At 51.5% G+C, this 69292-nt stretch overlaps 4 protein-coding genes across 6 annotated transcripts; 2 read left to right on the forward strand and 2 right to left on the reverse strand.

Annotated features, from left to right (window-relative positions):
* Window positions 1-4282: 4282 nt before the first annotated feature.
* CDHR1 (cadherin related family member 1) lies at window positions 4283-25609 on the forward strand. The gene is made up of 17 exons (XM_035020290.1): window positions 4283-4337; window positions 4942-5037; window positions 6013-6158; window positions 7162-7212; window positions 7979-8068; window positions 9251-9337; window positions 10518-10634; window positions 11676-11819; window positions 13570-13648; window positions 15051-15151; window positions 17706-17909; window positions 18413-18565; window positions 20090-20254; window positions 20749-20816; window positions 21310-21538; window positions 22399-22656; window positions 23299-25609. Exons 1-17 carry the CDS (start codon window positions 4283-4285, stop codon window positions 23833-23835), a joined length of 2580 nt encoding a protein of 859 aa, XP_034876181.1. The 3' UTR covers window positions 23836-25609.
* A 2920-nt stretch (window positions 25610-28529) lies between these two features.
* LRIT2 (leucine rich repeat, Ig-like and transmembrane domains 2) lies at window positions 28530-32867 on the reverse strand. Its single transcript, XM_034987039.1, has 3 exons — window positions 32758-32867; window positions 31472-32253; window positions 28530-29290 (listed from the first exon to the last, which is right to left on the reverse strand). Exons 1-3 carry the CDS (start codon window positions 32865-32867, stop codon window positions 28530-28532), a joined length of 1653 nt encoding a protein of 550 aa, XP_034842930.1.
* A 6065-nt stretch (window positions 32868-38932) lies between these two features.
* On the reverse strand, window positions 38933-46870 carry LRIT1 (leucine rich repeat, Ig-like and transmembrane domains 1). Its single transcript, XM_035020291.1, has 4 exons — window positions 46749-46870; window positions 44101-44567; window positions 41135-41440; window positions 38933-40073 (listed from the first exon to the last, which is right to left on the reverse strand). Exons 1-4 carry the CDS (start codon window positions 46868-46870, stop codon window positions 39100-39102), a joined length of 1869 nt encoding a protein of 622 aa, XP_034876182.1. The 3' UTR covers window positions 38933-39099.
* Window positions 46871-49522: 2652 nt separating this feature from the next.
* On the forward strand, window positions 49523-60823 carry RGR (retinal G protein coupled receptor). Of its 3 annotated transcripts, none has more exons than XM_035020292.1 (7): window positions 49523-49601; window positions 52096-52252; window positions 53389-53522; window positions 56167-56320; window positions 57736-57853; window positions 60115-60228; window positions 60659-60823. In XM_035020292.1, exons 1-7 carry the CDS (start codon window positions 49523-49525, stop codon window positions 60788-60790), a joined length of 888 nt encoding a protein of 295 aa, XP_034876183.1. In that variant the 3' UTR covers window positions 60791-60823. The 3 variants fall into 3 exon arrangements, with proteins under 3 accessions (XP_034876183.1, XP_034876184.1, XP_034876186.1); XM_035020293.1 differs by having other exon boundaries at window positions 53401-53522; XM_035020295.1 differs by lacking the exon at window positions 60115-60228 and having other exon boundaries at window positions 53401-53522.
* Window positions 60824-69292: the final 8469 nt, after the last annotated feature.

The raw sequence follows: 69292 nt of genomic DNA on the forward strand, positions 1-69292 counted from the left end.
ACCTATGCATGACATGGTCTCTGCCCTAAATTGTTCACTCGGCAGGAGATACCAAAGCAGACAGTCTTTAAAAGACTACCTTTTAAAGACCCAGTCGATGGGACCAATTTAAAGACCCAATCAGGGACCAATTTCACTTGGGGACAGAAGATGACAGAGGAAAAAACCCTTCTGGAGGAGAAGACATTCTTTGCTGTGTCCCCTACCTAGACTCAGCCAGGAGGCAGGCTGGATGGCAAAGGAGAGTACTATGGCGTGAAGACAGGCAACATCGGGATGGAGCTTCTGCCCACCTGTGTGAGTGAGTGTCACTGACCAAGAGCCAGCATCACAACCCAGGAGTCTGAACAAGTGGGTACTAGTACCAACTAGATGGGTACTGGAAAACAGGTGTCAGCCCCAGACTCCTGCCTAGTACCTCGGTTAGGGGGACAGGCAGCGCCTTAGACAGATAGGGGAGGAATCGCATCTACATGTCAGAGGAAACGGAGACAGCCACCTTACACCTGGCCTGGACAGAGCAAGGGGACAGGGAAGGCCACATTTCAGAGTAGATGGTGTCCCGGGCTCCCAGGCCCCTCAGCTACTAACCCCAGAGCCCACTGCTGTGGCAAGGGATTCCCAACTTCCAGCCAGGTGGGTACACCCTGCAGCCCACAACCACAAAGGACAGTCGTCCAGACCTTACCTGGGCTGGGATAAATGGGCCTCACAGTCACGTCCAGAGAGTGTACATCCAGCCCTACTGGGATCCCCTGACCCTATGCCTTCATGCTCCGTACCAAATCCCACCCTAGACAAGGGCTGCCCTCTCACAAACAGTTGTTCTGGAACTCAGCAACTGGACAGAACAGTTCAGGATGCCCAGTCCTGGGGCAGAGGTCAGTCTGCAAGATGGTCTTATCTCAGACAGCTAGGGCAGAATCAGAGTCCTGGAGACCTGTCCTTTCCTCCTCCCGGGTCAGGGTCCTTAGGAAGATGAGTCTGAATAGCAGGCACCTGCTGTTCCCCACATCCTCAGCACTAGGGGCCTGGAGAGCTCCTTGCCCTACTTCTCTTGGTGCAGGTGTGCATGTGCTGGGCATACATGTTTACACAAGGAGATGGGAATGGATTCACACATAGATGGTCTACATGCATGAGTGTGCAAATGGGACCAGAACTTGTGTGTGTGTGTGTGCAGCTGTCTAAGTGTGTGAATGAGAAAGCAAGGCACCGTGGGTTAGCACATTCAGGTAGATCAGACAGGGGCAAAGAGGTTCTAAGAGGCTGGGTTGGTGTGGGGTTGGTGAGCTGGAGGAAGAACACACTCACATGCCAGGCTGGTGGCTGACACTTGAATTCCCATGTACTGACAGCTGGACCAGCTGTTGTCAATCTACCTGAGGAAACGCTGTCAGACCTGACCAAGAGGTGAAACTGATTTAGTGTTTCACTGCAGGTGCCATGGCTATAGGAGGCCTTAGAAGAGGGAGCTCGTCACCCTGCAGAGGTGATAGACATGTGGAGGACAAGGTGACGTGTGTCTGAGGCTGCCCAGGGTCTGCAGGTGAGGGCCAAGCCCTGTGTCTCACAGCAGGTGAGCCCTTCCCAGCTTATGATACACTGAGCCCTCCACAGAGCCTCTCATTCCTCCGTGCTAAAGGTCAAGACCATGGTGAGAATCTCCATGAAGAACTGCTGTTCTCCCAGGTTCTCAAATGCTTTGTGGACAGGGATAGATCTACGGTGACCCGCTTGTCCCAGTTTACCCCAGACCTTCCTAGTTTTAGCATTGACTGTCCCACATCCCTGGAAACCCCCTCAGTCCCAGGCAAACCAGGACAGCTAGTCATTCTAGCAGATCTGAACCTGTACAATTGAAGGGGGGTGGCCCCTTTAAGGAAAAAAAATATATATATAAACTGCAAATACAAAATTAAGGCTACGGAAGAGACGTGTGAGCCAGGGGCCCAGGCCCTGAAGCTTCAGTAGCTTCATGGTCATCTCCCTCTGCCACCAAAAGTTTCAACTTTTTATGGAGCCGGCCCAAACTGGGTGTGACTCTAGGTTCTGTCCCTCACTGGCTGTGTGAAGCTGGACAAGTGACTTACCCTCTCTGTGCTTTACTTCTTCCTTTCTAAAGCAGAGACAATCGCATCAGAAGAGATCATACTGGTTACACGAGATAATAGGGGTGACAACACACACACACACACACACACACGGCATGTGGGGGTACTCCTTCAGTATCCCTCTCCAGTGCAAGTCTGTTGACTGAGTGAACTGAGGCCAGAGAAGTCAAGTGATAAGGAAGTAGGCAGACAGGACACAGGGAAAGCTCAGCCCACTGGCAGCCTGCTTGCCCCAGGACACGGTTGCCTCCAGCACACTGGGTGATCGACAGAAAGCTCCAGTCTCCTCATCTCTATGGAGACCTGTGGAAGCTTGCTTTGGCCTTGTCCCAGCGTTTTGTGACAGAAAGATACAGAAATGTCTGTGCAATTTAATGTGCATTTTCCAGGGTCGCCTGGGTGGCTCGGTTAGTTAAACATCTGACTCTTGGTTTTGGCTCAGGCTGTGATTTCAGGGTCCTGATCTCAGGGTCCTGAGATGGAGCCCCAGGTAGTAGTTGGCTCCATGCTCAGCGGGGAGTCTGCTCCTCTCAGTCCGCCTCTCCCCAGCTTGCTCACACATGCGTGCTCTCTCTCAAATAAATAAATAAATCTTTTTTAAAAAAAAATAAAGTGCATTTTCCAGCCAAAGGGCCAAACCCATGGGGATTCAAGAAGAAGGATTCTGGTTAAATGGACCTGAAAATTGCCCAGCACTCTGGGACTACTGATTCATCTCCTTGTCCTGAATCTCTAACTCTTGCTAACAGTAGATCAAGGAGGGCTGGCCCAGGGGGATGGTGATGTTCTGCTCTGATGAAGGCCCCTGGGGAGGAATATCGAGACCCCAGCCAGGGAGGCCTCTCCAGGAGGCACACAAAAGGTCTCCTCTGTCTGTGGACACACCCTTCCAAGACCATCCTGGGACGTGATCAAGCTTGGGCCTGAAGTGACCTCTTTGTGCCCCCTGTGAGTAGAAGCGACCAGGCTGCTTCTCCATCCAACCAAACTCCAATATCAGAGCAAGAGAGTGAGGGTCCAGTCCAGGGAAATCTACCAACAACCAAGAAGGTTTCTGAGCTTACCTGTTTCTCCTACTTTTTAGCATCCAGGGCCCCCATAGCAGCGCCTTGCTTTGACTAAATATCCTTTGGGGATAGGGAGCTCACCCCTCTGGGGGGGCAGTCCATATGTGTGCTGGCCAGCTCTGTTGGCAAGTCTGTCCCAGGGAGGGGCTTGATTCTGCCTTCAGGCCATTCATCCTTCCTTACAAGGCTTGAGTGGGTCTGCTACTTCTCCATTGGCACCCACTGGACACTGGGAGTGACATAGGGAGTGAGGCCAACCTGCTACCTGCCACCCCCCTCCACCCCCGCTGCCTACCACATATGTGGACCCCCACTAGTGATCACACTAGCTAACTATCCCACCCACTGGGACAGCTGGCTTGGCCTGAGGGTCAGGACAGGAAAGAGTTGGGATCCCAGTGAGGTGGGCCTGAAAACCCCTCCCCATCTGCTCCTCACCCTACAACAACCCTCCTCTTTGTCTCACTCCCACCCCAAGCCTTCAGAGGCACTATCCCTGGAACCCCCCCCCCCAGTCGATCCACCCCCTTTTGCACATTCCTCCTCTAGGGAGGGACCCCTCTAGTCTCAGGCTGGGCTGTTCCCTGCCAAACTCCCTCAAAGCCACAGTGGAAGATCATAAAAAGGGAAACCCCCAGCGGAGCCCAGGCCCACCAGAACTTGGAGACCCCGAGAAGCCCCAATTTTCCAGTGCCCTGCTCAGGGCCATCTCGGGAAGACACCTGGCCCCCTCCCCAGTGCTCCTCCGGGCTGCGGAGCTGGGGACCCCTCGGCGCCTGCGCTCCAGACCTGGGCAGAGGGGGGCGTGGTAGGGAGAGGAGTTCGCCGCCACCCCTCCCGGCGCCGCCCGCGGCTGGGAGCCGGTCCCCTCACCTCCGCGCGCACTAATTGGTCTCGTCTGGCGGCGGCGGGAGCGCTCCAGAGGCGCGGATCCGTGCGGTGTCATCCGCTTAGCGCCCTCGCGCCACCCAGCGCCCCCGCCCCGCGCCCCTCCCGCCGCCGCCGCCGTCGGTCGTCTCTGCCCTCGCGCGGCCCGGGGCATGGTCCGCGCTCCTGCGCCCGGCCCGGCTGCGGCGAGCGACACTCTCCGCCCGCGGAGACATGAGGCGCGGCCCAGGGACCGCCGTGGCCCTGGGGCTGCTGCGCCTCTGCCTGGGTGAGTGGCCGCGGGCCCCCGAGCGCCGGGTCGGGGCGAGGCGCGGGTGCCGGCACTGCCCGGGTGGGCGCCCGAGGGAGAGCTCTGGGCCGCTCACTTCCACGGTGGGACTCGGGCGGGGGGGGGTGGGACCGGACGGGGCGGGATGGGGTGATCCTTCCAGCTGCCGGGTTTGGCAGGTACCCTGGAGACCCCCGATTTGGCGCCAGGACCCCCGCGGCCCTCGGCTTCTTCAGAAGCAGGGTGGGAGGTTTGGTGGCTGCTGGGGCAGAGGAGGGTGTCCCAGCTCCCAGTGTGACCTTGGCCAGGGCACGGCCCCTCTCTGGGCACGGGGTTCCCAGTCTGTCCATCGGTGGGTTGAGATTGGCCACTGCCTGGGTTCTAAGTGCCCCAGATGGTGCGAGCCCCTGACAAGTCCCAGCCAAGCCTGAGCCGGAGGAGGTGGTGGTGGAGAGACCGTCTCTGCAGCTCCCAGCCCAGTCTGCCGGTGTGCTGGGGTTGGGGAGGGGACGGCCAGCCTGGGCAGACTAGGACCAGACGTGTGACCGTGCAGGTGTGAAGCTGTCCCACCCTGTGTCTGTGCCTCTGCCTGTTCTCTTCCTAGCCCAGGCCAATGTCGCCCCGCACTTCTTTGACAACGGGGTGGGCAGCACCAACGGAAACATGGCCCTGTTCAGCCTCCCAGAAGACACCCCTGTAGGTGAGTAGCCCTGGCCCCAGCCCCGGAGGGTGGCCCACGTTCCCCTGGACACAAGGACTGAACCCGTGACTCCTCTGAGCCTATGGAGACACCCAGTGCCAGGCTGTGAGCCCTCCCAGGGCGCCCTGTTTGCGCTCTGGATTCCCCAGGGCAGTTGCAAGAAAGGAGGTCACGGCTATCATGGAGACCTAAGCCGGGCCAGTCCTGGAGACCCGGCTGCGGGCCCAGAGACAGGGCCACACCCAGACAGCAGGCAGCACTTGGCAGCGTGATAATAACCCCTAGGCTTGGCCACAGCACCACCCCTTACTCACTGTTGTGACCTTGAGCAAATATACTTACCTCCTGGAGCTTCGGAGCCGGGAGGCTTTAAACAGGCCTAAGAACATCCAGCTTGCTGGGATATGCATGAGAAAGGGTGAAGGGGAAAGAGGAGATTCTCCCTGCTTCCCTCTCTCTCCCTGTCTTGTTTGGGAACCCTGAGCAGAAGGATAGCAGTGTAAAAGATGCACCTACTCAGAAGTCCCTGAAGAACTAATCCAGACATGGGGGCACAATGCTGCACCATGGGTCACCCCTCCTGTCTTAATGCTGCCTCCCTTTTCTCCCATCGCCCATACCCAAGGAACCCCAGTCTTGGCTCCTGGGACAGGAATCAATACCAGACAGAGGCCCTGGAGTTAGGCACAGCAGACCTGAAGCTCCTCTGTAATCTGTATTATGGATTACAATCATACAGTGGCTGATACTAACATCTCACTGACAGTTATGAAGAGTGATGATAGAGGGTGGGAAGCAGCCCACAGGGCTGAGGCCTGCAGCCAATGCTCACTTCAGGGCGGGACTTTTAGCACTGGATTGAATACCCACCTTATAAACAGCTGAACAGGACCAACAGCTTGGTCCTGAACAGATGCCACTTTTAGGAAAGGTTGGGTCCCAGAGTCTAGTGTCCCCTTCTGTGTCTCCTTCCAGGTTCTCATGTATATACCCTAAATGGGACAGACCCCGAGGGAGACCCTGTCTCCTACCACATCAGCTTTGACCCCAGCGCTAGAAGTGTCTTTTCTGTTGACCCCAATTTCGGAAACATCACCTTGGTTGAAGAGCTGGACAGAGAGGTATGGAGAGGTGTGAGTAGTGCTGTCTTCCAGGTGTGCAGACAAACCTCTGAGGGCTGGAAGTTTCCCTGGAGGTCATCCCTGGAGAGGTCCTGTAAGCCACAGAACACTGACAGCAGATCAGGGCTAGAAAGAGTCTTTTTTTTTTTTTTTTTTTAATGTAAGCTCTACATCCAACATGGGGCTCGAACTCATGACCCCAGGATAACGAGTCGCATGTTCTACTAACTGAACCAGCCTGGGAAAGAGTGGTTTAGAGAGTGGGCCTGAGTTTGGTAAACCTCCTCTCCTCCATCCCTCTGCACCTTTCTGAACCTATGGGTGCCAGGGCCTGAGCTTCATTTCTCTTTTGAGACCCCACACCAGGCTGGTGGGCCTCGCGGACCATTTAACTGGACCACCACCATGGGCTTACCTCCAGCTCTGGTCCGATGACCGACTCCACCCGCTGCAGGCCAGGGTAAAGAAAGGAAAAGTGGGTCTCAGAGGCTGCTGTAGGGACCCCGAGGTGAAAGTGTCATCGTGTACCCTCCCCAGCACTCCTGGGGGCCTGCTGACCTCAATACCCTTCCTCACTGAGGTCCCACCATGGGCTAGGGAGTGCTTGAGATACTGCAGATCTGGACTGTGGAATACAGAGAGGTGTGGGAGAGATGAGGGGAAGGAAGAAAAAAAGGAAACCCCAGCTCCCTGGGACGTCCAGCACACTAGGTTAGCATCTGTCCTCATTCTAGCAGTGGAACATTCTCTCTCTGTGCCTTAATACTACTGGGGGTTTATGAGAACCTCTGATGAGCTGAGACCCTCTGATGGGCTGAGACAAGGTCTCAAGCATGGCCAGAGGCAGCTTTTGGTCACCCTGCCTTGCACCAGGGCTCCCTTGAAATGCCCAGGTCTGCTCTGGTGGGCTCCGTCGGGGCAGGGAGAGCCTCCCCCCCACCAGCCTCAGGGTCCCCAGGTACATCAGACTCCCAGGCACTCACTCAATCCTTATGTTTTACAGAGGGAGGATGAGATCGAGGCCATCATCAGCATTTCAGACGGCGTGAATCTGGTAAGTGCGCCCCTGAGCCAGCCCCCTGGCAGTACTCGCTCCCTGGGCTTGCCCACAGTTCCTTCTCCCTCCTAGGGGCTCTCTGGCAAATCCAAGCCGAGGCCCAGCAAGATCTGCTCCAATGTGCCCCCAGGACAGGGCTGCACCAGGGGAGGCCAGTGGGGATGCTTTCCCATCTGCCTCCTCCGACCAGCTCCTCCCAGTCACCCAGACCTAGCTGCCCCTTCACCTCCTTCCCCACAGACACCACTTCCACCCGGCCCTCATCATTGCTTGCCAGGGTGATCTCAGAGGTTCCCCAGCTTCCAGGCTACCTGACCCCAATCCATCTCTGAAGTTCAGCCAGAGTCATCACCGTGAAACATTAGACCTGGCCAGAGCCGGCTGTGAAAGCACTCACAGCAGGCCCCACTGCCCTCAGGATGCGGTCTAAGCCCTAGTCTGGCACTCAGGGCCTCCCCATTCGGCACTATCTGCCTCGCCCACCTTCTCTCCCATATTCACTCTCCCAACCATCTAGCCCCAAATCTGCTTATGTCCTCTGAACTCGCCATACATATCACTCCTCTTTGCCTTTGCATGTGCTGTTCCTTCTTCCTGGCATACCTTTCCACCTCTTTCCCTCTCTCCTGACAAACTCCTGCAGAGCTTAAATCTCACTCCTCTGTGAAGCCTCCCTGCTGTCCCAACCACTGGCTAGGCTAGATGCCTCTTCTCGGGGCCTCTGGAGACAGCCTCAACTCCTGTCCCCTCTGCCCCTTCTCAGGTGGCAGAAAAAGTCACGATCCTGGTGACGGATGCTAATGATGAGGCCCCCAGTTTCATCCAGGAGCCCTACGTTGTCCAAGTTCCTGAGGTAAGCAAGAGGCCCCTAGGTGGAGCCCATGCATTCCCACCCTGATGCACTCCCCACCCTCTGGGCTGCCCTGTGACCTGCCCCAGGAGACCGGCCCCAGCGTGAAGAGCACCTCCTCACTGCCCTCCGGAGAGCCCTCCTCTCCATGGCCTCCCCTCACCTCTGTTGCCATCCCCTCACACATCCACTTTTATCCACAGGAGTGTCCATTTACCATTTTCCGTTAAAACCATAATGTATGTTTATTGTGGAAATGTGAAATATATAGAAGAGTAGAAAAAAATGTGTTTCAAAAACACCCTCAATCCCTCCAGCTTGAGACAACATTGTCAAATTTTGGTGCTGTTCTTTCGCGCTATGTTGGGATTACTGCATTTATTTTGTCTTATTTACGTAACTGTGATGATACTAAACATACACTTTCTGTATGCTGTTTTTCACTTAATTTACAACATAAGCATTTCCTCAGTAATTGTAAAGTTTAGGTAACTGTCATCTTAATAGCTTCCATTTAGTGCATATTCCATCATTGACTGAACTAGTCCTTTACGTTTGGATATTTAAGATGCTTTACATTTTTGCCGTCATAAGAAACGTAAAATTCTGAACATTAACATAAAACCTCCATATAGCTAATTAGAATGATTTCCTTAAGATCTGGTCTAAGACGTGAAATGACGAGGCTGAGAGCATGAGCTGCCTGAGTAGCCCTTGCTGGCTCTCTCCCCTAGGATGTGGGAGGGGCTTTGTCTCCCCATCCCTCACCAACATTGGGGATTCTCGAATTTTTTAATGTTTGCTAATTCAGTAGGAGAAAGATACTCCATTTTGGCTCTGAATGGTATGTACGTGATCCCTGGTTATGTGGAATGTGTCTATTAACCATTTCTCCATTTCATATTTAAACCCTTTGTCTATTTGGAGTCTTAGTTTTGGAGGATGTCTGTTTGCTCCCTTCTTTCCCCTTTCCTTCCTCCCTGCACCCACTGTGACCTTGGCACGTCTCCTCCACGGCTGCCTCTCCCCCAGTGGGGTGCTCCCTTGTTAATCATCACCTTTTCACCTCTTTTTAGCCCTTCACTCCCTGGCTCCACCTTTCTATGGCTCCCTTACCCCCAGTCCCCTGAGCATTGTGTCCTGTCCCAGGACTGACCCCCCCCCACTATCGCTGTGACCTCTCAGGACATACCTGCTGGGAGCAGCATCATTAAGGTGCATGCATTGGACAAGGACACAGGCTCTGGAGGGGCTGTCACCTACTTCTTGCAGGTAAGGTCCTTACCAGAGGCCTGGGCTAGAGGGGACACCTGGAGGGCCACCACCTCCATCACCAAGGCCCTGAGTCAGTCTCCACTATTCCCAAAGATTGTCAAAGACATCACTTCAGGTCCACCGGGCTGGGCTGGGCTGGTGGGGACATGAGAGGAGCGTGGGTGGAAGCCGTCTTCCCCTGACCGGCCCACCCTGGCTCCCTCTCGGTTCCCTGCCACCTTCTCCCTGGGTCTCCAGGACCCTCAGCTCTCCCCACCGAAATCCCTTCCCCAGGAGAGGGCCGGGCGCATTGCACCCACACAGGGTAGAAAAACTTGCCTGGGCCTAGAATTGTGGCGAGGAAAAGGACAGAGGGGGATCTGTCAGGAGGAACAGAGCAGTGACAGCCCCGCCCCACCCCTCTCCATCCCCCCAACCCCATCAAAGGCAGAGACCCCCTTCCCGCACCTCGTCCTCCTCCCTGGGCTCCTCAGGAACCAGCCACGCCTCTCACAGCTGCACCCCCGTGGCTGCTCCTCGGCCCTCAGAGGTTAGTCCCGGGCTCTCACAACTGTCAAGGCAGTACCACCCGGTGGCTGACAACAGGGGTCCTGGAGGAATCCCTGGGCTCCACCTGTACTGGAAAGATCCCGCCACCTCCTCGGGGGCCTTCAACCCCTCATCTAGCTCTCCCAGCTCTCCTTCCTCACGTGCCGAACGGGAACGGCCCAAGCCCATCCTCACGGGTTCTTGTGGGGATTAAATACACGTAAAACTCCACAACAACTCGTGACACGCAGTAACCCCTTTTCCAGCTTGAGGATCACCTCCTGTCCTCACCCACCTTCCACCATCCCCCAAGCTGCCTGCGAATGGCCCGTAGTCCCCTACTTGCTGGGGTGGGAAGATCCTGAAGGCTGTCTCCACTACTGTGGCTTCTGAGCCCCCACTGCCTGTAGGTTAGAGCTCTCTGCTGCCAAGTCTACCTGCTAGAAAGTCCAGGCCAGAGCTGAGCTGGAAGCTGGGCAGCAAGAAGGCCGGGGCCCTGCCGGGAGCACGCTGAGGGACAGGAGGGGACCACAAGGCCAGAGTTCCTGTGACAAAGGACAGTGAAGACCCCCTGTCAGTAAGCAAAGCGGCCATTCCTGGGCCGGCCTGGGTCCCCCTCCGAGGACCAGCCTGCCCCTCACTCTTACAGAATGTGCACACCACCAAATTCGCCCTGGACCGCCACAGTGGCGTGCTGCGCCTCCGGGCTGGGGCCACGCTGGACTACGAGAAGGCCCGGGTGCATTTTGTCACCGTGGTTGCCAAGGTAACAGAGAGGGAGGAAGGCGGAGCATCTGGTCTTTCTTCAGCCTTTGTCAAGGGAAGCTGCCCTGGGGTTGGAACAGAGTTCGGTTCTATAAGGGAGTGGGGGCGCTTTGGAGGGCTGAAGATATGATGGGGGTGGGGGTGGGGGTGCGGCTGATCAGAACCTCTGTTGATGTGGACCCTGCCCGGACATGGACATAGTCTCCAGGGAGGCTGGAGTGCGTGGGCTGGAGAGGGCATATTCCCTCCTGGAAGAGGGTGTACGCCCCATGAGGACTGACAGGCCAGGTTCCCCTCCGGAGGACCAGGTGGCCATGACCTGGAGACCCATGCTCCCTCACATCCCCCACAGCCTGGCCTCCAGGCACCTCCCTGTCTCTGCCTGGGCTTGCTCACCTCACCTGTTCCTCTCTGTGATCCTCGGCTTCCTTATCTGCCCACCCATGAGGCTTAGCTGAGTTCCTCAGACTTCTAAAGTGCGTGGTGTGGGATCTGCAAGTCAGCAGGTGCTCAGCCAAGGTGGCCGCTCTGTCGCCTGAGGGCGGGAAACCCCAGCTGTCCCTCGGGGACCAACATTTTCTTTTCCAGGAAAAGAAAGGCCCTCGCTGGTCATATATTGGCCACAGGCCAGCCCCCTGGAGCCCGTAGCCCCTCCCCAATACGCCGCGAGGGCTGGGCTCTCTGGGCACACACCTGCATCACGCAGGCTCAGGCGCGGGCCCAAGTCGTGCTCTTAGTAGGTTCCCAGGAGGTGTTTGAGGCTTGGCTCCTGGCAGGTGGGAGAATATTCTGACTCCTCCTCCTCTGGAGAGAGAATTCATTCTTCTTTTCCAAAGGAACACTTCTGAGTGAGCTGACTAAAACCTCCACGCATCCTCTCATTTAAATAACCCCTATGAGGCGGAAATGATCTCCAGGTGACACAGGGCCAAACAGAAATCAGATAGGGCAGCTGGTCTCGAGGCCAGGAAGTGGCAGAAGCCAGATTGCACGGGGGGCCCCCCAGAGCCCGACCCCCCTTCACTCTCTGATTCTTCCCCAGGATGGCGGAGGGAAGCTGCGAGGGGCTGACGTCGTGTTCTCCGCCACCACCACAGTCACGGTCAATGTGGAGGACGTGCAGGACATGGCCCCTGTCTTCGTGGGCACACCCTACTACGGCTATGTGTATGAGGACACCCTTCCGGTGGGTGGCTGGCCCCTAGCCCAGTGTCCCCTCCAGACACCATGGCCCCGGGATCCCCTGTGGCTTGGCCCTGGGTCACCCTCGTCACATGGCTGGCTCTGGACTGGCTCAGGCTCAGCGCATGAGCTTGTCTTTTTGCCAGTGGGAGTGTAAGGGGGAAGAAGCAGGTGCTGGTGTGTGGAACACCTGCTGGGCGCCAAGACTGTGACAGGCATTTCTTCACTCATTCACACTTACTCTCATCCAGCTGCCAGTGTTCAGCCCTCAAAAGGGCTGGGAAGAGAGGCTGGAAGGTGGTCCATTGCCTTGGTTTGGGTGGGGCTCTTTCTACACCTTGTGTGGACGAGGAGGGTGTGATTCCTTTATGCCTCCGCAGCTCCAAGCCCGTAGCCTGGGGTTGCTCAGACCAGTAGCTGTCCCGCAGGCCCAGTTCCAAGGATGGCCTCAGCTTCCTCCCCCTCAGTGCAGTCTTTGCCCCTGGTGTTGTGGTGACTATGCTTGTCTTCAGGCCTCTCAGGGAAGGTCCTATCCCCAGGCCTGGCATCTAAGGCCTGGCCTCCCCTCCACCCCCGAGTCCTCACCAGCCTCCCAGCACCCAGCCCCCACTGTGTCCTTAGCCTCTGCCTGAGACCGGCCCATGGGCCAGACGCTCCATGCCCTTGTCAGGCCAGCCCAGGCACTGTTTTCCTTGACATCTTTGGTTGAGATGGGAGCTCCTCTTCTCTGCTCCCATGCTAGGCACACCCCTCCTCAGGGTACACCCATGTATTTACATGCCCCCTCACCTCGGGCAGACCGTGAGCTCCCTGGAGGCCGAGACCAGGCTGGAACCAGACTTCACGCAGCCACGGCTCAAGGACTCTGTGGAACTGAACTGCATTATCAATTTTCCTTTCCCTGGGTCTGATGATTCTAGACTTGATGAGATAACGAAAGCACTTACTGAGGACCGCTTACATGCTGGGCGCAAGCTACAATACTGCTTCTCCAGAAGCTGGTAGCCGCGAGGTAGAGATGAGCAGAGTGAGGGAGAAATGGCGGGCTCTTCCGGTGGGGGCTGAAGACAGGGCCGGGGGAGGCCAGCTGTCCTGCCAGGAGCTAAGGGTGGAAAGCGTTGCTGAAGGAGAGCAGGCAGCACTTGGACAGACAGGAAGCAGCCACGAGTGTGGGTAGGCCGAGGAGAAGCGCCGGAGTAGGGGGCTTAGGAGGGCGTGGCAGGCTGAGGTGGAGCAGGCTTGTTAGTTGTGCAATCCCTGCCCAAACCCTTCGAACAGCACCCCAGCTGGGGGCCCCAGGAGAGCGTCCTCATTCCTGGACTTTGCATTGGACCCCTCTGTGCCCAGCCCCTCTCTCACCTGTGTCTGACTCCCTCCCTGTACCTCTGAAGACAAAAGGTGGATGAGGCAGCAAGGGTGAGCCTTGAGGGCTGGACAGTAGAGGCCAGAGCTGAGTGTGGTGTGTGGGAAAGGAGGGGTGTGAGGCGGAGGCCCACTTGTGGGGGCCTGAATGTCCCTGGGCGGCCATGTGTGAACCGATATGGTGGGGAGAAGCAGGGCTCAGGCTGTCTCTCCAGCTCTGGGAGCCAGTGGGTGCTCTGGTCTCCCTGTAGAGCAGGTGTGGGGCCACACAGAGGCCTGGCCCTTTTCTTGGGTGGCAGTGGCACCTCCCCTCTGATGGGGGCAAGTATCTGGGGAAGGGAGAGCCCCAGCATCACACACTGGTCTCAGGCAGCTGCTTCTGTCCCCCCAAGGGCTCAGAGGTACTGATGGTGGTTGCCATGGATGGAGATCAAGGCAAACCCAACCAGATTCTCTACAGCCTCTTGAATGGTGAGTCTGGGGCGACTTTGGGGACAGACCCATTGCTGGGCTAAAGCTCCTTCTTGCTGGGTGACCAGAGTGACCTGCCCAGACCTCTCTGGGTCCCAGTTTCCTCATTTGTAAAGCCAGAAGTACAAGACGTATTGTGGGGGGGGCGGGTGGTGTTGGGCCCCTCCAGGAGGTGACAAGTCTTGGGCATGTGCTCTGGCTCCTGCTTGTCACTATGTCTAGCAACAGGGAGTAACTTTTTAAAGTTACTGGGTTTTTTTTCCCTCATTCTTTTTTTTAGGGGTGGGTAAGGGCAGAGGGAGAGGGAGAGAGAGAATCCTAAGCAGGCTCCACACCCAGCACAGAGCCAGACATGGGGCTCGATCCTGTGACCCTGAGATCATGACCTGAGCAAAAACCAGGAGTTGGACGCTTAACTGACTGAGCCACGTAGACACCCCTCTCATTGTTTTATATTTCTGGCCTAGAGCATATGGTTGAATTAAAAGAATTAAATGCAACGATGATACGGCATTTCATACTATTAGCCCTATATACAGATGAGAGAACTGAAACTCAGAGAAGCTAAAGGGCCATCCCACATTCCCACTGGATTTGAACCTAAGTCTTCTGGCTCCCAGACTCTGTTCTTTGCACAACTGAGCAGCAACTGAGCAGGTCACGGTGGCCCCGGGTGGGTTCTGTGGCCCCCAGTAGCCAGTCCCCACAGCGTGGGTGTCTGATCACAGTCATGCGCATGTCTGTGTGCTCTCACTCAGACCCCATCGCCTCTCCAGCCCTATCCCTAGGATATGCCTTGTGCATTCTCTCTCTCCAGCAGCTCACGCATGCATGAATGTGGCACCATCACAAGCAGGCTCCTTTCCCCAGGTGCACAGACCCCCCTTGACTGCTCCTCGTTCCCACCCCTCCACCTCTGCAGCCTTCCCACAATTACCCAGCACCCACCATCCACATCTCTTCTCTCCTCTCCCTCTTCTGCTCCTCCTCCTGCAGCCTCTGCCTCTTCCCTCCCTCCCTTTCTCTCCTGTCTCTCCCCCTCCTTATCTCCCTACCTGTGTGGCTGTTTGTCCCTCTCTCTTGGCCATCACACACACACGTGTGCACACACACATGCACACACAGGGCACATAAGAGAAGCCAGTTCTGTGAAACCTGAAAGCCAGACTCAGAAGTGAGTTTAAGTCCCGGCTGTCCACGCGCTGTGTAATCTTAGACAAATAACTTAGCCCCTCTGAAACTCAGTTTCCTCACTGGCAGGATCCAGATGATAGAATTACATTCTATAGACACTTCAGTGAGGGAATGCCTGAGGAGCACGAGGCTGCCTGCCTGGCCTGGCTCCCCTGCGCCTCCCATGGCCGTGTGTGCAACTGCAGGGTGCATCTTTCCCCCTTGCCAGGGAGTAACGGAGACTTCGAAATTAATGAGACGTCTGGAGTCATCTCTGTCATGCAGAGCCCTGCCCAGCTCAGGAGAGAGGTGTATGAGCTGCACGTACAGGTACCTCTAGCTTGGCCTTCCCTCCTACCCTCCGGCCCTGGGAGATTCCAAAGTTGATGAGACCCAGCCCACTCCCACCACCCACCTTCTACCCAGGGAGGGAGCTAGATGTTGCTCCAGAGAGCACCTACGTCACATAGCCTGTGTGAATCCTGCAGCAGACGCACACAAAGCCCCTGGCAAGGGGAGACGTGAATTCACAAGAAGTTAGGACTGAAACAGCAAGGTCTTGAACATGGGTAGGACCCAACAGGTGGTGATCGGTGGTGAAGGGCATCACTAGTGGGGATGAGGACGGACTGGAGGCAGTGTGGGCTAGGAAAGCCCCATGAGCCAAGGCTGGAGGGGAGAGCACATGATGTACTAGGGAAGCAGCAAGGAGTCATGGGGCTAGAGCAAAGGGTCCACAGGCAGCATGTAGACAGAGAAATGGTTGGATCCAGGCTGGGGCCAGAGGAGTGAAGGCCCTGAATATGAGATATAGTTTTTTTCCTGGAACAGGGCCAGTTTTGTGGACATGTGGTCTATGTAATTACACAGGCATCACCATTAGAAGGGTCCCATGCTGGGCGTAATGCTCTGCTCTTGCTGTCTTGAAATTCTTGATAATTTTTTAACAAGATTTTAAAACAATTTTTAACAAAAATTTTTGTTAAAAAATATTTTCATTTTTCACTGGGTCTGCAAATTATGTGGCTGGTCCTGTCCAAGAGCAGTAAAGAGCCATTGAAGGGTTCTGAGCATGATTAGAGTCTTGTTAAAAAGCTCATTCTGTCTGCTTTAGACCGGGGAGGGGGGAGGGGTTCTCAGATTTAAAGAGTTTGGCAAACAAAGATTTCCAGGACCCGGTCCTGGCGACAGGAAGTTAGTGTGTCTGGGAGAAACCCAGGACTCTGCACCTTCTGAGCTCCCAAGTGATTCTGTGCACCAGTCCCAGCCTAGGGTTTGAGAACACTGGTCCCAACTTGAGTTTGGAGAGAACTGGACAAGAAGCAGGGAGGCAGAGCCATTAGTCAAGGTGGTAAATCGAGAAGGCCCTTGGGGATGAGGGGAGGTGGAACAGTAGAAACAGACAAATTGCAAAATATGAAGGAGGCCGACTCCACACACTGTGGCTGTGCGGGGTGAGGGAAGGGACAGGGATGGGGCGTCTGGGGCGGTACCATGACATCAGGAGCACAGGAGAGGAGGCAGGCTAGGTAGGACAGACCCGGACAGTTTGGGTATACAGGTTTGGAGCCTGGGGAGACAGTGTCAGCATACAGGCGGCTGTGGAAGGGTGGGTTTGGGTAATGGGATCACCCCGAGGATGGCTGTGGGGACACAGGAACACTGGCTGAAGACACAGCTGTGGGCACATGGAGGCTGAGTGGGGGGGGTGGAGCAGGTGAAGGAGACCCAGGAGAGATCAGAGAGGTAGAGAGGAGCTTGCACAGAGCAAAGTCACATTAGCAGAGGACACTCAGGAAGGCAAAGGAGGTGACAGTGCTGCATGCAGCATGGAAATTAGTGTGAAGTATCTCAGTTGGGGATGCGCTGAGAACTGAGTAGGAATTAGGAAAAATGGAGGTGTAGGCTTCTGAGAAGGGCTTCAGGAGAGCAGCTAGGCTGTGACGGAGTGGTGTCTGGGGAGTGGGAGTTTTAGAATAGGTAAGGCCAGAGTGTGCTTATGGAACAAGGGGAAGGAGGTCCTTGATGGTATCTGTCACAGGGAGTGGTTCACACGGAACCTGTGGATTCTCGGCCCTAGCTTTGCAGCCCCCCTTCCCTGCAGCCTTCCCACGGCTAAATGGACACCAGACAGAATGTGGCAGAGCTGGGATTTGAGCCCATATCTGTCTGCCTGCAAAGAGGGGCCAGTGTGGGGAGATGGAGAGAGCACTGATTAAGGAATCAGACACACCCGAGTTCTTCCTGCTCCAGCTCTGCCACTCACTAGCTGTGTGACCCCAGGTGACTACTTCACCCCTCTGTGCCTCATCTGTGAAATGGGTCAGTACTAGCACTGTATTGTTGCCTGTGGCTGTTGTAACATTCCCATAAACTTAGTGACTTAAGACAGCACACATCTATATCTCACAGTGGCCGTGGGCTAGGATTCCAGCCTCAGCTTAGCTGGGTCCTCAGATTCAAGGTCTCTCATGTAGCTGCCATCAAACTGTCGGCTGGGACTGGGTTCTCATCTGAAGACTCGACTGGGGAAGGATCGGCTTCCAGGCTCACATGATCATGGGCAGGATTTAGTTCCTAGTGGGCTGTTGGCTAGAGGTCACCATTAGCTCCTTGAGACATGAGCCTCTCCAACACAGCTACTCGTCTCATCAGAGCCAGCAAGGGCAAGAGTCTGCTAGAAAACAGAGGTTACAGTCTACGTGGTCTAATCACTAAGTATATCTCATCACCTTTGCCATGTGCTATCAGAAGTAAGTTGCTAGGGCAGGCCGCACTTAAAGAGAGGAAATTATACAAGAGGATGAATACCTGGAGGCAGGGATCTGTGGGGCCATCTTGGAGTCTCCAGCCACACAGCAATAGCCACCTGTCCCCACCCCAGGTGACTGAGGTCAGCTCTGCAGGGATCCCAGCTGCCCAGGCCGTGGTCCCAGTCACCATCAGGATCGTGGACTTCAACAACCATCCGCCTACATTCTATGGAGAGAGTGGACCCCAGAACAGATTTGAGCTGTCCATGTATGAGCACCCACCTCAGGGAGAGATCCTGCGGGGCCTTAAGATCACCGTCAATGACTCAGACCAGGTGTGTGGTCCTGCCCTCCACCCTGTCTTCCAAGGGGCCTGGACTGAGAGCTCATCAGCCTTCACTGCTTATGTGCCAGGGGCCTGGCGGGTCACAAAATGAATGAAACAGGAGAGTGTAACCAAGAGAGAGAGATGGGGAGAGATGGGGTAGCTAACCAAAGACTCTCTGCTTAGCCTAAAGACATTCACAATCAATTAAAAAGTAAAGCCAGCCAAACAAAAGCCCCTCTGTATTTGATCCTCCAGAGAGGTATTGTGACCACTTCCCATCACCTCCTCTGCCCAGCAGAGGGCTAGGCTGTAAGTGTTTGTTACCTGGCTTAGTCTCCATAGCCTGCTAAATCTTTCTGATCCTCGATGGCCTGGCCGACAGAAAGAAAGACTAATACTCACCTGCCAGGGTTAAGGGCATAGGAAGTCTCCTCGCTTAGCATGACTATCTAATGAGTTTCTATTCTCATTCATCTTCCCTGTTGCCTCCCTCCAAACTCTGTCGCCCAGGGAGCCAATGCCAAATTCAACCTGAGGCTGGTGGGACCTGGGGGCATCTTCCGAGTGGTCCCACTGACAGTCATGAATGAAGCCCAAGTCACCATCATTGTGGAGAACTCAGCTGCCATTGACTTTGAAAAGTTCAAAGTGCTAACCTTTAAGGTAGGTGATGCTCTGCACCGTCCTGGATGGGGGGGAGGGAGGTCCTAGGAGCTCATAGCAGCTCCTGGATTCATTACTGAGGGGTCCCTGTCACCTCCTGCCCCTCCTGGCCCTCCTTTTTTCCTCTCAGTTCCTCTGCCCCTCCTGCTGACTGGGGAGCATGAGTGGGAGGTGGGAAGAGGGGAGGGTACAAGAGCCTGCTCTCACTGCTCACATAGCCTCATTGAGTCCCGGTCCTAAATTATGACTGTCCCAGGAAAGCAAAGCATTCAAGATGCCATGTTAATAGATTGAGACAGAAATATTATTTGATTATCAAGATAAACGTATTTCTCACATGCATTTGACATCTGTCATCAATTCTGGTAAAAACTTTAGCAGAAGATGAAAAACATACTCCTTTGTATCTGTGATTGTTTAAAATTATGAACATATGTAAATAATGACTATTATATATAAACATAAATACTATATATTAATAAAAAGGAAAAACATACCTCATTGATATTATTTAAACGGTTATAATTATTTATAATTATACATACATACCACTACAGCGAACATCATGCTTAAAAGTGCAATTCTAAAAGCTTCCTATGAAGTCAGGAACAAATTGTGGATGCCTGCTATCACATTATTTAGCACTATTCCTGGAGTAACGTTATTCCTTGGATAAAGAAAGGAAATAAGAGGTATGAACATTAGAAAGGAAGAGACAAAATTATCATTATTTGTAGATGGTGTTATTGTTTGCTTAGACAAATCTAAGAAATGTTGGAAAAACAAACACAGCAAAGTTGCTAACATGATTGATTACAAACTTAATACACAAAATTTGAGAGTGTTCTTACATATGAAAAATAGCAAAGAGAATAATGGAATAAAAGATCCTCTTTTATAATAACAACTAAAAGATAAAATTCCTAGGAATGAGGATAATAAGAAATATGCAGCATCTAAATAACAAAAAGCACAAGAATTTAACAAAGAGATATAAAGAAAGCAAGAAATGTAAAGGCGCATCCTGTTTAAAAAATGCAAATTCTTATCAAGTGAATAAAGAATCCAATATCATTTCAACTAAGTCTTACCTGGAATTTCCTTTGGTGAGGTGGAGGGAATTTAACGTAATTACACTGGTTTTTGTATCTGGAGAAATAAACCTGTAAGAATAGTCAGGAAAACAGAAAGAAAGAATATGAGGCAGGAACTTCCCTAACAAGTATTAAATTATATGATATAACAAAATAATTTTTGAAATTGAAACTAAAAAGGAATATGCAAATCAATGGGACAAAAGAAATTGGCCCAAATACAACTCTAAGAACTGCAAGAAAGCAGGCCTTTCAAGACAGTGGGCCTTAGAGGTGCCCCCTGCAGGTGGTGGAAGGCATCGCAGGCTGGAGACTGAGAGTAAGGCGGAGCAAGGCAGGCTGGTGCTGGACCCTGCTGAGACAGAAGTGGGAAGGCTTTCTGCTTGGTGACCCCCACCCAGACAAGTCCTTATTTTCTTTCCTTCCCCAGCTACTGGCCATTGAAGTGAACACTCCAGAGAAGTTCAGCTCCACAGCTGATGTTGTGATCCAGCTCCTGGACACCAATGACAATGTGCCCAAGTTTACCTCCCACTACTACATTGCCAGGATCCCTGAGAATGCGCCAGGGGGCTCCAACGTGGTGGCTGTCACAGTGTGTTGGGAACTAGCATGGGGACTGGGTCTGGGGTTAGGAGCCCCCACTGAAGGGGGTCTGATGAAATCAGACAAACCTGGGTTCCAATTTGAATCGCAAAGCCCAAACTCATTAACTGTGTCCTTAGACAAGCTACCTGACCTCTCTGAGGCTCAGTTTCTTCTTCTGTACAATGGGGTAACAATACCTCTCAGGACTCTAAGGAGGACATAGGCATAAACCCTAAAGTCAGGGCACAGGACCCATCTTTTCCTTCCTCATTTACAAAGGAGGGATACATGCCTTCCAGATCTAAACCTTTTGGTTCCTCCAACAGTTGAGACCTCCCGGATAGAAAACTAGGGCTCTAGAGCAGTCCTTTAGATAAGTTTCTCCCCAGTTGGGTAACCCCAAAGCCCCTTGTATTGCCATGGAAAGCAGCCCTCAGACACATGAGCTGCCAACATGCCCCGACAAAGGGCAGGGACCTCTAGGACCTTTCTCTCTTCCAGGCTGTAGATCCAGACACAGGTCCGTGGGGCGAAGTCAAATACTCCATCTATGGGTCCGGGGCAGACCCGTAAGTAGATCCAGAATCCTGGACAGGGCCTCGGACAAGGGATTTGGGAGGCAGGGGGCAGAGGGGATCTGGGCAGAAGGCAGGAGGGACTGGAAAGGATAGAACCTTGGTTGGAAAAATGAGCACAAGCCCAAGGAGGGAAAGGGAAGCAGAGAGCCCGAGGCAAAGGTTCTGGGATCTGAGAGAAGAAGGGTCACCGTCATGGCCTGGAACTAGGGAAGGGCAGGCCCTGGGTGGAGAGGGTGAGTGTAAGTCCAGCTAAGTTCAGGGTTAATACGTGGATGAGTAGATGGGTGGGCCTGCCTCCCACAGTCAGACTGCAGGGCCGGAGAGAGGGTCAGGTGGGCTACTTTGGAGAAGCTGCATAACGCTTTGGAGGTAGGTCACTCCTGCAGGGGTGTGTGTGTGTGTGTGTGTGTGCACGCACACTCGTACCTCCATGCACACTCCTGTGCTTGTGCACTCCCAAGCCTGAGCTCCCTATGCCTGGCAGCTTCCTGATCCACCCATCCACCGGGATCATCTACACTCAGCCCTGGGCCAGCCTGGACGCCGAGGCCACGGCCAGGTACAACTTCTACGTGAAGGCAGAGGACATGGAGGGCAAATACAGCCTGGCTGAGGTGTTCGTCACTCTCCTGGATGTCAATGACCACTACCCTCAGTTTGGAAAGAGTATCCAGGAGAAGACAATGGTGCTGGGGACCCCAGTGAAAATTGAGGTGAGCTTTGAAAGCAATGAAGCTTCAGGGGCGCCTGGGTGGCTCAGTTGGTTGGGCGACTGCCTTCGGCTCAGGTCATGATCCTGGAGTCCCGGGATCGAGTCCCGCATCGGGCTCCCTGCTCGGCAGGGAGCCTGCTTCTCCCTCTGACCCTCCTCCCTCTCATGCTCTCTGTCTCTCATTCTCTCTCAAAATAAATAAATAAATAAAATCTTTAAAAAAAAAAAAAGAAAGAAAGCAATGAAGCTTCCCTGAAAGCCTTGTTCTAGCTGCTGCAAGAGGCACTGTGGCGTAAGAATTTATTTCAAAATAAAATTTATTGGCTTCCCACAATGAGCAGGGGTTTTTAAGGTACGTTATATAGCCCCATCCTCACCTCAACCCAGAAATAACCTCTAAGAGAGAAGATATCATTGCCACTTCATAAAAGAAACGAGGCTCAGGTAGTTTAAGTGGTTTGTCTTTGTTCACACAGCCGGTTGGCCGGCTTTCAAAGCAGTGCTATGAGACACTGTCTTCCCAACGTGGAAGAAGCATGAACCCTGAAACCCAACAGACTGGACTTTGAATCCCAGCTCCCCTCCTTCTCTGTATCCATCCTTAGACAAGTCACTTAGCTTTTGTTTTTTTAACAATACCTACTGCCCAGACTTGTTCTGAGGATGGAATGGTGTAACACACGTAGGGGGCTGGCACAGACCCTGGCTCATTCAATACTTCTCCCAACTCCAGTTCACTCCAAGTAGGGCTAGGACCATTTTCCCATCAACCCAGCAAGCCACATAGGACTTATTGGTTTAGCCAGGGTATACAAGTGTCATCCTCGAAGCCCAGCTCTGTCTGACCCTCCCCACACACAGGCCACAGACCAGGACGCAGAGGAGCCCAACAACCTGGTGGACTATTCCATCACCCACGCAGAGCCCGCCAACGTGTTTGACATCGATGCGCACACGGGGGAGATCCGGCTCAAGAACTCCATCCGCTCCCTCGATGCCCTGTACAACATTACACCTAGTGGGGACTTCACGTGGTCCCTAGAGGTGCAGGCCAAGGACCGTGGCTCCCCATCCTTCAGCACCACGGCCTTACTCAAGATTGACATCACAGACACTGAGGTGGGTACCAAGTCTGTGTTGGGAAGAGGGTCGGAGGGTCAGCTCAGGCCTTGCTGCAGTGTGATCAGAGGAAGAAAGACGATCTCCAGTCTCCCTCCAAAAGACACTCAGTGCTAGCAAAGCCTGCCTTTGCCATCAGACACATAGGCTTTAGAATCAAGCAGAAATCCTTGTTTCAATACCTTTTGACACTTCCTTTCCTATAAATTGGGAATAGTGAAGGTTCCTTCACATGGGTGTTAAAAGGCAGAAGTAAAATCATGATGTGTAGTTCTCAGCTCAGTATCTGGCAGAAAATCATGACTTAGGGGGTTTCTGATACATTTGGGCAGACGAGGCCTTCCTTAACCAAAGGTAAGCAATACCCTAATCTCCCAAGAAAAGAGTCCAGCTAATGCAGGAGTTCTTAATCTGAAAGAGGTTGCTTGCATTACCCTCTCTCAGTGTGCATTTTTCTGGAGAGCTGCATGCATCACGTTTTCTCTGTGTGCGTTTTTTCTGGACTGAAGCCCATAGTGCTAGTCGGATTCTCCAGGGATGCCTGACCCCAGAAAGATGGTTTTTAAACCATCAGGCTTCAGGGAGCTCCTCCAAGGACTGGGCAGGAGCTGCAGAATGCAAAGGGGTGGCTCTCTCTTCCAGATGCTGTCCCGAAGCCCCATGGCCACCTTCCTGATGCAGACCAAAGACAACCCCATGAAGGCTGTGGGTGTCCTGGCTGGCATCATGGCCATCATTGTGGCCATAACCGTCCTCATCTCCACCGCCACCTTCTGGCGTAATAAGAAGTCCAACAAGGTCCTGCCTGTGCGGCGAGTACTCCGCAAGCGGCCCAACCCTGCGCCCCATGCCGTCCGCATCGAATGGCTCAAGTTCAGAAGGACCAAGGCTGCCGCCAAGTTTGTGCTCAGAGAGGATCCTTCCAATGAGAACTGCAACAACAACAGCCTAGGAAGCACACTGCCCCCCAAAGCCCCAGCTCCCCCTCCACCACCCACAATGGCACCCAAGATGGGCATGGCCCCCTGGACTGTGCCTACAGTCTCTGGCTCACTCACCCCTAAGCAACCCCGACAGTCACCAAAACCCAAGGTGGGAAGCCCCATCCAATCAGCTCTGGTCTCTGAGCTCAGGCAGAAGTTTGAGAAGAAGGGTGTAGGTAATAAGGCTTACTTTTAGTATGTGTCCTGTGGACCCTCATTTCCCCAGCCCAACTTTCCTACTACTTGGACCATGCTCCCCACCACCTGCTCCTTAGGGTCACCTCTGTTTTGTACCATGATGTAAGCCCCATATCCACGGCTCTGGACATGCCTTGGATGAGGGATTTCTCTGTTTATGGGCTGCAACTGCAAATACTTCCTCATCACCCAGATTATTGGCACAGTTATGTGCCCCCCACCCCCCATTCCCCAGAGGCTGGGAATCAACAAAGAGCCAGCTCTGGGTGTCTTCTACTCACAAACCTCAGACCTCGCCGAGTCCCTCAGGTCCTCCTGCGGCCTCAGCATCCTCAGTGGAGGATCAGGGCCCTGGCTGCATGTGGCAAGGCCAACCAGAACCTGGATCCTGAAGCCTCCCACTAAGAGCAGGAACAGGAAAAGGAAGTTCAGCCCTGGCTAAGGTTGTGGTCAGTGACCCTTGCAGGCTATAGGAGAACAAATGCATCAGGACCGGGCAGTGATGCCCTGAAAACTCACGCCAACTGTGGGGCTGTTCCTCAAAGCCATTGGAAAGATGGAGGATGGTGTCTGGGCAGAGACCATGGGTCCCTGCTATATCCGCACGGGACCAGGGGCACAGAGGTATGAAATGGCCCCAGCCAGGGCTGTCCCAGGCGGGCCCAAAAATGTCCAAGCTGGAGCCATGCAGGAGTCCTAGAGACATCCCGAAGAGCTACAAGCCCCACCCTAAGGTGCTGCCCTTCCAGGAGTCCTTGAAGAGACAGTGCAGGGCTGAATTTTGGAGAGATCTGTTTTTATCCTGCTCACATGGTATAACCTTGGGAAAGCCGTTTAAATTCCCTGATCACTCACTTCCTCATCTGTAAAATGAAGTAAGTCAGTCTTCACTGCCTCACTCACAGGTCCAAGGTGGAGACTGAAATAAATATGTGGTAACAAGGGCTTTAGCCAAGTGCAAAGCAGCACAAACGCAGAGTATTTTTCTGCAGGTCAATCCTCTGGGGTGCAACTCTTCCAGAAAGTATTAGGAGCCTTTCAGGCTATTCTGCCAAACACCCCCAGGAGGGCCTGTGCTGCGTCTGAGTGCCACCCCTGATCCGTGGCAGTCAGGGCTGGACGATGTCACTGCCCTTGACTGAGGCTCCTCCTGTCCTGTTCTCCCCCACCACATGCCCCACGCAGCCCTGGCCAGCCACCGTCAGAGAGGACCAAAGACGGGCAGCACATCCAGCCCAAGCCTCCGTTTTGCCAGGGTGACAGATGGGTTTCCAAAGGAGGAGTGATTGGTAGAGGCCACACAGCAGGTTGGTAGCAGAGACCTGGTCTGAGGGCTCCTGGCTTCTCGACGTTTGCCCCTGACCAACCACACCTCGTCAGCTTGTGACAACCTGCCCCAGGAAAAAGACACACAGACCTCTATGTTTAATGCAAAGAAGTTCTGCCCGACTTTCAGGAAAACTGCTTTATAAGGAATCTAGACGTGTGCAGGGAGACGGTTCTTTGCATCTTGCTCCCCTCACTAATAATCGCTCCAGAGTATCATCAGTGATTTTATTTAAACCGATTAGATGCACATGCGGTTTTCTTGATTTCTGAGTCTGTGTTTTGAGGTGTTACTTAGATGTGCCGGTGTGTGTAAGTTCCTTGCTGGGGTTTCTGCAATCCCCACCCCAGAGTGTATTAAGAGATGAAATCTAACAAGCTGGGAGCCCAGCCTGATCAAAGAGGCATTTTTCAGCGTATATTTCAGGAGAGGACTGTGCTGGACCATGTTTGCCCTGCATGGGGAATACGGCATCCTTCCAATTTGCATGTGATCAACCTCTTTTGTAAATGGTCAATAAAATCTGTTAAGCAAGGGCCAAGCTGACCTCCTGCCCCCTGCTTCCATGTGCATTAGCTGACTCATAGGGACCAGTCTCCCTGACAGCCATGCTCGGCCTGCCTCCTGGCTCCTTCGGTGGGTGGATTCATCCCCTAACCCCGAGATCTGACTCCGTGGGAGGCTGCAAAATTTTGTGCAAATGGCCACACGTATACCTCTAATGGTAATATTTGTGGGGCTTGTCTATCCGATCCTAACTCACCAGGGGCCTGGACTGGGCTTTTCTCCTGAGCAGGACAAGCCCCAGCCGGGTTGCTTGGGAAGGAATGGACTCTGGAGCTAGAACCAATTATCCCCCAGCCCTACCCAGCAGAGGCAGGGATTGGGAGACCTGGCATGGACACGAAAGCCTGGGCAGAAGTGCAGTCTCTGGGACAGTGGTCATGAGAGCCTCTGGGCTAGAAGCTCAGGGCAGCATCCAAGCCCTGGGTGGGGTGTGGGCTTTGGGACAAATCCAGAACTTGAACCAAGGTAGAGGCAGTCTTGGAAAACAGGGCCTTTGGGGCAACCTCCTGCACTGGGAAGTATGGGGAAAGTACCTAGCTGCTGGCAAGAGCCATACTGAGAAAGAATAGGAAGGTATGGCCAAACCTAGGGTTCCAGCAAATGTGGAGGTACTGGAAGTGACACCCATCCAGTGGGAGTGAGGCTTGGCCAAGTTCTACTGCATGAGGGAATGGCGGGGGCCAAGGGACTGCTGCCCAGCCATGCTGGGACAGGCCTGGCCTCTAAGCTGGCACAATTTTAAGCCTCCAGCTAAAGAGCTGGGAGGCAGGGGTTTCAGGTTAGGAGGACTCTCCCACTTCTGGGCCCTAAAAAAGGAATGGATAATCAACAGACGTGTCTCCAGGAAACCTGCAGGACAGTGTGTGTTTTTTCCTATGGTTGAGGTCAGACTTTCTAACTATATGAAATAACATGGTACTTTCCAGTCTGACAGCCCTGGGTCTGAATCCTGGTTCTGCTGCTTACGTGTGTGACTTTGGGCAAGAGACTAAGCCTCCCTGGGCCTCACTTCCCACATCAATACGTGGTATAAAAAATCAGTGCCGTGAAGGTGACGGGAGCTAATCTATGTAAAGCATCCAGCAGCAGCTTTGTGTCTGCTGATATAAGCTGAGGAGACAGTTGCTATTCTTAGAGGTATGAGAGCACCTTTGAGGATGTCCGCATGCTGGAGCACCATATCCTGGAGGCGAGGACTCCTGCTCGTGCTGACCTCCAGGATGTTTCCACCCACTGATAGGCCCTGGAGCCTCTCCTTTGTATGAAGAGAGGAGAGGTGGAGGAGGGCAGGGCAGATGCCACAGCTCTGGATCTGTGCAGCTGGGGACCCTGTGCGGAGCATCTGCATCCCAAAGGAGTCAGGAACCGAGGAGACTATCCCTAAGAGAACCTGTGGGACTCGGGACAGAGCAGCTGTCCCTCAGAGTCCAGCTGGCAAAATGTGACAAAAGCTGGTGCACAGCCAGAGCCTCCCACTTCTCTGAGGCCTTGTGCAATGCTGCTACTCTGAGGACAGGAAGCTTCGAGAGAAGCCAGGGTCAGCCCACCTAGTATGGATGTTGGCATCTGTTGGCAGGCAGTGATGCCTCTCTGACAGTCCTCAAGGGCCCTGGCCACAGGGGGAAGGACAGGGAGAATGGGGAGGTTGCCATGTGAGGACTGAGGCTGCCACAGGCCCGTGGAGAAGCTGCAAAAAGACAGATGTGAGTTTAAATCCTGAGAAGGATCACCAGCAGCAGAGCTGCCTGGAGGGACAATGAGGTTCTCTGGGGTTCACGGGGAAACCTCCACTCCATGTGCACCCAGATAAGAGGAGACAATCACCTCTCAGGGGTTTAATAAGAAAGCTTGAAACATTTAATAGGGGAAGGGAGTGGGGATTATAGCCTCATTCATGTAATAAACACTTGTGCTTGGTGCTGAGACGCTAGGGACACAGGGCTGGAAAAATAAGCCTGAAGCTCAGAATCACATGAGACTAGGTGGGAATCAGGATTCTGTAGCCTCCCTTTGTAGATGATAATAATAATGATTATAGGGTCATATGATTTTATATAGATTCTATTCCTTCTGGGTATGGCCCTTGCAACTCTACTTTCTAACAATCATTGATGCACAAGCCCTGGGATGTAGCCAATCTCCTGTTCCTCAGTGCTGATGGCACCAGGCTCTGAGGAGCACCAAGGACTGCTCAGGGGGACACAGACACCCACAAATAAAGGGTCACATCACCCACCAGGCTCTCATTGCCCCACCAGGCAGCTCTTTGGAGCCTCAAACTCAGGTGATCTCATTGGGGGTTTCCAGTAAGAGGAAGAAGAATACTTTCTGAAGGAGACACAAGAACACTGCAGAGCAGACATTTAGAGGAAACAATGGAATGAGAGCCTCTCTCGAGCGGTGCCTCCACCAGCTAGATGGGTGACGCTGCACAAGTCACTGTACCTTGTGGTTTTCAGCTCCCTCACCTGTAGAAAGCGTAGAATTCTACCTTTCTCCAACAGGATAGCACATGGGGCATGTTCTATGTAATTGTTACAGGGCTATATATAGGGAAAGAGTAACATTTATTGATTGCCAGCCACCATGTATAATAAGACAATTAATCAGACGGGCCAAAGCTCCACTGGCATCCCTTCCAGGAAGGATTGTGTCTTCCTGATTATTGTGTCAAGTTCAGTGCCCAGAACAGAGTAAGTGCTCATTAAAGAGTGTTGAATAAATGGGTCAAGCCAAGTTGAGTTAGGGACTAAAGGCCCACACTGCCCCCCGCCCCCGCCATGCCCAGCCTGAGCTGTTCAGCCCCAGTCTTCCTCTCTGTCTTGCTCCTCATCCCCTTCAGCCTCTCTGTGGCCCAGGCCATCCTCGCAGACAGCTATGTGCTCTCTGCAGTAGCGGTCCCAGGGCTGCGGTGCCGCCCGGGGACACCTGGGGGCCTTCCTGCGCTGAGGACAGCAGTGCAGCCCCCACGCCCTGCAGCTGCAAGGGGCCTGGGCTGCGCAGACGTAGGTGCCCACAGGCACCGCAAGCAACACAACACACAGGACCACTGTGACATGCAGCAGGCGCTCCCGTCCCTCCAGCTCGCCGTGGTCTCTGCCCGTCACAAAGACCACACACCGGCCCCTGCGTGCGGGCTGGCCCTCCAGGCTGAGGCATGCCTCGTATTTCGTGCCCGGCAGGAGGTCCTCCACAGTGTATGTGTTGATTCCGGGGCCGATGTGCACCACCTCCTTCCTGAGCGTTTCATCCGATGCAAGGTAGAGGGTGAACCATTTCTCCTCAGGGGCATCCGCCACTGCAAACCACTCCAGCAAAATCCCATGCACTGTCTGCCTGACGACCCGCAGGTCAACATAGGCATTGCCATCTGAAGGGGAAGAGGGAGAATGGGTTGCCGTCAGGGCCTGGGTGGGCTGGACGTGGAGGGAGATGACAAGGGTGCTCCTGCCGATGGAGTTCGAGGCCACACAGGTGTAATTGCCTCTGTCTACCAGGTGGACGGCAGGTATGACGAGTTCCGACAGAGCAGTATCTTCTGCAGTAGATGAAGTCAACACTGGGGGAGAGAGAGCAAAACAGGTCTGATAGACACGTCTCTGATAGCAAGCTGGACAGTGTTCAGCAATGCCAGTTATCTTTTTTAAGCTGGAAGTGACCATTTATTAAGAATATGTTTGGTGCCCAGTAGTGGCCTCTCAGCAACCCTGTAAGGTAAGTACCCCAGTTTTACACATAAGAGGTTGAGGATTGGAGTGATTAATCAGCTTGCCCATAAAGAGAGATGTTCAGAGACAGTGACTGACCTGGAACCGCATTCTTCTGCCTATGAAGACTCTACTTCCAAATTCACTAGCTGCTCCCACCAAACCACCGGAAGCCTTGCTGTGCTAACAGCATGGTTTTGAGGAGATCTCTTGCAACTGTGTGCTATTGTGAGCTTCAAGAATTGCCTTTTGGGGGTGCCTGGGTGGCTCCATTTGTTAAGCATCCAACTCTTGGTTTTGACTCAAGCCATGATCTCAGGGTTGTGAGGTCCAGCCCCGCGTTGGGTTCCATGCTCAGCAGGGAGTCTGCTTCTCTCCCTCTCTCTCTCCCTCTCCCTCTGTCCCTCCCCCAACTTGTGCTTTCTTTCTTTTTTTTTTTAAAGATTTTATTTATTTATTTGAGAGAGAGAGAATGAGAGACAGAGAGCATGAGAGGGAGGAGGGTCAGAGGGAGAAGCAGACTCCCTGCCGAGCAGGGAGCCCGATGCGGGACTCGATCCCGGGACTCCAGAATCATGACCTGAGCCGAAGGCAGTCGCTTAACCAACTGAGCCACCCAGGCGCCCCTTGTGCTTTCTTTCTAAAATAAATAAATGAATCTTAAAAAAATATTTAAAAGAACTGCCTTTTTACCTCCCAGATATAGAGAGGCTCAGAGCCTGGAGCCAAATGCCTGGATTCTATCTCTTACTAAGTATATGGTTTTGGACCAGTTGCTTAGATTCTCTTGGCCTCAATTTCCTCATTAATAAAATGGGATGATAATAGTACTCATTCCCTAAGTTTGATAGTGAGTGCTCAGTGTGAGCTGTTGTTATTACTGAAAGAGCACATATAACATGGTACCAAAGAAACTGACTACAGAGCATTAAAAAAGACATCTGCATGCATCCCACTGTTCTTCAAGATGCTACAACAATAAATCCTACGTTTCTACTTCACTGGTATTTAATCTCAACCCAATAAGATGTGATCAAAATGATAGGAAAAAGTCAACAGTTCAGTTTCTTAGGTATTTTTTCATCTTCCAGCGGCTTGTCACTACGCTAAACAAATATATGAGTAACTCACTGTATTTTACTATATTTTATTCAGGTATTTCTAGTTGACTTCTAGACAACTTTAAAGATACCTCAAGGGAGGCTATCCCTGGCCTTGTGATGTGTTCCAACCCTGCAGGGTAGCATTAAAGGTGATTCCAGCTGAGGTATGAAAACAGCATAGAGTTTCAGGGCATGAGAGGCAGGTTTGAATCTCTGTGGTGGGGCCCATGGAGGTCACTTCCTCACTCAGGGTCCCAGTATTACAACTTCAAGCCAATAAGGTCTGAACAACACAGTGGTGGGAAGTGTAAAATTCAGTCAATATCTAGGAATTCCCAATCTTGCCCACTAGTAATAATTACTCAGGAAAGGAGGGGGGGAGAAGAGGGAACACTTGTTAATATACATTATTCTCAGGCCCTCCCCTGGACACAGGGAATCTGAATCTACAGGGCAGAGGCCTGGAAATCTTATTTCAAACAAGATGAGTCTGCTCCAGCAATTTTAGGAAATAAATAATAGATAATCTCTAGAATCAGTCCTAGTCAGAAATTCTATGATTTAAAAACACACAGAATAGTGTTTTGCATCTAGGAGACTCTCAAAGAACATATTTGCATCTAGGAGACTCTCATATATAATTTTATAATATTTATACAGTATGTCAAGTCAACTCCAATATATATATTTGCATATGCATATATATTCCATAGAGATCTGCAAGCAACCATTTAAAATCATGCCAATAGTGGAACACTATCTTGGAAACTTACCTGTTGTGGTCGGTATAATTCAGGCCCATCCCAATCTAACCCTCACCCTGACTTCACTACTGGCCCAGTTCAGAAACTTCCTACTGAGGATAAGGTTGCTGTTGCTGTAAGACCTTACTATTCCCCCAGATACATTGAGAGGGCGCCTGTGGCTTACCATCGAATTCCCTCCACATGCTCAGGGGATAAGTCCATGCAATGGTTGGTGAAGGACTGGCTCGTGCCAGGCATCTCAGGGTCACATTCTGTCCCATCTGGATGGTGACGCTGGCAGTGGGGGTTGAGATCTGTGGCTTCATGCAAGCACTGAGTTCAGTTTCATGAAAAAGCTGCCCCACCTTGGAGAGAGGACGTTGGCACATCAGGTAGGAATTCACCAGGATGACCGGGATGCTGATGGACTTTACAAATTGGACAAGTCCCCTCAGGCGACAGTCACATAGCCAGGGGTTGTTGTGTAGTGCCAGCACCATGCTGGAGAAAATCTTGGCTCCACAGCCAGGCTGCAGGTGTTTCTGGTAGGCCAGCCAGTTCAAGAAGACACTCTTGGATACAACTGTAAGCCTATTGGAGGATAGGTCAAGGTAGGTCAGGTTGACCAAGAACTGAAGAGCTAGCTCAGGGAGCGCATCGATCCTGTTGTGTTTGAGATCCAAGACCCTCAGGACAGGAGTGGCTTGGAATGCTGTCCATGGTACTGAACGGAGTTTGTTCCCCTCCAGTCTCAGCTCTTTCAGTTCAGACAGGTGCTCCAGGGCTCTTAGGTGTATCACAGTGACATTGTTAAAATTAAGCCAAAGGTATTCCAACGTGCTCATGTTGATGAAGGACCCTCGGGGCAGTTCAAATAAGGGTGAATTTTCAATTCTCAACAGCTTTAACTCTTCAGGATGGTTCCTGGGGATCTTTCCCAAAGAGATAGATATGCACTGCATAGCCCTGTACAAAAACCACAAAAGCTTTAAGGTGAATATTGGGGGGGGGGGCGGGTGCCTGGGTGGCTCAGTCAGTTAAGCGACTGACTCTTGGTTACGCGCAAGTCATGATCTCAGGGTCCTGAGATCAAGCCCCGAACTGAGCTCCCACTCAGCGGGGAATCTGCTTCATCTCTCTCTTTCCCTCTGCCCCTCCCCCCACTCATGAGCACTCTCTCACTCTCTCTCTTTCTAAAATAAATAAATATATCTTTAAAAAAGGCGAACAACAGGGAAATGAGATCAGGTTTATTCTGGCATTAGATGTATGAATTAAAAGAAAAAATAGATGTTATTCACTTGAAATAAAAGAGACCCATTTTGGTAAAAGTGCACAGTTCTCCAAAGTTCAGCACCAACTAGAGATTTTGCTGACTTCCTGCCAAATCTAGGCCTGTTCCCGCTCCACATCATCCCCAAAGAAAGCCCATCCCCTACGACCTCCTGGCATCTTGGTAGCACAGCGCACCTGCTGAAACTGTCCTCTGAGCAGATACATCCTGGCAGACAGGATGGCTGAGCTTCATGTGAATCCAGAAAGAACAGAACTAGCAGGAAATAATGAGAAACTGAAGCCATATTCCTCTGTTAGAAACTACCTTGCAAGTTTTGAATAAGTATAGTCCAAGCTTCCGAGTGGCAAATCCTATTATTGGTAATCCATAGTGATGTAGGTCAGCACAACAGTGGCAAAGCCCCTGGATGCTCTGAGGTCTGTTATGGCCCAAATCACAAGCTCAATAAGACCCATGAAAAGGGAGCTATGTCTCTTAACTAAGATCACAAAATTCACCCTTTGTCTGGTTCTTAAGTCTGGAAAGCAAACTCTAAGCCAGTTGTCCTATTTAGCATTGATACTGCCTTCCCTCATTTTCTTACAAAATGATCTGAAAAACCAGCAGGTAATACTATCCTGAGCACTGTGGTTCAGGTTATTTGGCCAGAATTCATCTAATACTTCATCCATCACAATTGGCTTCTGAAAGCTCAAATTTTCAACCACTCTCTAGAAGTGAATACAGTTGGTGGGTGACAAAGATGTGACCACTCCCGTCACTGGCTTTCTCCCCACACCTCATGTGATGGATTTATTCCTATACTGCATTAAGACAGCTGCCTCTGCCACATGGATGAGCAGAGTCAGAGAAGCATCACGGTGCAGAAGTTAAACCACAAGATTGCATTTTCTGATTAAGCAAAAGTGTGTTTCTTATCCTGGATCTCACAACTTTCCCTGAATGCTGTGGATTTCACATGATAAAAATTAGAGACTTGTGTTTTAAGGTGAGATGTATGTGATTTTGGATACTTGCTCTGTCACTTCTTAATCATTCAACAAATATTTATTGACCATCTTCACACACTTTCTAGGTGCAAGGACTTCACTGGTGGGCAAAACTTTATAGATCCTGTGCCATGGGATGTTCTTTCTAGCTTATGCTTCCTTGTCTTGAGATCTTTGGAAGGTCACTTAACCTCCACGAGTCTCAGTTTCTTCTCTGCAAAGTGAGGAAATTAATAAATACTTTATAGTGTTTGTAGGAAACTTTGAGGCTATATAAAATAAAGTACCTAACATACAGTAGTTAGGTTAATTCCCTTCCTACACCAACAGACTCTTGAAGAGCAGCAAAGTCTACTTCCCTATTACTTGGGGTACTTCTTGGTGAATATTGACATTCCATGAGCTCCCCTAAGACTCATGATATACATTATATCCTACAAAAGGCCTCAAGGAAGAAAATCCGCTTAGTAGTTAGCCAGTGATGGGGAAATGGGTCACCAACTAAGCTGATTACACTCCAGGCTTTCCATCCAAGCCAGATATATTTGTTCAAGTTTCTTGTCTAGCTCTACAATCTGGCTAGATCTCTGCAATTCTTCTCAAGGTAAAAATCAAAACGAAGAGAGTGCAATGAGCACAAAGCTTGTGCTAGACATGATGTGCAGCCTAGCCCCCCTTCAAGGAATGGGTTGATGCTCAGCTGCAAAGATTGCTTGCATGCAATCATACCCTTCCCAAAGCAACCCATATACAAAAACTGAGGGTGAAGAGGACCCAAGGGCCTAGCTAGTTTGACCTGATGGGGGGCAACTCTGATCTTACTCCAGAGACTTGCACCAAGATTCTGTCAAGCTAGCTTTATGGGAAAAAAAAATGTGATTCCTGCCAAATCTAGGTTGGCCAAGATTTTGTCAAGCTAGCTTTTTGGGAAAAAATGTGATTCAATTCATTGCATCACAACCCACTAGTAAATTTTTCTCACCTCAAAATATAAGGACCTAAAGTGATCTCCATTCCCACAATTTCTTCTCTATTCATCATGTGTTATCTTCTTCCAGTGAATCCAGTTGAACCTAACCTTCCATCGGTTTGCTGAAAGCTTAAGAACATCCACTGGCATGTCATCTATGGAATTATGCAGGCCACTTCTGCACTGCTCCTTCTCCTCTTCTGGCCCCTTCATCTTCTGGTTTCCTTATTTGGCATATGGGCACAGGGGTGTAGCTGCATTGCCAATTAAGGCAAGAGACTGGGACAATTAAATCTGGGTTATGTCATTTACTTTGAATAACTAGTGGTTAAGTGGTGTCCCTAAACTCAAGAGATTTAACAACAAGGGGAAGAAGTTTGAGAATATGACACCCTCATCTCCCTGCAGGATGTTTTCAGGAACTTGGCTCTTAGAGTTATTGGTAGAGATAGTCGTGGGAGAAGGGGTCACTCTGTTTATGAAACAATTAGATATAAATAGCTTCTTGGTGGTGGTTCCCTGGCTAGTCTTAATAGAACCTTAATAAGATGGTTTTCTATCTATTCATTTGGAAAATGCTACCCCAACATTAATAGAGCTTCGGGATGGCTTAGAGAACTAGGTGACATATCAGGAAGCAGACACACTATCTTTCCTCTTTCTCAAGCTGGTGTTCTTCCCTCACTCCTCCCTCTGCTGTCAACCACATATGAGATGTCTTCCTGGCTACCCATGCTCTGTGACATGCCTGTGATAGACACACAGATGACTACATTCCCAAGCTCTCTTGAAATAGGCAGGCTATGTGACTGATATTCTGGCTAATGAAATGTTAGAGGAAATAATGTTTTAAAAGCCCCTACATGATTCTCTAGTTTCTCTTTCCCCTTGTTACAGCACTTGTTGACATTCCAGGTGGTGGAGTCTTCACCAACCTGGGTCCCTGAGTGAATAAATGGAGCAGAGCCCTCCCTCCAACCATATTTCCCACAGACTCAAGAGACCCTGTAAAAACAGGGTTAAATCTTTCTATGCTAAGCCACCAAAATGTGGTAATTGTTAGTATAGCATAAGCCTAACCTATCCTGACTACAATGCCTTTGCAATTAAATACCATGTTCAAGTACTTTTGAGTTTATTTTTGTCTCTACTGGATTACATGATAGTTAAAGCAAAAATTTCCAGCTCTAAGACCTCTAAACACACTGTTCACTGAGTCCCTTGAATGATAGCCTAATTTCAGTAGCCTAAGTCTACTTTCCAGGATGCAATTTCTGTTACTTGCCTTTTGTACCCTGCAACGTACATGTGTAATTTGAGATAAGTGACATCAGACATACCCCCTGCCTAGGTCAAAAGGAATATAACCATGTTGCAGTCAGAAAAAGACATGATGGAGATGCCACAATTCCAATCAATCTCCAAACAAGGCTTCCAAGGACAGCATGCTGTAAGATCACCATGGTGTAGACTGGACTTCATCACTGGGAGACCAGAAATTATTTTCCCTGGACTCTAAGCAGGTTTTCAGGGACCAACTTATACTAACCAGACTCATATACCAAAAGACCGATATATAAATCAGACATCATTTTATTTTTTTACAATGGGAATTGATTTTTTTTCCAGTTACATGAGTATTCATGAGCATAAACCAGGATGGTTCTTCTCTACAAGAGCAAACCAAGGAAAACAGAACACACAAAGGAAGACTGACAGATGGATATTAGGAGGCTGACCATCTTGGGGGTCATTCTATCCAAACCACCAAAGGAGGTCTTAATGAATCATTGAAAAGTTTGAATTCTCTCTCTTCCTCTCTCTTTCTTTCTCTCTCTCTCTCTCACACACACACATTCAAGTGATATTGGATAAATACTAACAAATTCTTACTTTCAAGTTCCTGAATTTTCCTCAAACAAGGTTTAATAAAACTGGATGTTAGTTGCCTTTGGGCCAATAATTTCTCAATCTTGAGTGGCTCAGCCAATCACTTAGAGGAAATATTTTCACCATTTCAATAGGTGGTTGATTTCACCTATTGCATTTATATTTGTTCTAATTTAGGGAGTGCCTGTCAGTCTCAAATATCAAACAATCAGACTTGAGTCTTGGGTCTCAACAGCAGAAATACCTTGATAAATCTGCATCATGGGTTGGAAAACTGCAGCCTGGGAGCCAAACCCGGCCTGCCACCTGTTTTTGTAGATCACATTTTATTGGAATACAGCCATGCCCATTAAATTACATATTGTCTGCAGCTGCTTTCACATTCCATCAGAGGAGTTGAGTAGTAGTCACAGAGCCTAAACTATTTACTGATTTTCTCTACAAAATATATGTTTGTTGACCCATGATGTAGACAGTGGTTTTGTCATCTTCCAACCAAATAATTTCTCTTACCAATGGCTATGGCCCATAAGTTATAGTCAGATGTACCCTTCAGGTGAAGGGCAGAAAATATCCATATATGGAAATTCCATGCTCATCTGGACTGGTGGACTTATAGTTCCTATGGTTTTCAATGACTTGGAAAAATCCATTTCCATAGTGAACCTGCTGTAGATTACACTGCAGAGACAACACTGAATAAAGAACCTCAGCCTGGCAGAAAGTTATCATAGACTTAGACCCTCCAAGAAAAATCAATCAGTACTTTCTATAAATTATTCAACTCATCGGGCTTCAGTTTTTTCATCTGTAAAATCAAGTGGCTCAGCCTCCATGATGGGTTGTTATAAAGATCAAATGAGAGAAAACAGGAAAATATGTTGTAAGGTCGTATGTTACAAGGTCTTTTGTAAATATGAGAGGGAGTACAGTAGCTTTAGAAATCACTGCATTGGGGCACCTGGGTGGCTCAGTCAGTTGAGCGTCTGACTCTTGGTTTCGGTTCAGGTCATGATCTCAGGGTCCTGGGATTGAGCCCCAAGTCGGGCTCTGCACTCAGAACAGAGTCTGCTTGTCCCTTTCCCTCTGCTCCTCCCCCTGCTCGCTTTCTCTCTCTCTCTCTCCCTCTTCTCTCTCTCTCATAAATAAATAAAATCTTCAAGAAAAAAAATCACTCCATCACACTGTTTCATATCTGGCAAAGGTTAAACACAATATGGGGCCTCTTAGTTGATACCAGCAAAATAGTTGCCTTGGATCACTTGCTGTCCCCAAATTTCTGCAGTTGTTATCTAAAGGCCTTAGTACCAAACACCCTGGATGCTCCCCTTGTCAGAGCCCAGTCCTGCAGACAAGACACAACATTGACCCTTTTGCTGGGAACATTCACCTTCACTTGTGCGCAGAGACAATATCTCAGCACTTTCCCAGTTTTAAGCAAACTGAACAGGAATCCCACTTTAAAATGGCTTCTCAAATAACTGGGAAGGCCCTGAGACCACCTCAGGAACCCAGATAAGTTTCAGTCAAATAACAAAGGCTGCTACATGGGGACAGAGGTGAGCTGTATGCCCCACAGCATTGAATGTCCTATGCCACCCACCATGAAGGATCTCTCAGACTCAGATTCCTCCAGTCTGACATTCTGAGAGTAAACGAGCAGGAGTCTCTTTGGCATCATCCAAACCTCTAGAATTTATTGAAAATCAAATGATTATGTAGGCAGAATGGCACTCAGAGAAAAAAATGGTAGAATCCCTAAGCGTATACAGTGAGAGCACAGCGTGTGTTTCTGCGTGTATATGACTGTACAGATGTGGCTAAAACATAAAGAGGTTGCGTGTGTGAGTGTCTACAAGCTAGCATAAATGGAATCCAGATGCCAGAGAGGGGAGTGGTAAGGACTGTCAACTCTGGAACCAATTCCTGGTCCAGATTCCAGAGCTGCTGTGGACAATGTAGTAGGATCAGACCACTGCTCGGCACACTATTTCCTGCCCCGCCATCACCTCCCTGGGGGAGCTGTCCTTGTCTGCTCTGTGAAAGTTGGCTTTGGCCATGGGACTTGCTTTGGCAGATAAGATAGGGGCGGCAATGGCAGTGTGCCAGTTCTAAAGCCGAGAACTTAAGAGACGTCGCTTATTTTTGCTCATTCCTCTGGTATCATCCGACCCCTCCAAGAAAGAAGTCTGTCCCAAGTAACCACTGACCCTCCATCCTGGGCCTCAAATAGAACTCATGGAGCAGAGCCACCCCGGTCAACCCGCAGACCTGTCATTGTGTGAAAATAAGGGCTTGTTGCTGTATACCACTGAGATCTGGCTGTTATTTGTTACACAGAAAAAACTGACAGATACAGGCAAGTTGGTTAATCCCCCCGTTTCTTCTCCAGGAAAATGGGGAGAACACGTAGGGCCTGCTGCGAAGGGCTGCGATGAGAATGGATTAAGCTAATGTACATAAAGCACTTGGAACACTTCCTGGCACACCGTAAGTGCTTAGTAAGTTAGCAGTCGTCGCTGCGTGTAAATGTATGAGGAGGAATCAGGTACCCGAGCCGGCAAGAGTGGGTGAGTGTGGACTCGGGTGTCCGGGTAAGCAGGTGGGAGGAGCAGAGGGAGAGGGGACGGCAGCAGGTGTGCGGGCATCTGGAGGGAGCGCCCCCCTCAGCAGAAGTACTCATTGATCCGCCGGCCCCCCCTGGCGCCCAGGACCTGAGAGTCCGTGCTGGACCAGGCCGAGAGGAGCCTGTCGGCCTCACTGAGGCTGTGCTGGGACAGCTCCTCGGAGCCGTCCTCACTGTGGCCCAGCCTCTCCAGGTTGACGTAGGCACCGGCGGCCTCGGCAGAGCCCCCCGTGGGGCACTTGGTGCAGCGCCGCTGCAGAGCCCCGCAGCATACGAGCAGGGTGAGGGGCAGGGCGATGACGACAGCCACACTGATCACCACCACGTTGATGAGCCGCTGGGTGGCCTCGGCGTCTACCACCTCGTCCGTGGAGAAAATGACACACTGCTCCTTCTGGGGCACCAGGTCCCGCACACAGACACACGCCACGTACTTGGTCTTGGGCACCAGCCCACGGATGGTGACGCTGGTCTTCCCAGGCGGCACAACCACCCGCCGCATGCTGCGCTGCCCAAAGACCGCATAGAGGACACTGAAGGTGGTCGTGTTGCCGGCCTGGGGGGTCTTCCACACCAAGGTCACGCTCTCGTAAGTGTCTCCCACCACCTTGAGAGACCTCACCATTCGGGCCTCCTGGCGTCCTGCCTGCCCACTTGAGCGCCCTCCTGGGATCCCCATCTGTAAGTGCTGGAGGGTCAGCTCCCCCTTCATGTTGGGCACAGGGGACCTGGTGGCCAGGACAGCAGGTCTGGGGATGTCAGGGACATGCCTGGCCACCATCTTGTTGTACGCAGCAGCTTCTGCCCCCTCGCCGGTACTTGTCCACGGTGCCCCTGGGCTCCCACTCCGTTCCGTGGAAGCCTGAGGTTCAGTGATGGCCAGGGAGATGACAGTCTCAGAGACTCCCAGGAAGTTCTTGGCCTGGCAGATGTAGTCTCCAGAGTCAGCGGGGGACAGAGCAGGCAGGCCCAGCAGCGTCCAGCTCGTGCCATCGCTGGAGACTTCCTGGTGCACTGCAGGGAAAGAGGCGTAAGTGGGAAAATGAATGGGCTCATCGGCCCCTAGCCTCCTGCCAGGGCCAAGTTCACAGCCCTTGGACTGTGCATACTCGTGTGTACGCAGCAGACCTTGTCATCCCAAGAAAACACTGAGAGTCATTCAACTGTTCTTAGATCAGCCAAGGGGATCAAGATCACCGGGGATCAAAGTGGGGAGACCTAGGTTCAGGCCAAGTCTAAAGACGGTCTGCCTTCTAAATCTGAGGTCGTCAAGCAATATTCTTCAGGACCCTGGAGTCCTACAGAACGGACTCCTCGAGGCAGTAGACAGCGCTTGGGGGGTGGGCTGGGGGTTTAGGTGCATCAGGTGAACATGAGGCAGAGGCCCAGATGGAAGTTCATGACCACCCTGTCCAGACCCACTGCCACCCCAATCCCAGCATTTTCAACTCTGTTTTACATAATGGAGATCCTGGTCCAGTTTTGTTTGTGAATTGATTTCAAACTCAGTCTTAGAGCAACACTTGCCAACCTAATTGAAGGAGACGCCAAAGAAAGTAACGAGAGACATGAGGTTTTCTGGTCAGGCGCTAAGAAATGATTGCTCCTCAACCCCCTTTCTGCCCATAGGTGGGCCGTGACTCCTGCAAATCCCACCAACCCGGGCCAGAGATGAACCATCTCTGTCTACACAGCAAAAAGACCACAGGCTCTGCACTATAAGCCAAGCATTTAGCCTCTCAAAATCTGTTTACTTACAAAACAAGAAGGATAATCAGGTTGTTCTTTAAAGTTCAATGACACTGTGTGCGTAATATACTTAACACATGAGGAGCTCAAGAGATGGTAACTCATATGGTTAATTACTCCTCGTGATACTGGCTTAACAATTACAACTTGGACACTTACTCTAAATACTAAATATACTAAGAGTATCTTCCACCAAAATGGCAGCATCTTGTTCCTCCCAGGGTGGGCCCAGATAGAGTGGCTCCTGGAACATGTAGGACAGGTTGAGAGCCACTGTCCCCCGACCTCCCCCGACTCAACCTGCACAGTCCCTGTGGCTCACACACCTGTGCCGTTGAGTGGGTGCCCGTTGGCTCTCCTCCAGCTCATCTCTGGCCCAGGGATGCCGGTGGCCCCACAACGTAGCAACACCGCACCGCCCAGTGGAGACCTGACGCTGGTCACCCCTGGGCGGAGCTCGGGACTCTGGCACTTCCTCAGTTCCAGCTGGCTGAAGTCCACTCCGGCCAGGCTGCGTGGGCTGGCGCACTTTAGCCTGGCCTCTATGAAGGCCAGATGTGGGGCCCAGCCTTCCAGGAAAAGGGCCAGGTCATAGAGGCGGCAGTCGCAGGCCCAGGGGTTGTCCTGCAGCCCTGCAGGGGAGAAAAGGAAGGCAAGCGGTGAGCAGTGGATATTCAGCTCCCCATGGCCAGCTCCTCTTCCCCTTCAGGGAGGACAAGGCATGTCCTGAGCTCAGAGTCAGCAGAACTGGCCTTCAGTTCGAGCTCCTTGCCTCGCTAGTTGTGGAACTTTAGGCTGGTTCTTAATCTTGAATGATAGCAGTACTTCCCTTTCAGAGCTGCTATAAGCATCAATAAAGATAAATCACACTAAGCATTTGGATCAGCCATGCAGCATGCTGACAAAATCGGCAATTCCTGCTGCCATTCTTGGACTGATCCTTTCAGGCTACTGGTCAGGCAGTGAGTTTCAGCAATACCTGCCATATGCCAAAATCCATTTCTCAAACTGTTTCATGACCCCTGACCCTTGACCTCTGTCCTCCCAGCTTATGTGACACTTTCAGCATCACCCCAGCAATGAGGGTGACTGTTCTGGGCCATGGTCCCTCTGGCACAAGCTCAAAAGGGGAGGAGTGAGGAGGCCAGGAAATCAAATCCTATGTCATATCCAGCCCTCTTTACTTTAAAATTGAACTTCTTTATAGAGATGAAAGTAGGTCACTGTACCCACCCTGCCCAAGAACCTTCTACAGATAGAGGGCTATCATGTGTCCTCACTTCTACGACACAATTCCTTTTTATATGTTTCCATTTCTGAAATATGAAATGAATTCATTTAATGTGGTGTCTTTTTATCCTCCAAAGACTGTTATTAAATTCAATAGTATGTCTGAGAATCAATGGCTTATGATTTATTTACATACATATATTTGATACAGTTGGAAGGGGAAATGTCAAGGGTTGGGGTTGGGGGGTTAGATTCATCTGCTTGTACATCCATGACTCTCAGGTCCTTCTGAACACTAGCTGGGAGGATGCCAGCTCCTTTCCCCACCCATCCTCAACCCATCCCTCTGGTAGCTGCTACCCTGTGTCACTGATTAAATGCATTTAATGATACATCTGCACCCCAAGAATCATCACTGTCCCATTGTGGTGGTGAGCTAGCTGGCTTTCACCTGTTGTAACAGAGTCCCCAAAGAATTAATGCAAACAGCAAAGTGAAATGACAGGGAAAGGTTTACCCCTTAAACTGGCAAAAATTAAACGTTCCAACCCTTTTCATTATTAGCCTCATGAGAGAAGAGATTTTCATCTATCTTCTTTTCTGCTCTATCCCCAGCACCTAGAACTAAGACCCCACATTGATAGGCAATATACTTTCAGAGTGAGAACACCTGCATGGGTGGTCTCATGGACTACTGATGGGGTGTGAGAACTGGCCCAGCCACTTGGAGACTATCAGACTGATATCAAAATGTCTAATGTGCACACTCCATTACCTAGGATTCCCCTTTTCAGTTCCTATCCTAGAGAAACATTTGTCTGCGTGCACAAGGATGCATTTTCAAGAATGTTCTCTGTGTCATCATAAGTGTTAGTAAAATAATGGAAACAATCTAAAGGTCCATTGAAGGGAGAATGGCTAAATTAACTGTAGTATAACTCTACTATGGAAAATTATGCAGTTTACAAAAAATGAAATTGATCCATTTGCAGTAACTTAGATCTCCAAGACATATTTTTGAATGAAAAAGTTAGTGCTGGTTAATATACACAATATGCTCTATACAATATGAAATTTTATGCAAAACACAGGCAGAATTTCTATGTGCATATATATATGCATGTAAATGCATTCTAAAAGATAGGGAACATGCAAATAAACATAACAGTAGCTACCTGTTAGAAGGGGGAGTAGGAATTAGAATCAGAAGAAGGAGCAAAAGAGTCTTTAGCTTTTTCTGTAAAGCATATATATATATTTTAAAGGGCATTTAGTCAAATTTTATTTTCAAATAACCAATTTTTTCCATGTAAATAGTATCCTATACACTATCCTTCATCAGATGAGAAAGTCTGCAGGGTGGATGGAGCTGAAATGGGGCTTGCTGTTCCCTGCCCTGCTTCCAGGCAGTAAGACCTCTAAATATTCCCTCCTCCTGAGATTCTCCTGGGCCTTAGGGCAGGAGCTGCCCCAAACCATTCTAAGATTGCTACAGCCCCTGGTACTGAACCCCCTATGAGCCAAGGCTCCAGGCACACCCTGCTAGAAGGTCTCTCTTCTACTACTACCCATCCACTCCCTACCACCCACCCTCTGCCACCATCCCCTCATAGGACAGAGGAAAGAGAACCAGTCTATCTGACATGAGCCTTAGGCCCAAACCACTACTTACTAACCCCTAGACTGTGCCTGCCACATGTACCTACCGTGAGCTAAGGGCTGTCTTTTTACCCACAACTCCAACCTTTTGAGATAGGTATTATTATCATTCTCTCTTTACAGAAGGGAACCAAGGCACAGAGAAGCTAAGCAATTTCCCCAGGGACACACAGCTAGTAAGAGGCAGCGCCAGGATTTGAACCGGCAGCAGCTTGAGCTCCAAAGCGGCCAGTGTGTGCCTCTCACCCAGTCTTCACTGGAACCCCCAAGGCAGGCGAGATTTCTATTTTTCAGGTAAGGAACAGAGACTCAGAGAGGCTTAATAATTTGCCTAAGACTCCCGCCCCCCTCCCCGCCCCGAAGCTCCCCAAGGTGACTCCAAGCGAAGGATGCCGCGCCTTACCTAGCACCAGCCTGGCGCGGTGGCCGGGAAGGAAGGGCCCGGTCTGCAGGTGAGCCCAGGTGGCCAGCAGCTCCTGCGGGAGCCTCATCAGCTGGTTGTTGGAGAGGTCGAGGAAGGTGAGGTTCCCCAGGAAGCGCGCGGCCTCGGGCGGCACGGCGGAGAGCCGGTTGGCCTGCAGGTCCAGCAGCCGCAGCTGGGGGGCGTCCTTGAGCGCCGCCCAGGGGAAGGCGGCCAGGCGGTTCCCGGGCAGGCGCAGCTCGCGCAGGCGGCGCAGGCCCCGCAGCATCAGGGCGCTGAGCTCGCTGAGCGCGTTGTAGGGCAGCCACAGCTGCTCCAGGCGGCCGAGCGGCCTGAAGGCCTCCCCGGGCACCCTGCGAATGGCCGTCCGCTCCAGGCGCAGTCTGGAGGTGTCCGGAGGGACGGACGCGGGGGGCAGGGTCATGTCCGGGTCGCTGCACACCACCGTCCTGGTCACAGAAATGGGGGACATTGGAGCCACGGTCCTGTCGGGTCCGAGATCCTCCCCCGCTCCCTCCCGGACTTCCCTTCACGAGGCCTCCTGGTCTGCACGGAACACCGAGCCCCGGAACCAGGCTCCGAGCTGCGGTGGGCTCTGGACATGGGCCAGGAACAAGCAGCCTCCTGATTTCCCTTCGCGGGCGGGTGGGGGACGGTTCTTGCTTTCAGACCCTTGCGCGGGGGTCCCAGAGGGCCCTTTGGTCTCTTCACTGGCCTGAAGGACTCAAGCTTAAACTGTTATCTCCCATTACAGCGCACACCGCCTGCTGTGCACTAAGAATGAATAGTGTTCATAAATCCCGAGATCATTTTGTGCATTGCAGCACGGCACATAGGTGTTAAAAGTGTTCCTTTGTTAAATTAAACCTCCGTTTTGGTGACTGCTTTGGCTTATCTTCATTAAAAATATATAAATATATATATATATATATTTATCTCAGCGGGCGTCAGAAATGGAAGCCAAACACTGGGTACCTCAGGACTCCCCTGACCCAGGGACCAGAGATGATTAAAGCGTTTAAGAGCTAGGACTTTGCACCCCGCAGTTGGATTCACATCTGGGCTCTCTGTTTGCTGGCTATGTGTCCTTGAGTATATTACATAACTTCTATTTCCTCAGTTTCCAGTAATAGACTCCACCTCACAGGGTGGTTTGGGGGGTTAAATGAGGTCATGTTGTGTACCCGCTCTGCCTATCTGTCACTGGTAGGAGTGCAATGCTATTTATTGACCATTATCACAAATTTTGGTATTCCAGCACTGCAAGCTCCTTGCAATGATCCCTCAGCCCAGACAGTAACTTCCTAAACCTTGTTCTATTAAGCACTGGGTTTTAAGACCAGGTCTGTCACTGATGCTGTGTGACTTCGAGCCCTGTGCTTTCTGTTGGAGGTAGGGGCAGGAGAGGCTCTTCATCATCCTGGTCACACTGTCTGTCACCATGGGCTATCTCCTGGCCTGCTCAGGGCTCAGCCCTGGCTTTCCTTGGGGAGAGGATCCTTACGTCTGCTGATCCATACGAGTTAGAGCATCAGAGACTTAGGTCAAGAATGGAGTTCTTCTTGTTTTTCAGACCACATGGGGTGTCCTTTCTTGGGGGTGCCTCTCCATTCTCTCCATCCCCTCGCACCCAGTCAACACAACACCCATTGCCAGGATCATTGTAAGAGTCACACTGATAACTTGCTGCCCTGATCAGAAGACGAGGGGAGAAAGGGAGAATGCAATGCCAAAATGTTGAAAAGATGGTAGGAAAGGCCCTGAGCCGGGAGCTAAAATCCCTGAGCAAGTCAGGAAATGCAGTGGTCATTAGTGGATAAGTTAAAGATGTCAGGAAAAAGATGGTGTAAAGACTGCCAGAGAGAAAAGGAAGAGTGAGCCATGGTGGAAGAGCGAGGGTCCACAAATCACAGTGGCTTTGGAACATCCCACGGAAGGGGAGGAGGAGAGGATGGAGATGCCCTCGGGGCTCAGGTGGGGCTTGGAGAAGTGAAAGAAAAGGCTGAGGATGGAGGGGTGCTTGCTTGCATGGAATGGGCACTCCTGGGCTTTCAGAGAGCCCATAGAAATGGGTTGAGGCCAAGGCTCCTGGGGGCTGGGCCAGAGGAGCCCCAAAGTGGGGAAAGCATGAGGAGGCAGGTGGTCGCATTATGGGTGGGGTGGTAAGAAATACCTGGGACGTGATTGTGTACCCCCAGGAGCTGAGGCAAGAGAATGGAAGAGGCCTGGGAGAAAAGGGGCTGGGGAGATATAGGGAGGATGGTGGAATGGGAGGAAGAAAGGAAGGAGAGGAAAAGAAAGAGGGAAGGGGGAGACCTCCCCTGCCCTTCAGAGGGTTCCTCGCCACCAGGATCATGGAAGATAACTCAGGACGGATTTCTTGGAGTGGGCACTCTTGTGCCCCACCCCCGCCCCCATGTGTAAAGGGACTTGGTACTTCCCACGCCCTGCTGGCTGCAGGACAATGCAGAGCAGACCAGCCCCCTAGGGCACCGGGTCTCAAGGGCCCAGAAGATGGAGGTCTCACCCAGCCATATTCTGGGGGCCCAGCATCCAGCCCTCCCAACCCAGCCTAGCTGCTACAGAGACGGGGGGGGGGGGCTACCGATCCCACACACCTGGTGCCGTACCTGGCCTTGCTGCCATCACCCAGGATGTGGAGGCTGCAGCTGCATTGAGAGGGGCAGGAGCCCTGGGCTTGGGGGTGCCCCCAGAGGGCCAGGAGCCAGAGCATGCCCACTGCCGCCCTCATGGCTCCTGGCTCCTCTGTAACCCGGACAGGGGCCTGTCCCTGGACTGCTCTGCCGTCCCAGCCCAGGAAGCCCAACAGCTGCCCACTGGCTCATCAGCCCCCCCCACACACAACCCCTCCCGAGGCCATCGGATAAACAGGGACAGGCTGGGGATTAGGGAGGGGAGCCCTGGGCACAGCACTCAGCGGCTTATTGCTCCTGGAATCACCCAGTCCTGGAGGGTGGGGGATCCTCTCTGGTGGCAATGGCCCCCGGCCCAGAGAGGCCAGGGAGTGGCAAGGTGGGGCAGGTGGGCAGCCACCCAGGGGCAAGTGGCTCATGGACTGGCCAGCTTGGCTGTCCACCTGCAAAGTCACCCCATGTCAGAGAGGCTGTGGGCTACACAGACCGTGCCAGGTGCCTGGGCTCACAAGATGAAGACAGACCTGGCCTATGATAAGGGCCACTGGAAATTCTCTCCTGTGAGTTTTATTGGGAGAAAGAAATGAGATGAAGGTGATAAAGACATTAGAAACAGCCAAGCTCAAGGGTCAGGGTTCAAATCCCAGGGTTCAAATTCAGAGATCTGGGGGACACCACAGAGGTATGTTCCATGGACTCATGAACTTTCCCACTCTGCCAAGCAAGCAGCTGCCTCCCTGAATGTCCCCTGGACATCCGGTCTCAGAATACACTGTCCAAGCCAAGCCCTCGTGGGCATCATCATCAATGCCAAAGGCGTGAGGTGTCTCTGTGTGACGGCAGAGAGAATGCCTCTCCTCTGGTTATCATACTCTGAGAAAAGTCCCAGAGCAGGATCTCACGAGTTCTTAGAAAAAGCACTTTCAGTTTTTGCTGATTGTTGCCTGCCTCCCACCCTGTACCATCATAGACATCATCCTTCACTCATTCATTCTTCACGTTTGACCTCAAGGTTCTGCTCTCTGGTCAGGCATGCCCTTCCCGGTTCCTTCAGCTTTTCCAGAAGGTTCCCCAGGCCCTCGAACCTAAAGGCTTAGGCAGGCCTAGACCAGTGAAGTGTGACCAAGCAGATACCTAGGGCCCCAGCGCACACATAAAATGCCTAGCTCTGTGCCAGGCCTGTTTTGACAATCTTGGCTTCCAGGAAATGTTGGTTTCCCTCTCTTCCTCTCTTCCAATCCAGCCAATATGATTTTCCCAATGTTTCCCACCTGTCCCTCCTCCTCCCCAAACCAAAAAGGGCAGCCTTTATTATTCCCACACCTGCCTTTTCCGCCTTCTGTTGGGGATGTCTTCCCATCTCTCTCTAGCCTAACGGAGCTCTACCCTTGATTCCTGGCCCTGTCCTGCTTTCCCTTGTCCCTTGAAGTCTTCTGTGATCTTGTAGGCATGAAAAAAACCTGACATATGGTAATGACACATGGATAATGCAAGATAGAAATTAGGAAAAAGGGATAACTGGGTTATCAAGAAAGGTTTCCAGGAGGATGTGGGCTGTCAGCTCAGCCTTGCAGGGTGGTTAGGCTTGATTAAGTGGGGACAAACAGCAGGAAAAGCATGGGAAGTAAACATTTGTGGAATAGAAGGAGCTGCTTGACCTGGAGTCCAGGGACAGGAGGTTGGGCTTTTGTTTCAGCTTCATTCACAAATCACTCTGTGACCTCAGGTCAATTCCTAACTGCTTTGAGCCTGCTTCCTCACATGAAATGCAAAGAATGATGGTCTCTAATTCATGGAGTTGCTATAGGAATCATCCTCAGATCAGTTAGCACAGTGCCTGGCTCCTAGTGGGGCCTAAACATTAGCTTATATTGTTGAGAGAGCTCCAGGCCTTTGGTTTCTTTATCTGAAAACGAGTGAAATCACTCTAGATCAGTGTTTCCGGGTGTAAATTGCATTGTCAGCCAATGCGTAACTTCTCATTTGTAGGAGCAAGGCTCTTAGCGGGTTGAGGGGCCACTAAGACATCAACCCCTCTGTGCCAAGCTCATGCCTTGGGAGACTTTTATGTTTGTGTAGCGTAAATGCCCTGTGGGAGTTGGGAGCGACAGCCCTGGAGGCCATATCCATGATGTATTCTTCTAACCAAGACTTACGCAGGCCGTGGGAAAAGATGTTTGTTTACCTTGCAAAGGAGGAAACTGAGAAGACCCCAGTGGTTCCACCCCAGTGCACGTAGCTGGTTAATAGCAGGTTCAGAACCACAAACTCCATCTCTGGTCCCGGCTGGGATTCTTTCTATGACAACGGCTGGCTTGCCGATTATCATCCTTTCCCCTTCGCTTGTGAGGACACACATGGAAGGGCCTGGCTCCGAACCAATTCTCAGGCACAGCTGCCGCCTAAATCCCTCTTTCTGTTCCCCACCCCTCCCTTGGTTATGCAACTATTTTCTAATTTGGCTCTCAGCCACACACGGTTTGGATTCTGGGACCTTAATCCTGCCCAATTGGGCTGAAATGAATAAGAAAGCGTTCCATTCCAGCTTCACAAAGGCTGCACTGTCCAACTGGTGAATGCGTTCCTTCTACTTGGGCCAAAAGCACAGTTTAGGGAAGGGGGCAGCAAGAAGGAGCCCAAGGCCTAGCATAATCACCTGCATGTGCCAGCACGTGGAATGACCCTTTAAAAGGTGGGACCTGGCTTAAAGAGCCAAAGAAGAGCTGGGCTGGCAGGGAGAAGGGCCCAGCATGGCAGAATCGGGGTCCCTGCCCACTGGCTTCAGCGAGCTGGAAGTGTTGGCTGTGGGGACGGTGCTGCTGGTAGAAGGTGAGCCAGGAAGGGCCTGGGTGGAGCGGGGACCCAGTGGGCTCCCTGATCCAGGCCACAGCTATGGAGTTGACAAGAAGAGGCCCCCAAACCCTACTCTTCTGTGCCTACACCCATGGGGCTTCTGATGGGTGCACCTGTGGGATGCAGGCTGCAGGCTGGGAGCCAAGAGAGAGAGAAGCCAGGCAAGGCCCAGGGAGTGAGGGACATCTGCCCAGAACATGACCAAGAACAAGGTTCAGGCCTTTTCTTGTTCCTCCAGCTGGGAGAAAGTTTAACCACCCTCTGGAAATCCTGCTAAGAATCTCATATAAGCTCAGGCCTCTGGTAGGTTCTGGAGACAGACAGCTCTGTCCCTGCTCTCCATGTGACTATAACCAAGTCAGCCAGGTTCTCGGACCCCAAGTGTGTGGTGGTGAAGGTTTGAAGGGGTCATGGGTGTGAAGTGCTAGCCTCGATAGACACTGAGGATTTAATTTCATTTGCCCCCATCCTCTCTGGCTCCACATTGCTCCCACCATCTCCATTCCCCAGCCCTAAGCATTTCCATTCCAGGGGCTGCCTGACTCCCTGAAGTGCCTGCCTCAGCCCAGAATCACTAAGATGCTCCCTGAGGCCAGAGCTGGGACTGGAAACCCTGGTGCTGGGTCAGCTCAGGACTAGGTTAATCAGGAATGCAGCCCTTGTTCACAGCTGATCCAGAGAAATTGTCAGCCCATTGCCTCCCCCAACGAGAATGCACAGCGGGGAGGGAGTGGCAGTCACTAGGCTGGTCCCCGAGGTCCCCAACACCATTGTCCGGGGGCCCTGCCCCTCTTCCTCTCTTCTAGGAACCCTACAATCCAGCACCCCTCTCAGTCCTCAAACATGCCTTGAAATTTTACCACTTTAGGTCCCTGCACATGCTGCTCCCCTTTTCTAGAATGTTCTTCCACACCCTGTCCTCCTAGTAAACACTCGCAGTTTTTTTTTTATTTTACATTTTTCTTATTTTATTATGTTATGTTAATCACCATACATTACATCATTAGTTTTTGATGTAGTGATCCATGATTCATTGTTTGCATATAACACCCAGTGCTCCATGCAGAACGTGCCCTCTTTAATACCCATCACCAGGCTAACCCATCCCCCCACACCCCTCCCCTCTAGAACCCTCAGTTTGTTTCATGGAGTCCATCGTCTCTCATGGTTCATCTCCCCCTCCGATTTCCCCCCATTCATTTTTCCCTTCCTACTATCTTCTGCTTTTTTTTTTTTTTAACATATAATGTATTATTTGTTTCAGAGATACAGGTCTGTGATTCATCAGTCTTACAAAATTCACAGCGTGCTCACCATAGCACATACCCTCCCCAATGTCCACCACCCAGCCACCCCATCCCTCACACCCCCCACCACCCCAGCAACCCTCAGTTTGTTTCCTGAGATTAAGAATTCCTCATATCAGTGAGCTCATATGATACATGCCTTTCTCTGATTGGCTTATTTCTCTCAGCATAATACCCTCCAGTTCCATCCACGTCATTGCAAATGGCAAGATCTCATTCCTTTTGATGGCTGCATAATATTCCATTGTATATATATACCACATCTTCTTTATCCATTCATCTGTCGATGGACATCTTGGCTCTTTCCACAGTTTGGCTATTGTGGACATTGCTGCTGTAAACATCAGGGTGCACGTACCCCTTCGGATCCCTACATTTGTATCTGTGGGGTAAATACCCAGTAGTGCAAATGCTGGGTCATAGGGCAGCTCTATTTTCGAATCTCCATCTTACACTCACAGTTTTGAAGGAAGGATCCTTCCCCATTCCTCCCTTCCGATGGGGAAGCCAGGATCCAGAGACCAAAAGGAGCAGCAAGTGAGGGACCAAGCGAAAGCCCCAGGTCTGGTTTGTCGGCTGCCTGAGGTTGCCCCCTCCAGCTCACCTCACCGCTTGCTGTCCCGGGCAGCCCCCGGCTCGTACCTCAACCCCCTTCGCCCAGACTCTCCCTAATGTTGTTGCACAGCTCTCAGAGTGGCATTTTGCAATTAAACAGATGTGAGTCTGAGTCCCACCTCCGCCACTCACCAGCTGTGTGCTTAGGGCAAGTTAACTAGTCTCTCTAAGCCTGTTTCCCAGCTGCACATGGGGAGGACAGCATCCAGGTGAAGATGGAACGGGAGGACCCTCAGAAAGCGCTCGGCCCAGTGCCCAGGCTGTGATAAGTGTCAGCAGCTGTCAGTGACTGTGACTATTCCAGCATATGAATCGTGCTGCGCCTTACTGGTTTCTTCCTTATCTTTGAGTAAGGAGGGGGCAGGATGTGCATCTTAGGGCCTGTGGTATCTGAGAGCCAGCCTTTCTCAGCAATGTTTGACGAGCTGCACCGACAAGGTAGCTGAGCGTGAAGGGGGCAGATTGCTGAGGCTCCGTCCACCCCAGGCCCTGGTTCTGACCCCAGGCAGCCTCTCCAGCCCTGACCCCGGCCTCCCGCTTCTTTCCAGCTCTCACTGGCCTCTGCCTCAATAGTCTCACCATCCTCTCTTTCTGCAAGACCCCGGAGCTGCGGACCCCCACCCACCTGCTGGTGCTGAACCTGGCTCTGGCGGACACTGGGATCAGCCTGAATGCCCTCATGGCAGCCACATCCAGCCTCCTCCGGTACCCGCTTCCCCCCACCCCACCCCTGAGCTCAGGGGCCCCGCCTGGGGCCTGACCTCTGGGCACTGGGCAGCCAGGTCAGAGGCATTCTTCCCACCTAGAGAAAACTGTAGGGGATAGGGTGAGCAGGCAGTACGTGGTTAAATCCGAATTCCACACTATCCCTGAAGAGCCATGGCTGATTTCTGGGGCACAGGAGTTGCTCAAAACCCCCACAGAGCTGGTTGACTGTAGGGATGAAGGGCACAGGCCCTGCAACCAGGTTGCCTAGATTTGAGTCCTGGCTTCCATGTTTCTATCTCTTGGCTTCTCCTGTAAGTTGAATTATTATTACCTAACTCGTATGGTGGCTGGAAGTATTCACTTGTTATTCTGTGGAAATAACTGAAAAAGATGCATGGCACCCAGGAAGCCCGACAGATGTGTTTGCAAAAGCCCACAGGATTTTGACAAGTGTCTAAAACCTCCTTAGGTGCAAACCAGGATCTTTCAACACGGTGTCCGGTGTTTACAGGATTGTTTTCTTAAGTGAACTGAGCATTTCTGCTCTGGTTCCAGGCACTCAAACGGAGGCTGGAGCCCATCTGAGTGTACTTGCTCAGGGCTGACCAGTCTGTGGGGTCGGAATCCATGAGGATTCCTTGCCCTGATCTCCTCCTGCCCCTTCCTGGGTTTAGTGAGGGGACAATGGAAGCTTTTACTTATGATTGCTTGGCCCATGGGGCTGAGAGCTGGGAGTTCTGCGGTCTACCCTCTGACCTTGCCTTCATCTGCTGTGTGACCTTGGCTCAGTGCCTTTTCTTCTCTGAGCCTCAGTTTCCCTATCTATAGAAGAAAGGCCTGGGCTTTCTTCCCAGGATGTCCCATTTCCTATGCTGGAGGCTTCTGACCACACAGAGAGACCCTTTGGTCCCTGTGAGTGCAGAGAAAGACATGGAGCCCAGGAGTTTGCATCAGGCTCCACCTGTTCACCCCAGGAACTTGACCTCTGGGGCCCCTGTTTCCTCATAGGAAAAGCAGACAATGAAGCCCTCTTCTGGGGAGCCAGGCCAACATTCAGGAGGGTGCCCTCCAAGCTCCGGAGGGGCAGGTGTGGGAGCAGGGCAGGGACAGAGGGAAGGGGTCACCGGCCCCAGTGTCTCCCACAGGCGCTGGCCCTATGGCTCGGAAGGCTGCCAGGCTCTCGGTTTCCAAGGCTTTCTGACAGCACTGGGCAGCATCTGCAGCAGCGCGGCCATCGCCTGGGGGCGCTATCACCACTACTGCACCCGTGAGTCTGTGCTCCCAGCGGGGAGGGACGTCTACCCGGCGAGGGTGAGCAGGTCAAAGGTCTGCTCGGCGTTTCCCAGTCCAGGGGAGTGTGGGTGGGCGAGCATGTCCGTGAGTATGCGGCGTGGGCATTCAGGAAAGGAGGGAGGCAGGGAGAGTGGGCAGGAAAGGTGCCAGGGCACATGCCAGAAAGGCTCCCCTCAATGTCAACGCAGCCTCCCTCAGGCAAGTCAGGAGTCCTCTCTGAACCTCTGTCTCCTCTAAGAGCAGATTTTTATAAGCAACCTCCCAGTTTTATTCTGAAAATCAAATGAGATCATGGGTACAGAAAATGCCCTTGCAGACAGGCCCCGTTGAGGCTTGTGTGTGTGTGTGTGTGTGTAGTGGGCGTGTATCCCTGCATTTCACACTTCCATGGGCTTCATGAAGACCAGTCCAGCCCCAGATTTCCCAAGCTGTATTGTCAAATATCACCTTCATAATGGCCATGTCACTGTACCACCTGCTCTGTTATTTACTTGATTTTTTTTCTTAAAAGTGATTCGTTTAAAAAAATGTAAACACCTGCTCTAGTATCCTCCTAAACGATATCTCTGATGTCCTTATAATTTTAGTACACATTAAAATAAACATGTTCACCCACCGGCCGTCTAGAATCCCACTCATACTTTGGGGAGTGGTGACTTCTCTAACCCTTATCGCAAACTCCAACTTGCAGACTGGGAAGCAGAGGCTCAGAGAAGTTAAGTTGCTTCCCAGGGTCACCCAGCTAGTAGAGGTGGGGTGGGGGGATTGGGCGTGGCCGGGATGTCTCCTGAGGCAGTCACTCCCTCCCAGGAAGGCCCCACATCCCGAAAGGTGACTCTGCCTGGCATGGAGGCTGCTGTGGGTCCATGGCCAGCATGGCCTGAAGCCCTGGGCATGGCCTGTTTGGGATCTGCTGGTCTTCCCTGACCCCACACGCACAGCGCGCCCCCCCCCCCCCACCCCAGCAAAGTTGCACACCTCTCCCCAGGCCAGAAAGTTGATAGAAGTGATAAGAAGAAAGATTATCATTTCTAGAGGCAGGTTAGCCCCACCTGCCCCACCTGACCTCGGAGCTCCTATCCTACCACTTCTATCCCAGTCTGACCCCCGAAGCTCCCTCAGACGACTGTGCGCACACACACACACATACACACTCACACACGTGCACATACACAATGCACACCTCCTCAGACAGCAACACGCTTCCCTTCCTCAATATAGAGCAGTTGATCCCTATTCTGGGGTCCCTAGAGCAAAGCCTTTCCTGAGCTGGACGGCACCGTGGAGAATATGAAAATGGGGGAGGGGAATGGAGGGGACCTGAGCTTATCTACTCCATATTGGGTGACCCTGGACATGTCACCATGGTCATCCATTTCCAAAGCCAAAAAAGCAATATATGGGTCATGGTAGGTACTAATTATTGTGTCCACAGTTAGGGGGAGGGGTGTCTTTGTCAGCTTGGGCTGCCATAACAAAATACCATACGCTGGATGCTTAAACAACAGAGATGGATTTCTCATAGTTTCTCGATGCTGGAAGTCCAAGATCAGGGTGGCAGCCCTGCTGGGTTCTGGCGAGAGCCATCTTCCTGGCTTCTGGACAGCTCCCTTCCTGCTGTGTCATCACGTAGAGAAGACAAATCATCTCTCTTGTGTCTTCTCGCATAAGGGCACTAATCAAATCATGGGAGCTCCAACCTTGTGACCTAATTACCTCTCAAAGGCTCTCCCCTGGAATATCATCCCACGGGGATGAAGGCTTCCCCAGAGGAGTCTGGTGGACATTCAGTCCATAGCAGGAGGTCACATTCAAGCAAACTGCATCCGGGGCTTTTGTCAGTGGATGCGGTGTCAGGATGAAGGAGGGTGTAGATCTGCTCTTCTCTGCGGACCAAACCCCACACAGAGTCCTGCCCTCTGCCCTGGGGCCTTGTCCACAAAAGAACATGACAAATAAACCACAGACAGACAAGGCACAAGGGAAAAGCTTTCTGAGGCTGGGGCCAGGAAGAACTACCAGATGGGAGGGCTGGATGAGGCTGCCACCAAGAGGGGCAGGGGAGGAGGGGACATGAAGGCTGTCAGGTCACTGGGACTGGTCACATGAAAAGATGCTGTTGGGACCAAGACCCTACCATCAGCACTGAGATGGCGCCCCCAGTCCTCAGAGGGTATCCTGGAAGCAGGGACAGTGGCTGTGTCTGAGCAACGCTAAGGATGGTGGGAAGTCCAGACTTCTGCTTCCCTCCCTCATGACCCTCACCCGAACCACTGCCCATGCTTCTTCCCCAGTTGACTTGGGGAAGCTCCTCTTTCTTTGCTCCTCCCTCCTTCTCTGTCCTCTAAAGAAGATGGTAGAGAGTGTCTACTAGGAGGCCTTCACCACACATTATCTCTTTTATTCTTCATAACCATCCTCTGAGACAGGGATTATCATTCTCATTTCATGGAGGAGAAAACGGAGGCTCGGAGAAACTTTTAACTTGCCTGAGACAATAAGCTAATAGCATCAGAGCCAGGATTTAGGAACATTCTGTGTGAGGATGAAGTCCATTCTTCTGCACCCTGCCTAGCTAGCGCCTCCTCTGGACCCTCCTCCCCCTCTCTCCCACGCAGGCAGCCAGTTGGCATGGAACACGGCCGTCTCCTTGGTGATCTGTGTGTGGCTGTCTTCTGCCTTCTGGGCAGCACTGCCCCTCCTGGGCTGGGGCCACTATGACTATGAGCCTCTCGGAACATGCTGCACCCTGGACTACTCCAGGGGGGACAGGTGAGGTGGGAGGAGAAGCTCCAAGGCTCCCTTCCTTGGGAACAACAGCGTCACAGCTGAAAACCTAAATGGGGAAATGTCAACATTTGCCAGACAATCTCAACTCCTTGGTCATCATGCCCACTTGCAAGTTGACAGTGGGACTAGGGAAAGCCCTAGTTCTGAAAGCCGGCCAAGTGATGGGCATGTTATGCAAACTGGGGAATAAAGTTGTGCCCAAGAAGGAGTATTACCCCCTAAGCTGTTGGTCTGTGTCAGTTACAACAGTCGCTGAGTCCCGTGACCCCTTTGCCAACTTCAGCACAGTCAGTTGTCCCAGCTCTGACTTGATCAGTTTCTAAGGGAGTTGTGTCCTTTGTTCAATACAGCCAAAGAACATTAAGGTCTTTGCATTGGAAGGGACCTCCTTGGCATAGAGTTTAGTTCTCTGAATTTCCTGAGTATCTGCTGTGAGCCAACCGCTGGGCCAAGCCCTAGAAAAAGATTGATGCATGATGGCCCCCACCATCATGGAGCATATGTCTAGTACTGCCCCATCCATGTGGCTCTGGGGACACCAGGGCTTAGAGAAACCCTTTAGGGGACACCTTGGGGAGAGGCCACCTGGGCTCCAGCTCCCCTCTTCTACTAGAGCCATGTTGCATTCATCTGCTTTACATGTTTACTCATGGTGCACCTGCCCCTGAAGACAGGCTTTCCAGGTGAAACCTACTTGAGAACCCAAGTCTGGTACAAGTGTCCTTCCAGAGCACTCCCTACAGGTATCCTCCCAGCCAGTGTCCAGTCCTCTGGCAGGCTTTCCTCCTACCCCTCCCTACTGGGCAGCACCCAGGTAACATGGTCTTCCCTTCACAGAATGGGAGTCTGCCTTTCTGTGACTCCCACCTGTTCCTCGTTAGCCCTCCCACTTTCCCATGACCCTCCCTGGGCGCCCAGGCCCTCCTGTGGTCCTTTCAATGATTTCTTCGGTGACACAGTGTCCAGTCTCTTTGTCATCTGCAGACCCCTTTCAAATCCCTGTGCCAAGCATTCCTTGAATGATCCTTCCTCTTGGTCCATTGACCTATCTTGCATTTGGTAAACATGTTTCCCAAACTGAAGTGTCCCATTCTCCATGCTTGGGGCACATACAGAAAGCAGGACTGAGCACTTGAACTGCCCAACAGAGAGTTGAAGGAGGACTCTCCCTCATCTCAGCCCTCCAACTCCTAAAGGTAAATTCAAGAAGGACCTAATGGCTCCCTGTCTCTAAAGGGAGTCTGTCTGGGACCCAGGGTTGACCACACTCAGAGTTTTTGTCTGATGAGGGCAGTTCCTCACATGTGGCTGTCTAGAGCAAAGGCTAATAAGCCTTCAAGGGCAGCTGATCTCCCCCCAAGAGATGGTCCTGACTCCTCTACCCACTCTGCCTGCAGAAACTTCACCAGCTTCCTCCTCACCATGGCCTTTTTCAACTTCTTCCTGCCTCTCTTCATCACGCTCACATCCTACCGGTTCATGGAGCAGAAACTCAGGAAGACGGGCCACCTCCAGGTGAGGACCAACTCCCGGAGCTGAAGAAATCCCTCTGTCCCTCTCAGGGAACATGAATGATGTGAGAGACAGTAGTTAGGGGTTTTCTGTGTTTTCAGTGATCAGGGAAAAATTCAGCATTCACAGAGCTTGGGATGTCAGGGCAGGAATGCACCCTCGCCATTGCTGGGCATCGCCAAGACCTGGGAGGAAGGGTCAGGACTGCTCAGACTTACGGGACCCCATAACCTCGAGAGCCAGGGCACCCTGCTGGACCCCATCCATGCTGTCACATTTCATTCTTCCCAAGGATTTAAGGGTTGGCACAAAATGACACACTTTTCAAATGCTTCTTTTAAATTGCTCCAAAATGTTTAATTTAATCACAGGTGCAGACTGTTGTTATCCACAACATAAACTCACACCCGCCAGCACATTTATCCAAGAAAAACAATCCTTCAAAAAAGGCCCTCCTGGCCATTTCTGAATTTCTGCCTTAATATCCCCTTTCCACAATTTTCTTTTGTCACCTGGACAATCTCTAGCAGACGAGCCATAACAAGCACCAAGTTTAAAAAAAAAAAAAAAATCAGATACTAATACTACTTTTCTGTGCATTATGCCATTCCATCTTCCCAACCACTCTCTAAGGAAGGTTTTGTTATCACTTTGCCACAGGCTAGAAAATTGAGGCCGTAAGGGTTTGTTAAGTAACCAGCTACAAGCCCTGAAAGTAGTAATAGCAGAGTTGGATCAAACCCAGGTCTGGGACTCCATGACCCAAGTGGTCTTCAGTGCACAAAAGAAACGATCTTTGTTGAGACACTTCATCTGCCACATTATTATTATTTTTCCCCCGTGAATTGGAAAAGGACTGAACAAATCGATTTTAGCCGGAGATCCAGGTTGCTCTGAGTCAGCGGGAGGACGAGGGCTGGGCCAGGACCAGAATCGTGGCTCTGGGCTCATGCTCCCCTTGCCCCTCACCGCCTCCGGGCTGTCCTCCGCGCTGCCCGCGCAAGCACGACCTGGGTGCTCAAAGTCGCCACATTTATTGGAAGTTCAATCGGCCAGGAGACAGGGCTGCCACGCCGGTTTTCTCTTCCCTCCTCCCCCGCCTGACTTGAACCCATCAGTCCCCGCAGCATCAGCAGAGGTCGCTGCGCGTGGGCGCGGGGACCTCGGTCAAGAGCAGAGCGGCTCCGGGAGGTGACGCTGTCTCTGCTGAGGGCTCCGTTCTCCTCCGGCCTCAGCTCCGCTGCGGAGCTCCTCCGTCAGGGCGAAGCCCAATTTTTTTTTTTTTTTCTTTTCCTTTTTGGCCTGAGGGGCAATTCAAGAGAATAAATGTCTCCCAACTGACATATTTTTTTTAATATTTTTTTTTAATTTTATTTATTTATCCATGAGAGACAGAGAGAGAGAGAGGCAGAGGGAGAAGCAGGCTCCCAAGGAGCAGGGAGCCCGATGGGGGACTCGATCCCAGGACCCTGAGATCATGACCTGAGCCGGAGGCAGACGCTTAACCATCTGAGCCACCCAGGCGCCCCCAACTGACATATTTTTATTTCATCAAGAAACGTGTCCTCTTTCAACTTAAGTCACCGTCTTCGTTAAAGGGAGACGCAAAGAGGTAATAGGCACTGATGTTTAGCGTCCGCGTTTTAACGTCTGAGTGTGGGGGGGAAGCCTGAAGAGCCCCTTCCGTCCGGAAATTAGAGCGCGAGTCGTGCGCCCCCCTGTGGCCAGAGGCGGCACCACAGGGCCCGCCCGCGTCTTGTACCTCGCACCTTGGAGAGCCGCTTGGAACCCAGCGCAGGCCCACCCGCCCGGGGGGGGGGGGGGGGGGGGCCGCGGCGGCTGCACGCTGCTGGCGAGCCGGTTCTGGGACTGCGGCGTGAGGGCAGCCCAGCCTGGGGAGCCCCATCACCCAGCCACCAGCCACACCCACGGAGCCCAGAGCTCCGCAACCCGAGCGTGGACCAGGAAGGGAGCTCATTATCCGCCCCCTGGTCCCCGCCTCCAGGTAAGTGAAGCATTATCAAACCATTTTTGCAAGCAAGACAACTGAAGTCAAGTAAGGTTCAATGACAGGTTTAGGGTCACACAGCTTACACGCCAGAGAGGTCCATCTGGCCCCAAGGTCCTCCGCAGGCTCAGCGCCTTCCCACAACCGGGTCACACTGCCCCGCCCGGCTGCGTGCCCACCTGGTCGCCCCCCGCGCGTGGAGCCACAGCCGGCTAGAGCAAGTCAGTGCCTCCCTCCCGTGACCATCTCTCGGCAGGTGAACACCACTGTGCCGGCCAGGACGCTGCTGTTCGGCTGGGGCCCCTATGCCGTCCTGTACCTCTCTGCCACCGTCACGGATGTGAGCGCCATCTCCCCCAAGCTGCAGATGGTACAGACGCCTCCGGGACCCAGAGTTAGAACTCTCTCCATCTCCGTGTCTCTCCGTCTTGCCCCATCTCTTTTTCCTGCTTTCTGGCCTCCTGGTAGTCTCTTCCTCTCTTCCTTGGAACACTTCTATTGCACGGGGAATTCGCTTCTCTTGGGGGCCACACGGGGCTGCACCTTGACATTGCCTTGGCCCCACGTGAGAGGACAGGGACAGCCACACTCTGGGACCAAGGCTAAGACGTGCTCAGGACGGGGTGTGCTTCCATGCGTCATCTGCCAACTGGTCAAGGAGGCCTTGGGAGTTGCAGAATCCAGCCCGGGACAGACGACTGGTGGCTGCGGGGTGGGGGGTGGGACTGGGGTCACCAAGTGGGACAGGGAGAGGAGCCGAGGCTGCGAGGCTTCTTCCCTGAACTTTTCTGTCCCAACAGGTGCCTGCCCTCATTGCCAAAACAGTGCCCACGATCAATGCCATCAACTATGCCCTGGGCAGGGAGATGGTCCACAGGGGAATTTGGCAGTGCCTCTCACCACAGAGAAGCGAGCTGGACCGAGCCCGGTGAGGTTCTCCGGGGGGCTGCTCAGACCCAGGCCCACCTCTGACACCCTGGACTGAGCCCCGTGCTAGGAGGCTGCCCTGGAGTCCTGCCCAGCAGCCTCAGAAGCCAAGCTCCAGACACTCGCTCCCTGCCTGCCTCGGGATGGCCCTGTTGGGCCTGGGCCTCCGTCAGACACGGGGGATTCAGAAAGCACCCAGGCTGCGTGGGAGGACCTGGGACTTTGGCGCCAGACAGATACGAGTTTCCATCACAGCCCTCCAAACAGAGGCTGAGAGACCTTGGCAAAGTCACTCCCTCTGAACTGAGCTTCCTGACCCATAACGTAAGGTCTCCACGGGGCCGCTGTGAGGTTTAAGCAAGATAATGTGTACCCACCACACACACGGAACCTCATTAAAACAGCTGTCAGGGCTCTGAGTCTTACACAGAAAGGCGTGAAAGCCCCCGGTTTCTTGTGGGAGGGCCATCCAGGCTGTCAGCGTTCCAATGCCACTTATTAAACTGAGATCTGGTGCAAGCGACTGAGTCTGTGTGTGCCTCTGGTTCCCAGCTTGTGAGATGTGGTGACGGGCATGGTGACTTCACCGTGCAGAAGGGACCAGAACATCACCTGGTGCATTAAGTGCTCACTGACAGCCACCAGCACCCGCCGGTCAGAGACAGCTAGCTGCGTGTTGCTGAGTTACCAGCATTAAAAATCAAGATAATGTATTTAAAAGTCCAGATGTCTGAAGATGAGGCCCCACCAGCCTGGAGGAGGCTCCCTGGCAACAGTCTGCAGAACTCAGAGCAGCTCTGTCCTTTGCCCGGCGCTTGTCCCCTTCCATTCCCCTTCCATCAGCTGTAGCTTGTATATTCCCTGCAGAGCCTGGCATCTGGGTTTGTGACAGTGATGGGGTCCCCATCCCTGGATGGACATCTGCACCTCCAGCAGAGTCAGCATTTCAGGGACAAGGTGTGGCAGGTGCACAGACCTGGGGGGACCCATCACCCTAGAGGGAAATGAAGGTGGTGGGCAGGGAGGTGATGGGCTCTGCAGAAGGTCTGATGATGGAGAGCTGGCTGCCCCAGGGACCTCGGATGCAGGAAAGATGAAAGCTCAAGCCCCAGATGCGGAGCAGGGAGGAAACAGGTCCCCAGAGGGTAGGGATAGGATGGTCATGAGAACAGCATCTGGGGTCCCTGTGTACCAGGACCTGCCTCTCAGCTTTGCAGATGCAGAAAATCAGGTCACATAAACGTGACTCACAAGAAGTCTGCATTCAACAGAGGCTGGCTCAGTCATTGGGCAAAACCAAGTGGAAGGGAGAAGGAAGCAGCCTTCCCACAGCACGTTTTCTAGACCACGCCCTGAGCTGGGTGCTGTAGAGACAAGATGCCACTGAGCCTCACTCCAGTGACCAATTGGGTTCCTGGTCTTAGGCCTGCAGTGGGAACTGACTGGGGAAGTCCTGGGGCCTGAGCTGGGCTCCCATACAGGCTGAATGGGTGGCCACAAAGGTGACAGCGTCCAGAGCCCAGAGATACTGACCCTGCCCCCACAGTCCAGGAGTCCTTAAATTGTCTTTACTGGGGATCCGCCCTTCTCTCCACCATTAAAGACACTAACCCCATAAGGTGGAACAAGGGAGCACAGTGAGAAGAGAAGAGAGGTGACCCCCAGACTCAGAGAGGTGGGAGGGATGCAGGTTGGCCAGGCATGGTCAAGGACACCTATAGCTCCAGCCCTGCACCCCAAGCCTGTGTAGAGGGGAGAAGTTGGGCTCGGAGCATCTCCAGCCTGGACTGGGTTGGCAGGAGATGGCAGGGGCTGGAGCAGCGCCCTATGGGGAATGACCAAAGCCCCATGAGAAGCCCCAAGTCTACCCACACCCCCGACTCTCACTCATGGAATGAGTTTAGGGAGCCTTGCCACCTTCGAGCTTTTCTGCCCATGTCCCAAAGCACTTTCAGGATCTGGAGTCCTTGTGGACACTGTGTGCAGAGCCTCTCCTCTGCCCTCCTTGCCACCACAACCCTACCCTGCACTTCCACAGAGCAGCTCACCTCCCAGGCCAGAGGGACAAAGGAGGTGGCTGGGTCCTTTCGGATGCCCACCTCCCTGCAAGCCCTTAGCACGGGCACCGGGCTGGGAGAGGAATCAGAGCTGGTGCCTGGAAGATAGTCAACACCTGAAAAAACTTAGAGCACTGCCCCCAAAGCCCTGGAACCTTCTGCAACTCCCCTGCTCTGCCCGGCCCCCACCCAGGCCCATACACAGCCCTCAAACTGCCTGCTGATCTTCTCCATGCTCACTGTAGAATAGTCAGGAACTTTAACAGTCAGGAAAACATATGAAGAAAGCAGTTACTTCTGTCTCCTTGACGTGTTTGTTTCCTGGCCCCTTCTGTCCATTGATTTTGGTGAGCGTCCCTCCCCTCCCTCCTCACTCTGCTGCCCCTTCAGGCTCCTGTTGAGCAGTCTGCCCCAGGCCCCTTTCCTCCACCCGCGGAGGGGGCCCCCAGTGTCGCTAGTAGGGACAATGCCCTGCTCCCCCCACACAGACACAACGGGCCTGGGGGGACATGCCAGTCGGTCCCCCAGCCCACACCGTCCATCACTGTTGCCATCATGCTCTCCCTGAGCTCCTGCTTGGATCACCTGGTGGCAAAGATGCTCTGTCCCCATTGGACACTGGGCGGATGGGGTGAGACGGGTCCGAGATCCTTTCCAGTCACCTCAGAAAAGGTCCACGCCTCCTTACCTCTTCCTGGCTTTTGTGAGTAAAAACTGTGCTAATCTGCCTAAGAAGGTTCAAAAGTAGAGACTAGGGTCCCAGCTGTGTCCACGCAAGTGGAGTCACATAGTCATCAGCATTATTGACATTACCCAGAAGTTTCCTTCAGAGTCTCCGCAAGTCTCTACATCAAAACTAAACTCTTTTCCCTCATTCTAGGTAAATTAAACATGCCCTCTGAGCTCCACGGTATGCTCGGTTTAGTCACGGGTTTCAACAGAATTGTCCCCCCACTGACTTTCAATGTGCAGAGCATGTCAGCCCCATTCTGCATTTTCCTTTAATTGGCTGTGGCTTGACTTGGTAACCTGTGTGTCTCCATTATTTTAAAAACGTAACCTACGGGGGAGGGGAGCCCCGTGCACGCCCTCACGTGTGGTGCTGAGGCTCCAGCCCTGCCATTCTCTCACTGGGGGGCCCTGGGTGAATCCCACGCACTCTCGAGCCCATCCTTTCTATTCAATCTGAATGGGCTCCGACAAGGGCACGAGGTTTTCAGATTCTATCAAAAGTCTAACTCTTTTTCAAACAAGATGTATGTTATGGATTGTATGTTTTTGTCCCCTCCTAAAATTCATATGTTGAAGCCCTAACCCCCAACGTGACTATATTTGGACATAGAGTCTTTACAGGAATGATCAAGATGAAATGAGGTCATAAGGGTGGGGCCCTGACCTAATAGGACTAATCTTTTTGTAAGAAGAGATACCAGAGAGCTCTCTCTCTCTCTCTCTCTCTCTCTCTCTCTCTCTCTCTCCCTCTCTCTCCCTTGGGCATCAGGCAAAGGCCATGTGAGGACACAGATGTCTGCAAGCCAGGGGGAGAGCTCTCACCAGACAGGAACCCTGATGGCACCTTGATCTTGGACTTCTACCTCCAGAACTGAGACAATAAATGTCTGTTGTTTAAGTCACCCAGCCAGGGGTATTTTGTTACAGCAGCCTTAGCAGACTAATACAATGTTACCCGAAAGCTCATTGTTTAAAACAGATGGAGGGCCCTGCTGTTGCCTCCTGCTCACCAGCACCCAGAGTACCCACCCAGTCTCACTTCTGCAGAACCGGGAACTGCATGAAACCCAATTTAAAGGGCACAAAATTTGCCTTCTAAGATCACCTACCGTTCTCAGATCTGTTTATTTTTGTAAGGAAATATAAGTACAGTAGAATAAAGCCCCCGCCCCTCCTCATCTTCCTGCTGGGAAAGACGGCTCTGCCTATTGACAAATGGACTTGAATTAAAGTCACAAACAAAATAGCAAGTTATCTCTGAGGTATAGGAATGGACAATCCCTGGCCTCCCCCTCCCCCCAAAAAAATCCCCACTGGAACAATTTTTCTGGGGAGGGGAGGGACTGTGTGCCTGGTTGATTAGCAAAAAAAAAGGAAATATAAATTAACTATGGCCTAAACTATGTCTATATTTTTGCTTAAAAAGTAAGGGGATTTTTGAAAAATTTCCACATAGAGAAATAAATTCAATAGCAAGGTAACAGGCCTCATTTATTTGTATCTTTCTCCTTGCCATGAAATTGGTAGGATTTCATGTTGTTTTCTCTATCAGAGACATTCCTGGTTCAATTTGCTCACTCCCCCTCCCATAAAACTGCCTCCAGTATTATTTTCCCTATCTCAGTAAATATCATTACTCTCTGTCCTGTCATACAAGCTAAATGAAAAGAAAATGAGGGGAAAATGCAAAGATCTGACACGCATGAATACTTGGTAGTTTAGGACCACGCAGTGGTTAGCTTCTACCACAAGGTGGCAGTGTGAACTCAATGATAAATTCATCCTGAGCCGTTGCCCTGGAGGTACCTTTCAGAAGAGCCTGGGAGTTCCCTGGTGAGGTCCTACGGGTGAATTCCTGATTCCTGCAGGATCTCAGGCAAGCTTTCTTTTCTGCTCTTAGTACAGAAGCCTGATGTCTAGCTGTTTTCTACCTCAGATGATGATGTGATTCCCCATCTCTCCTTGAAGGGAACAGAAATTGCATGCCCACTGGCCAGAGACCGCCCAGGTGGCCCTACAGCGTTGCCCCTTTCTTTGCCTGCAGAACAGTCACTGGAAGTCTACCAAATATAAACCTCCGAAGTCTTCCTGCACGGAGGATTTGATTAGGAGGGCATTCCAGGTACTATGCTCAGAGAAGCAACTCGAGCCTCCTCGAATGTGCAGTAAATGGCATTTGGTGATGGTAATGTTTCTAAGGTCACGAGTGCTGGAAAAGCCCTGGGTGAAGGCCAAAATCATAATCCCTAAATCTTCCCTCTCCTCTTGGTTGTGGTAACTTGCTGTTCCCCTCGTAAGCCGTTCCCTGGCCCTGACAGCACACACCTGTTCTTTCCTCTAGCTGCCCCTACAATGGCCTCCATTGTCTCCCTGCAAGGCACTCTCCGCCCAGCTGCCCCTCCCTCTGCAGCTGTGGGAACACATGCAAGTCCTTCCCCTTCGAGGTAAGAGGCAGCATGGCAGCTTGGAAAGCACGTAAGTGTGGGCATTGGAGAGACGGAGGCATGAATCCAGGATTTGCCTTTTTTTCAGTGTGTGACCAAGTTGGAGCAAGGTTCTTATCTCTGAGTTTGTTCCGTGCCCACCAAAATGGACTCACCAGGTGGCATAATTTAAAGCACATGGCACGTAGGGGGTGTTCAACAAATATTTCAATTCCCTCCATCAGGGACCTTATCAGCTCTTCCTTGCTATCCCCTGATTTTTCTTATTAGTCACTCAAGAAAGGGGTATATGGGAAAATTACGAGTGTTGGGAGACAACTATATGCAACATGCATCAAATCTACTACCTCATTTAATTTTCTGCACATCCTTAGAAACAGTTGTCACACTTGTCTGCACATTGAACCATCTGGGGCTTGGTGATCCAGAGTGTGGTCTCTGGACCAGAAGCAACAGTTCCGCCCAAGTGCTTCTTAGAAATATAGACTCAGGCTCCACCTCAGACCTCCCAAATCTGAATGTGCTTTTTAACAACCCCCACCAGGTAATTTGTGTGCACTTAGAGCTTGAGAAGCATGGTGGAGCTTTACAGACTACTGGTGTCTGGGTTCCTCCCACAGAGACAATGATGTAATTGGCCTGAAGAGCTGGCTGAGCTTGAGACTTTTAAAAGCTCCCAGGTGATCCTACTGTGCAACCAGGATTAAGAACCACTGATGGGGGGGGATTACCAACGTCCATTTTACAAAGAGTGATTTAGCTGAGATTTCTCAGTCATCTCTGAGACCATTCTCTGCTGTTTTATATGCACATATAACATATATGCATATAATATGTACATACATATACATAGATGCATATATAACAAATACATGCATATGCATATTAATATATACACACACCTGTACATTTATATCTATGTACACATGTGCATATATAATATATACACACATGCAGATATAATATATGTAGCTTTGCATATTAATATATATGCATATGCATACTAACATACACACCTGTGCATATATAATATGCACATGCATATTAATATACACGTACGTGTGCATATTAATATATACACACATGCAGATATATGTACATATGCATATATTACAGACATATGCATATGCATATTGATATGTACACACATGTGCATATATAACATATACACATGCATATTAATATGTACACACATATGCATACACATCTCCCTCCAGAAGTCCTTTATTTTTACTTACCTCCATCTTATCCTATGGTTTGCTTTCATCTTTCTCTTACTAATTCCCCAAATCCCAAAGATCATAGATGAGCAGGAGATCCTCAGCCCAAAGCTTTTTGTTTAATCACCATGATATCATTTACAAGATAATAGGGTCAGGTCTTGTAAATAATGGAGAGACTAAGGCATAAAAAGGTTGAACACCCTGCTGAAGGTCGTAAGTGCCTGGGGAAGCTTCCTGGCTCAGAGATTTTCGGGTTTCAGTGCAGGCAGTGCATTTTGAGGTGGGAGAAAGAGTCTGGCTTCTAAACCATAAAATGCACAGGATCATTTGGGAATCTTGTTAAGTGCAGACTCTGGTTTGGTAGTAGCCTAGAGTCTGCTAGGTCTGGGGTGGGGAGGAGAGTCTGCATTTCTAACAAGCTCCCAAGTGAAGGGGATGCCTCGGAAGCTGTGGTGTGTGTGGCCAGAGCAGTGCACTATAATGTGATCCCAGCTGCCTGGCCTTCATGTCCCAGCAGCTGACTGGGGTGTTTGTTCAGTCTCTCTCACCTGGCAGATGATTCAGATCAATGTTAACGGTGTGTCATTGGCTGTGGAGATCCACTGATCTCCATGCCAGGCCTCAGCCCACCACTGGGTGGCGCTCTGGGAACACCTCCCTACAGGTTTCTTGTTGCTGAGCGGCTCTCGGGTGTTCATTGAACGAATGTTTATTGAGCCTAATTATAAATCAGGACACAATTTAAACAAGACAGCCAAGGTTCTCATGAGCAGCTGACATTCTAGTAACAATCAACAAGTAAGTGTATAAAGTAGATCATTACAAATTGTGATAGGAACCCCAAAGGAGATAAACAAGGGATAAGACAGGAAGGGACTGGGAGGGTAGTCAGGAAAGAGACCTCTGAGGAGGTCATATTTGAGCCCAGACTTAAAGGATGAGAATAAGGCAGTCATGTGGAGGGCAGGGGAAAAGCATTCCAAGCAGAAGGAACAAGCAAGTGGGAAACAGCATGACTGTTCAAGGAACATAAAGATTCGTGAGGCTAGAGCAGATGGACTCAAGAAGCAATGAGAGATGCAGGGACCACGTCCAGCAGGGATGCAAGGTAGGATGGGTAGGAGGTGGTGGATAGAAAAGATGGATTAGGTTTTTTGGTGTTTTTTTTTTTAAGATTTTATTTATTTATTTGAGAGAGAATGAGAGACAGATAGCAAGAGAGGGAAGAGGGTCAGAGGGAGAAGCAGACCCCCCGCTGAGCAGGGAGCCTGATGTGGGACTCGATCCCGGGACTCCAGGATCATGACCTGAGCTGAAGGCAGTCGCTTAACCAACTGAGCCACCCAGGCGCCCGGTGGTTTTTTTTTTTTTTAAGAACAAATTAAAGTTTTTGAAAGGTTTTAATGAGGAAGTAGCCAGATCTGATTTCCATTTTTAACTAGTCTCTCTGACTGCTGTGTGGAGACTACATTGGAGTAGCCAACAGTGGAGGTAAGAAGGTGAAATGGATACTGTTATGCTAGTGAGGGCTTCAGGTGCTATTGCCTTGAAATGAGGCAAGTGATGGTGGTAATGTTAAGTGAAATGATATGATATATGGTTTTGGAAGCAAATATAACAATTTGCTAGCAGTTTGAATAAATTCATTAGTTTGGTTCTTTTGATTTCAGGAAACAAAATTCAATCTTAACTTTCTTCAGAAAATAAGGACAATTTACAGACATAAAAATGAAAACTGATAGTTGTAGGCTTCAGGCAAGGTTGATCAGGGCTCTAGCCGTATTTTTCTGATTCTCAGTCCTGCTCCATCTGTTCCCCACCCTTTGTGTGTCCATTTATTCTTAAGCTGAGTCCATACATGGTTGCAAGATGGTTTTATTTGCATGGAGGAGAGGCAGGTATCATTTCCAACAACTAGAAAACAAAAATCTTGATTTGGGGATTGATTGAGCCATCTCTGAACAAATATCTATTGCCAGGAGAATGGATCAGAGAGTTAGCTTAAAACCCCCACTATACCTCCATTGCCAGTGGACTGATTAGCTTTGATG

This window comes from Mirounga leonina, unplaced genomic scaffold (assembly GCF_011800145.1).
Source record: "Mirounga leonina isolate KUSES-001 unplaced genomic scaffold, KU_Mleo_1.0 Mir_114, whole genome shotgun sequence".
In the NCBI taxonomy this organism is placed as follows: Eukaryota; Metazoa; Chordata; class Mammalia; order Carnivora; family Phocidae; genus Mirounga; species Mirounga leonina.

Excerpts from the sequence above, each read along its gene's own strand:
- LRIT1 (XM_035020291.1), bottom strand. The coding sequence starts at position 46,870 with ATGAGGGCGGCAGTGGGCATGCTCTGGCTCCTGGCCCTCTGGGGGCAC. Across the intron at positions 41,441-44,100 it reads CCGCGCCAGGCTGGTGCTAG|GGCTGCAGGACAACCCCTGG; the intron begins GTAAGGCGCGGC and ends TCTCCCCTGCAG. Across the intron at positions 40,074-41,134 it reads GCACCCACTCAACGGCACAG|TGCACCAGGAAGTCTCCAGC; the intron begins GTGTGTGAGCCA and ends CTTTCCCTGCAG.
- CDHR1 (XM_035020290.1), top strand. The coding sequence starts at position 4,283 with ATGAGGCGCGGCCCAGGGACCGCCGTGGCCCTGGGGCTGCTGCGCCTC. Across the intron at positions 7,213-7,978 it reads TTTCAGACGGCGTGAATCTG|GTGGCAGAAAAAGTCACGAT; the intron begins GTAAGTGCGCCC and ends GCCCCTTCTCAG. Across the intron at positions 10,635-11,675 it reads TTGTCACCGTGGTTGCCAAG|GATGGCGGAGGGAAGCTGCG; the intron begins GTAACAGAGAGG and ends ATTCTTCCCCAG.
- LRIT2 (XM_034987039.1), bottom strand. The coding sequence starts at position 32,867 with ATGGCTTCAGTTTCTCATTATTTCCTGCTAGTTCTGTTCTTTCTGGAT. Across the intron at positions 32,254-32,757 it reads TCAGAGGACAGTTTCAGCAG|GGCTATGCAGTGCATATCTA; the intron begins GTGCGCTGTGCT and ends GTTTTTGTACAG. Across the intron at positions 29,291-31,471 it reads CATGTGGAGGGAATTCGATG|TGTTGACTTCATCTACTGCA; the intron begins GTAAGCCACAGG and ends TCTCTCCCCCAG.
- RGR (XM_035020292.1), top strand. The coding sequence starts at position 49,523 with ATGGCAGAATCGGGGTCCCTGCCCACTGGCTTCAGCGAGCTGGAAGTG. Across the intron at positions 49,602-52,095 it reads GACGGTGCTGCTGGTAGAAG|CTCTCACTGGCCTCTGCCTC; the intron begins GTGAGCCAGGAA and ends GCTTCTTTCCAG. Across the intron at positions 57,854-60,114 it reads GGAAGACGGGCCACCTCCAG|GTGAACACCACTGTGCCGGC; the intron begins GTGAGGACCAAC and ends ATCTCTCGGCAG.